The sequence below is a fragment of the Sander vitreus genome, chromosome 13, assembly GCF_031162955.1.
Source record: "Sander vitreus isolate 19-12246 chromosome 13, sanVit1, whole genome shotgun sequence".
In the NCBI taxonomy this organism is placed as follows: domain Eukaryota; kingdom Metazoa; phylum Chordata; class Actinopteri; order Perciformes; family Percidae; genus Sander; species Sander vitreus.
Window position 1 is genome coordinate 15357830 of NC_135867.1, and position 72089 is coordinate 15429918.

General features: G+C 40.1%; 2 protein-coding genes across 4 annotated transcripts; both read right to left on the minus strand.

Moving 5' to 3' along the window:
• Nucleotides 1–22901: 22901 nt before the first annotated feature.
• Nucleotides 22902–43577, minus strand: slc7a1a (solute carrier family 7 member 1a). Of its 2 annotated transcripts, XM_078265412.1 has the most exons (14): nucleotides 40064–40413; nucleotides 39758–39936; nucleotides 34328–34604; nucleotides 34053–34235; nucleotides 33736–33894; nucleotides 33327–33504; nucleotides 32865–32998; nucleotides 31271–31493; nucleotides 29608–29744; nucleotides 28661–28763; nucleotides 27696–27901; nucleotides 27421–27572; nucleotides 27205–27313; nucleotides 22902–26885 (listed from the first exon to the last, which is right to left on the minus strand). In XM_078265412.1, the coding sequence occupies exons 3-14, from the start codon at nucleotides 34512–34514 to the stop codon at nucleotides 26704–26706; spliced, it is 1953 nt and encodes a 650-aa protein (XP_078121538.1). In that variant the 5' UTR covers nucleotides 34515–34604; nucleotides 39758–39936; nucleotides 40064–40413; the 3' UTR covers nucleotides 22902–26703. The 2 variants fall into 2 exon arrangements, with proteins under 2 accessions (XP_078121538.1, XP_078121537.1); XM_078265411.1 differs by lacking the exons at nucleotides 39758–39936; nucleotides 40064–40413 and adding an exon at nucleotides 43448–43577.
• A 414-nt stretch (nucleotides 43578–43991) lies between these two features.
• Nucleotides 43992–56074, minus strand: paxbp1 (PAX3 and PAX7 binding protein 1). Of its 2 annotated transcripts, XR_013502831.1 has the most exons (19): nucleotides 55627–56074; nucleotides 55243–55362; nucleotides 54355–54567; nucleotides 53101–53322; nucleotides 52899–52999; nucleotides 52485–52708; nucleotides 51932–52121; nucleotides 50654–50777; nucleotides 49174–49276; nucleotides 48713–48828; nucleotides 48364–48563; nucleotides 48128–48275; nucleotides 47895–48016; nucleotides 47739–47815; nucleotides 47566–47632; nucleotides 47112–47258; nucleotides 45575–45729; nucleotides 44537–44814; nucleotides 43992–44110 (listed from the first exon to the last, which is right to left on the minus strand). XR_013502831.1 is itself a non-coding variant. In XM_078265660.1 (18 exons), the coding sequence occupies exons 1-18, from the start codon at nucleotides 55949–55951 to the stop codon at nucleotides 44694–44696; spliced, it is 2775 nt and encodes a 924-aa protein (XP_078121786.1). In that variant the 5' UTR covers nucleotides 55952–56074; the 3' UTR covers nucleotides 43992–44693. The 2 variants fall into 2 exon arrangements, 1 of the variants encoding a protein (XP_078121786.1); XM_078265660.1 differs by having other exon boundaries at nucleotides 43992–44814.
• Between the last annotated feature and the right edge of the window lie 16015 nt (nucleotides 56075–72089).

Consider the following 72089-nt stretch of genomic DNA (forward strand, 5'->3'; position numbering starts at 1 on the left):
ATTAGAGAACTACTCACTGATTCATCCTTTCTTCTATACTGGCTTTATTCAAACATAAAGAAGCCATTGATAAAAATAATTATAAAATCAATGTCTATGTCTGTATAAAAAAGATATGACAAGTTTTTTTTTAATGAAAATCTCCACATTTATGCCAATTTTGTTTTAAATAAACACATTCTGCTGAGGAAACCCTAGGGAGTCCTCTTTTCTCTGTTTCTCAGTAGCTGAAAAGCTGCCTCCACAACATTACCGCACTGGTTGTAACAATTTCCAACCAATATCAGAGAGAAAAAAGTACAAAAGGGGGAACGAGGGAAAGAAGTGATGACATAACAGGGGGGCCTGAAATGCGTGAGAATGGAGATGCTTACGTCAACTGTAACTGGGAGAGGAAGAGCAAGCATTCCCTATGTAGGTCACACTAAAAAAAACATGCAGCTATCACAAACTCAGCCAACTAACCAACCAGCAATCCAAGCATAATTGAAATCTGTGTGTACTAAAATAAAGTACTCCATGACTGGGAAAATCCAGTTCTCCATGACTGGGAAAATTAAAAGTATCCATACTATACTGTTATTTCTGCTAATGCTGACTGACTCTGCAGAACATACCTTGTTAACAGCCTGCTAAATTACTGATGAGTCCAGGGAATTACATCATGGGCTCTGTTATTTTTTACATACATTTGCTGTAAGACAAAAAGGTGGCTACAAGCTGAGCTGTCAAATGGGGGAATTGTCAAGCCTTGTTCAGTATATGAATTAATGAATTATTACTGTTGTGGTAAATTGTGAAAATTCATATTATATTTTCTACTTTTATAATGTCCCAACTAACAGCCAGCCTGCCTTCTTGTCTGTAATATCACATCAACGTTGCACCATATCATCACCTTTTACTCATGAATCCTAAGAATCTTCCTGGAGCGTGTTCTACACCTCTAGTCTAAATGTCAAATGACAATGACTTTAATTAACTAATAGTGTTGCCCCTATTTGGGTCAATCATGTGTGAAACCCGCACAAACTAATTAATTAATAATAATTAAATAATTAATAATCATCATTTGTCTAATCATAATACCCAACTATTAACAATTGTACAATGTGTATTGCCAGAAACATCCTTTATAGTGTGTATTACTGTGCTTTGCAAAACTGCAGCTCTACAGTTGTTATTGACCTGGAGCTTGTGTATGAAAATGTGAAAAAGTGAAGAATAACAGGGTGGAGCACAGGAAGAGAAAGCAAACTGTAACATAATGAATGTGGGAGGGGGCTGTTTATGCAATTTGTATTCATGAGGAGAATACATAAAAGGAAGGCAATAAAGAAGAAGAAAAAAAAGTATGGTGATGATAACAGTGTACTCATGAAATCACATTCTCACAAATGGTAGCAGTGGTGTCAACAGATTTGCAACGAGTGGACTCACGCTGAGCTGTCCTGCAGGGGTCACTCTGTGCGCTTTCGACAGAGTGGGCCGAGGAGACGGAGGACACGCTGGAGCTCCTGACGAAGCCAAAGGCTGCCAGGCGGCCCGTGGGGAGACGGCTGGAGCTGAAGCCTGGGGGGCGCAGGCCCGACTGGCTCGCTTTGGGAAGCAGAGACCTGGAAGCCATGGCCTGGGACTGGGCTGCTGCTGTCGCTGGAGCAGGAGGAGGAGCATTATGGGTGAAAACTTGGTCATCTGTTAGAAAAGCACAATGAAGAATCATGTTCAATGTTTTTTTTTTGTTATCCATTATTCAACAACATTTTGAAAACAGAAAGTTGTTTAGGAGGTAGCATCAATACTGTCACATTAAACTGAACTGATATCACAGCAGCAGCCAGACAGTATGCAGACAATGATTAACAAAGCAACTCACCATTCGCTGCATTTCAACTCATCTGGTAATTAACTGCATTCATGCTTAGTTTGTTTGAGCTGCAGCATGTGGTGCTGAACAGACAGCACTATAAGAAAAAGAAGTAAAATTGTGTGCGTGCGTGCGTGAGTGTGTGCGTTTGAGTAACTACTGTAAACTCATTAACCACAACTCACATCCCCACAAAATGCAGGACATTCAGCATGGCCGCAATGTTTATTTCCCCTGTGAATCGTTCATCATTCGTGTTGACTAAGCTCTCACTGGGCACCAGGATGTTTTCTGTGTTATGACTCTGACTGCTACAGCAAGCAAATATAATAACAATATACACAACAAGCTGCTAACAGCTGCCTTTGGCTCTGGCCGTGATGGCAGACTAGGCTGGCGGCCAGCAGTTTCTCTAATGCCAACACTGTAATGACGTTCGATATGACACCCACTATTTAGGACACAGATGATATATCTTTTCAATACATACATTTGAGTTTGGAGTTCACATGATCAGTAATGTCTCATTATTATAGGTAATACAGTCATTCTAACTGCTGTTACCCAAAATCGGTCTATCATTAAGGTTTCTGGACTTTAAACCAGAAAATAAAATAAAAGGTGGATAAAAAGAGAGGAAAATGAAGAAGAGAGATAACACATTTACAGAGGAGGATAAATAAAAGACAGGGAATCAAAGAGAGAAAGGGAGGATAAAAAAGTAACCATAGCCCCATAGTGGCAGCTATTGTCAGTGAGCAATGGGGAGAAATCCTATTTCTCTGTAATCTATGGCTTCCAACAGCAAGACAGATGAAATGTGCAGGCATGAACAACCAAGGCTGCACACATTTACACACAGTGGGCAGTGGGCAAATCCTTGGATAGAAGCCCCATCTGGGCTAACCAAGCCTGGGGTACAAGGTTTAGATCCTGGGCAGAAGAGGAGCATTATCCCCTGCTGGCTGCAAAGATAAGGTAGGCCGGCCTTCTTTCCTCAACTATTTGGCACAGCTGTGTGCTCCAGTACATGCTAGAGGGTAACCACTGCATCAATAAAAGAAAGAAATAACTCTGAGAGGGGGAATACAAGCTCTGTTGGTAGAGAAAGACAAAATGGGACAGTAAGAGTGAGAACAGTTTCCAGTTTAACTCCCCTCCAGCATCATCAGTGCCGCTGTTCGCACTTATCACCTCTTTCTTCCTTCCTCAATTTCTGCCTGTGTGCCATGTGATCAGTTTATTAGATTGGAGCTCGCTCCTCTAGAGTGAGAAGGTCAGGTTCATTAAAGATAAATGTCCTCATTTCCCTCCACCCCCCCACCACTCCATTCATCCCCTCTCAGAGACGAGGGAGAAAAGTGAGCCTGACAAACATCATCAGCCTAGATATCATGGAGCTATAAGCCCCTGCTAAATGAGGATACACATTATTCATAACAATCTAAAAAGAAATAGGAACGAGATGGAATTATTAATATGACTTTGAATTTCCTTCTCTCTTTCTGTATTTCATTGTCTTCTATTGTTTTAGCCCAGCAAAAAAAATTAAAAATGTTGGTCTCTTTCTGAAGCCTTTTCCTACCTTTATCACTTTCCACAAATTTCACCTGCAAAATACACTCTACCTAGTAAAGTGGCTCTCAAAAAGTACAAAAATAGGGCTACAATTTATGAAAGGGTGTATTTGAAAATGCATCATGAATCATAAAACACATCATGAATCATAAAATTCAGGGTGTTTTCCCGGCTTACAGTTTTCTCCCTTCAGCCATTCGAAAGATTTGAAAAAACCCCACTTTTCTCTCATCTTAGGTCTGAAACACTACCTGCAGTCTCTCAACAACCCCTGAGAAATGAAAACATCTGCATCCATTGGTGTTCACTAAAAGAAAAAGCATCCAAACTTGAGATGAATTATGTAAACTGGGCTCTGAAAAGTCAGTGGGACAGGTGGGATGAGCACTATAATGACCAACCGATTTTAATTACAGCCCAAGGTATGTTCGGTCAACCTGCATGGGTTTCCTCCACAAAGTGTTAAATTGCATGTTATTAAATATGATACTTGAGTGCATTGCAATCTCTGCAGAGCTACTTTAAAAGACAGGAGGACGAGAGCTTCAATACGCAGAAGTTACAATACATCACAAACGTCCTGTCCTGTAAGTTGAGGATCCTCATTATCATAACAATAGAACATTTAAAACCTACTCTGTAATTATGTGAGTAGTTAGAGTACTCTGACTGCTATATACAGTATAATTACTATAACATGTGTACGCAAGATGGAGAGATTTCCCTTCACAAAAGCCTAAAAAGTTGTAATTCACAGTGATGAAAATGACAAAGAAAAAATAAAGTGCTTAATGGCACATTGTTAAGGGTTACAGAAAAGACAAAAATGAAAACAACAGAAATCCCTTTATAACATGACCTATAAACACAAGGGTAGACACATGCTACATAAACAGTATATATTTTAGCTGATGTTTATCCATGCAGTGTGTGCAGGCCAGGGTACAGCAGGGATGAGAGGTGATTCCAGCAGAAAGATACTGACGTTATTTAAACGTTAATTGCTGTGCACTTCAAAGCCTGTAATTCCCAGAGGGCCAAGCAGCACTGAGACACCAAACATATGTATTAATAGGGATTATGATAAGAAAACCTGGCACATCATAACACTATACTGATCAATTCTGTATGTGCAGTTTTGGGTTATGGGTGTCTCTCTATGTATGTCTCTGTGTATTTTTCACTCTGTGTCTGGGTTATTGTACTCAGGGAGAGAGCAGATCAAATATGCATTTTAGGTGATAAATGGCAGAGCCTTCCAGCAGCGTGCAGGGCGATGAGCAAATTTCATATTTGAATATTCAGCAGTCAGAGGTGGTATCTGAATCATTTAAATTAGAAATTTGCTGTGTGTTAAGAGAAGGTGTGAGCGAGCTTTTATTTATTGATTTATTTTGTTTTGCAGATGGCAGCCTTTTGGAGCAGAAAAAGTCCCCTCAGAGTATTTCTTTCTTAGAGCCCTCCAATCAGATCAGCCAAAAGGAATCTCAGAGAATGCATTTTAATGAGCTGCCTTCATCTCAGGCCAATATGAGGTGGGGAACAGTCCCACCGCTGCTCGTTGCTACAAAGGAGAAGAAAGATAGAGTAGCTCTCTAGTGTGTCAAATTTTTGGTTGCTGAAATATAATTTGACACAATCAAAAGAGGCCATCTCTGTCTGGTATTCTTTCTTTGAGGAAATGTTAACATGCTCTGAAACATAATGTGGGGAAATCTCTTACCTGTGTTATCTTGGGTTTTCTGACTGGTCGCTGGGCTGACAGGTTGGACTGGCTGGCTGAAGATCAGTGTTGACCTCTGAACTTGACCATGTCCTCTGCCCTTGGCTGAGCCCGTAGTCGTCCTGGTGACAGCTCCCAGGCCCAGACGCAGACCTCTGCCGGAGCGCAGGAGGCTGCCGCTCCCTCCGGCCTGAGCGGCCGTCCGTGACAGCAGCGCATCCTCAGCAGTACTCCCTTTAAAACTGGCAGATCGCCCCACCTAGAGATCAAAATAATGAAATTAACTTAAAAATACTATTATCAAATAGTATGTACCCTGGGCCCCTGAAACGGAAAAGAAATATTAAGTGTGTCAAGCAAAGGGTCAAAGTTAATGTGAATAATGATAATACAGGGAGAAAATAAAAAAATACCTTCAGCTTTCACAGATATAGAGTGTGTCATATAAAGGGCACCTATTGGGATTTTCTGCTGGCTTCCGCATACATGCCAATATGTTAACCAGCAAAGTCTGGCTGCCATGACATGTTAAAATATTGTATATTTTTCCTGTGATAGTGTGGACAGATTGAGCAGCAAAACATATGTTGCACCCTGCAATTAGCCAAAACCATAATTATATTTGACAAAAATCATTGTATCCATATAAACGTACTGTAAGTCTGTCATCAAAAATTCTGTATGAATAAAGCAAAACATAATGATATAATAAGGCTGATATAATGTGCATTAGATAATAATTGATAACAAGAATGATTCCATCTCGGAGTGTGTCCACAGCTATGTTGTAGGCTGTGAGTAGAAGTAATAATCATGCAGGGAAACTGAGCACCAGAAACATGAGCTGTTTAACATCACCAGCATAATTTGTGTTTTCGCTCAACGGCCTGTGTACTGGACAAAATGCTAACTTGCATGCAGTGACTTATAAAGCACTGCGAATCCTCTTGTCCCTGTGGGCTTTGTACTTCAAAATGCATTAACTATTTATTTCCACATGTTGGTGTTTGAAGCTGTATGAATGTGAATGCCAAATGAAGCTATTAAATCAGAATCAATAAGGGATGATTTTGAAGTGATAATGAGCAGCTCTTAAGAGACTGGGTATAAAATGCAGAAGATCTGTGATCAATTATACATAGTTTACTTTGGGATAGAATTATGGACTTCAGCTAGTAAAACTGGTATGCAGAATCAATACAATTAACAGAAGATAAAGTAATTATCTCCTGCTAATTGATATGGGAAACATCATAATCAAATCCTATCCTTTTTTTGCCGTTTGTGTGAATGTGCTGTGATAGTGGATTGTGCTAAATCTCAACATGATAGAAAGTCTTTTGTTTAATGAGAATAAGCACAATTCCAAACCATAATATAAGTCAGAATGCAGGCTTCATTCTTACAAAAACATATTTATAATAAAGGCCTTGAAATGAGATACTTATAGAAAAGGCTATACATAATACTAACCTCTGATGGTGCCCCGTAGAAGTTGCTACCCAGTTTTGAGGGTGCCGTGTGGCTGTGTGTGTGTGCAGGGGGGACAGTGTTTGTGTGTCCAGGGGTCCTGATACTTCTGCTCAGCATTCCTGATGGGAAAATGTTTGTCTGCATCTCTTGGCGGTACTTGTCATAAAGCAGATTGGAGGCACTGAGCACTGGGGCTCCTCTGGTTTCTGTGTCGGGCTTGCAGGAGTCTTTAGGGGTGTCTTTGAAGGAAGTGGGTGTCTGGCCGTGTGTGTATGCTGACAGCCTGGATGGTAGAGAGGATACCTGATAAGGTCCGTCAGCAGCCTGAGGCTTAAACTGAGGATTCTTTCGAACGCATGTAATAATTTTGGGCCGAACTCCTTTAGGTTTAAGTTTAGGTGATGGGGAGCTCTCTTTGGGGCTGGGGTTGTGGTTAGAGCTCTGCTGGTTGTTAAGAGGTGCTTTAGGGATTCCACTTGTGCTTATATTTGTTTTGACTGGTGCTCTCATGCAACTGTTGCCATAGCCCTGAGCTGATGTCGTTACAGCAGAGTTGCATCCTGACGGGATGTGTCTAACCACTCCAGGGACATTCCTGGAAACGAGGTACATGGAAGGTTGCTTGCGTGGTGAACCCTGGGGTGTCCTGAGAGGGGAGTGGGGAGGGGTAGATGACCTGGAATCAACCCCCGTCCTGTTGGGACTAGAGCAATTCCTTCTGTATGTGAGCTGAGTCTGGGGTTTCTTCTCTAAAGTGGAAGGATTTGAAGGACTTGAATTACACCATGCAGTTGGAGCAGAATGTTTTTCCACAGGTAGAGCCTCCCTCTGGGCTGCCTGGTTGGGCTGCCTAGGCTGTAAGACTCCAGGTGCTTTGTACAGGTTGGAGAAATCTGATGGTTCACGTAAAGACGATTTCGTAAACTTTCTGTTTGACCTATTACTCTGTGAATCTGGAGAGGGGTTTGGGGAAGAAGGTTGCCCTGTCTCAGCTTGATGAGCATTGGACTCTGCTAAGCTCCTCGCTCTTCCCACCTCTGTCTGACAGAGGGGTCTGACGAGCTGTTGCCGTCGTGGTGGCAGCACCCTCTCCTCAAATCCTGCCTTCCTCCTTTGGCCCAGCCCCCCATCAGAGGAAAATCCGTTACGATGATAACTTCCTTCCTCCTGTCTCTGATCTTGGCTGTAGTATTGGGGACTGCCATGTTTCTGCTGAGGATGCAGTGGTGGGGAGTTCTGGTTGGCATCTACAGGGGCTGCCCTTCTTCTGGTCTGAGCTGAGGTAGTGTTGGTTGTATTGGGATAAGGGTTGGTCTTGGAGTTGGACAGAGGGACGAAAGACTGCACTTCTCCGCTGCTATCCAGAGCACTTGAAAGGCTCCCGCTGAGGGAAACAGCTGACAGACTGGAGACAAACACATTTGTCTCAGACTTGGATTCCTTTAGACCTCCCCTTCGTCTCTCCCTGTCTCTGCCTGACCTGGTGTCCCTTTTCTCTATTGAGCCTGTCACACATGTGTCTAGTTCTTCTGTGCTATGACAGGCAATCCTTTTCTGCACCTCTTTGCCCCTCTCTATCCTGCTCTCCACTTTGTTGTTGTCATTGTCATTTCTCCTCACACCCGTCGAAGCAGAGCTGGCAGTTGAGCTTGAGGATATGGACATGGGCCCCTCATCCTTTCCATCCCTCATACTTCCTCCATCGTCATCCTCCTCCTCAACCTCCACCTCCTGATCCCTGTTTCCTAAGAATGTATGTATCTCCGGACACTCCAAAAGCTCAAATTCTCTGAGCTCAGGCTCCAAACATTGCTGCCCAGAGCCCCAGATCACTAACTTGTTGGGGGATTCACTCTGAGAAACCAATGGGGGGATGGAGGTTGTGCTGTAACCTGTGTCCTCTATCAATCCTCTCCCTTCTTGATCACCAATTAAAGATAATTGATTGGCATTATCATCTCCAGATTGGGGGAACTGAATTTGGCTTTTATTTCCAATCTTTTCTCCTCTATCAACATTGACCCTCAGTCCCTGAAAACCAGTTGGGATGCTCATGTCGGACCGATTCTTTTGGCGCACTCAAAGACACCTGCAGGCTGTTGAGGCCATCTATGGAGTTACAAGTGTTTATTCTCTCTCTGTCGCTCCTCTTCAGGGTCTGAGTGGTGATGGCCCTTCAGGTGATTATTCCAAGGACCATCTCATGGAACCTATTTTACTTCCACTCGCCACTTAGCTGGCATTTACTGTGAGTTAACAAAGCTGTCTTTGATGGCTCTTTGTGGAAATAGAGAATGGTTCAATCTGAAATATAAGACAAGAAAGGAAACTGTAAGAAAGGGCAATATGAATCCTTGAAATGCAGTCAGTTCTGCAGAACCCATTCAGTCTTTTTTTCCCATACAGAGCCACTTAAGGTGTTTTGTATTTAGTCTGGTCTGGGTAACAGCAATTTCTGAAATCAGCTGTGCACAGCCCACAATCTTGTGCTCTTTACTGGCGGCCCATGGGACAAAAAGACACTGGAAGCACAACAGGAAGTGGGTAAGTCTTGGAACTACCTTCGATTTTAAAGGCATTTGCATCTTATACGTTTAGCAATAGTAGTAGTAATCTTATATAGTGATAATGTCTGTGTTGTAACCAGCAAGAGTAGTACAGCACTCATAATAGGAATGCAATTATCAAACTATGACATGATATAAAGATATAAGTGAAGAGAGAAGTGGCAGATAGCTGAGAGGCTACAGACTGTTTGTATGTAATAACCCTTGGGGTATCGGATGAAGACTGGCGAGGAGGATGAGAGAGAAGGGTGCGAAGTGTTTTGTAATGAGCTTTATTCCTCAAGAGACAATGAAAAATAGAAGGCGGAATGAGGATAGGGTAAAAACATCTGCACTAACAGTATGATTAAAGAGTAATAGAATATACACACAAACGCTGTCTCTAATATCAAGTGTATGCATGTTACCAACATGAAAAGCGTGAAAATGATGTGTGGGTGTTGAGTAAAAACACCAGCTCAGGAGGGATAAATCCATACTGTAAGTCTGATCACTGTAGGAGGGTTAACACATTCTCTCAGCATGTCCTCTTTAACATGCCATATGGCTGAGCTAATGCCACTATTCGCTCATACAGAGCAACAGGACATCCTGCTTCATTTAAAGGCTACGTTCTGCAGGATGTACAGAAAACTGAGATTGTTGTGTTGCTCTGAGTAGACACCATTTTAAAGTAACTGACTGTCTGTAGTTCCATTGAAACATGTACAGTCAATAGATGAGCAGACGGCGGGGAGGGCAAAGAGCTCTTGTCATAGCATGACGATCGCAGGTTAGTTTAATCACAGCAGTATTAAAAAAAAAACACAAACTAATAAACAACCACACTGTTACTTGTGTGTGTGTGTGTGTGTGTGTGTGTGTGTGTGTGTGTGTGTGTGTGTCTTGTTTTCTCCCTCTGTCTGTCTCTCTCTTTGTTCCTCATTCTGCCCTCCTCCCTCTGCCTGTTGCACACCTGAGTGTAATCAGTGCTCAGGTAGAGTGGGGGAGGTGATAAGAAGGCAGAGAGTGAAGGGACAGGGGACATATGGAGAGCACACCAGTGAGGAGTTTTCTCCCTATCTTTTTTTTTCTCCACAACAAGCAAGTTTGTGTTTTCCCAAACTCCATGCACATTTAGGTGCTGGAGTTTTGTTATTTTAGTTTATTGTGTTAGTTTGGGCTGGAGGTTACCGGTAGTTCAGTTATTCGTGTTTTTTGTTTGTTCTAGGATTAGTTTTCCTTTTTTTAGGTAGTTTAGGGGGAGATGTGGGGAGCGACGTTCCACTGCAAGGTTGGTCCAGCGTCTTCCCATCTTTTGTTCTTTTTGGCTGGGGTCTCCAGTCCCTTTTGTTTTTTCTTGTTTGTTACTTTTGGGAATATTCTTTATTTAATAAAGCTTGTTGGTTAATTCTTAACTTTGTGTCTGGCATCCTATTTATATGTTGCATCCTCCAATCCCTTTTGAGCCTTGGTTTATTCCTTTAAATGTAGGCCGTAACGCACACGTCAACGAAACTTTAGTGACAACACTTCTCATTCTCTCCATAATTATACAAAAGCTCTGTGAGGAATTCTCCTTCTGCCTTTAACCAGACACATTAAAACTGCAGAATATTAATGGAGTATCTTTTGTTTATTTGTTTGTAAAACATAGCCTATTTCCTACATCATACACAGAACTAATATAGACCAAAGTTATTTGCAATCATCTTGTCTGTGTAGGCAGTGAATGTTGTATATTTAGACCAAGGTGTTCACTATGTAGTCAAATATGTTTTCAAACCATTACGCTGAATATTGGAGTGGTTTCCAATGTTCAAATAGAACTCCCACCCTCTATATATGTGCAGTTGGGGAGTGTGTACTCATTAGCAGGTGCCTTCTCCATGTGTCCAGTGGCAGTGAACTGATAGGAAGGAAGCTCTCAATGCCTGCGGCGCATCTGATGCTGCTCCAATTGGGTGCAGAGCTACAGTTTGTCCAAATGCACTGGCAGGGGAAACATTCAAGGATATGATTTGTGTTCCTGAAGGTAATCTTAGAAGTAATTTGGACATATTTTCCTGAAGAGTCTGTTAAAAGAAGGTTGTTTTGCATCGCAATTCGAAAAACCATTTTAACCAAATATCAAAACTTTGAACACTAACATACATGTTCCCTTGCCACTGTATTATATTTTATAAAATGATCAATGTTGATATCAGATATTGGTCAAAATAAGCATTTCTTTCCTCTACTGGTAATATTTTGATTGAGATCAGTGATTGCAGAGAGGCAGAGGAAAAATTAATTGTGGTTGACAAATAAACAAACAGCATGTATTATAATCCGCACACTGTCTTCCGTAGTAACTGTGAACACTGCTAATATTTACCCTTAGCTGGGGCACACAATCAAATAATTAGCTAATTATAAAACACAATTCAAAGAGGCGGGAAGGAGAGGAATTGGAGAGGGAGAGAGACAGAGTTAAGAGAATTCTCTGAGAGGACATGGTGGCAGATCAATTATGGCACTGATATAGTACCAGAGGTTGTGCTGATGACAGCAGTCTTGGGAGGCTAAGCACTAAGCTTGGTCACAGTGAATAAACCACAATAGGCTGCACATCACCTCGCAGCAGAGGCAGACAAAACCAATCTGGCAAAACCCTAAACATAATCAGAGAGAGGACAAAAGAGCCTGCCTGACTATGTGAATAAAATGACCTGTTGTGATGATAAAAAACATAAAAAATCTGGTGCATCTTGTGATGCTTCAGAAGACATTCGTTTGAAAAAAAGAAATTGAAGTTCTCTCTGCTGTCGCACTGCCTTATGTTGGTGACATAGATGTGAAAAGTAAAAAGAATCACATGGGAGTGAGGGGATGAAGAAGGACTACTGTTGGTGAGGGACTGATGTTTCCTTTAACTGGAATATGAATTATGCAATTACAAGTGTAACAAATATGAACATCTTTGATCACCAAGCCCCTTCTCTTTTAGCAGAGGAGACACTGCATTAAAGAGAGTAAGTACACAGGGACCATTTCTGGCTACATGAGTTGTTTATACACAGTTGCCAACAGTGCTCCAAGCAAATATAGCAGCTAATTTATTCCTTTACCAGTTATCCACAATGAATAAATAAGATATATTTACCTTCTGATAATATAGTAAATTCTTTTCCAGAATCTAAATGTTTAAAAGAGCTATTGGTTTTGACTTTTTGATGGATTTCGCAGCATTCCAGATAGAACAAGACAAGAAGACAGAAGATATTATTCCTACACATGCTCAGTTGATCTGGGCTGGAATAAGTAATGAAGGTATAGGCTTTGTTTCATTTTTGTTTCACCGAGTTGATGTAACGTCTCGGTCTGAACTACTCTGGGAAAACAGCAGAAGGAAAAAACTGCCCTTCTTCTGTTGTCATGGCAATGCCATATCCCTGGGAATTGGAGAATACACGTCCTGACCCCTGCGTCTTCCATCAGGAAAAAAGGTTCAGTGTTAGAAGGTCAGCTTCATGCTTTTACACTCTCAGTTCATGCATACAGTCTGCTGTGCAATGCTTTCACATGGGACCTCACACCACCACTGTAAACCTTTTAGTGGTCTCTACTTATTCTTTCAAGTTTTGTTAAAAAACACATTCATTACTAAACCACATTAGTTGTTTGTAATAATCATCTTAAATATGCAGTGCACAGATCATATTAAGCAGAGATAACTAAGGATCTTAAGTATGTAAGGGAGGGGTGGGGTCATAGGACTGCAAAGGCTCATGGGAAGAAAAAAACATGTTCTGAATGGTTTCTGTCCTAGTTAAAGTGTGTTTTAATAATGTTCTGTTAATGTTTTGGGTATGCAATTAAATTATCAGGGTTTTAGTTCTGTATGGTCGATTTAGTGTTCATGTTTATCTACATTTATTGTTGCACCATGACGAAGACCTGGGTGGAGACTGATGGTAGCTGGGCAGTGACTGTATTTGAAGTGTTAAACAATTACATTAGAAGTTGTTGACTCTATGTACTTAGGTAAAACTTTCCATACATTGTAATGCATTAGATATTTACAATGGTGTGTGCTGACTGTATTCTTCTTTTGTTTATTTTGAAAGAATTGAGCTGAATATATAATTCTAAGAGTTATGTTGTCATAAAGAAAAAACAGTATTTATAGGAACAATTTAATTCTTTAGTATTTAAGTAACCTAATGTTTAATATTTCTTATGTTTCTTTGCATGTTTAACTTTAAGGTGCAATATGTAATACTTACACCTAGTGCTGCAGTCCAAATTCAGAGTACTGGTTAGCAGTTCTGGTGTGTTAGCATGGCGGCGTTAGCCAGGACCAGTCGGGATCAGTTCACTGGCTGTGTCTCAATAGTTTTTGCGAGTAACCAACTTGAGTACCCTATATAATTTAATGTGAGTACACAAATGTTGAAATGACTGAACATGCCCGTCCCTCGTATCCATGATAAATTAGCCTGAAGCTTAATGCTTACCTGTTCAGGAGGAAATTAGCCAACTCTGTGTCCTTTGGGGCTCTAAGCTGTCTCCATCTTTCAAATACATCTCCAATATTTACCCGGGGTTTGTTACATCTCCGGTCATGCAACTGTTTAGAAACAATGAGTTTTTTTAGGTCGGGTATAATCTATCTCCGTTGATCCTGTTCATTCGTTTGCTGCTTTCATAGCTGTACTAACCTTACAGCTGTAGTGCGCTGGGTTTACGTTTTTACAGGTATATCTGGAAACCCGGCCTGGCTGTCAAACTGGGCAGTTGATACCAACACACAGGCCAAAACACAAACAGACTTTCCGTCACAGAACTATGACAGAAATTTCAAAGGAGAAAATACTGAATTTAGCATTGTTGTCAGAAAAGATAGTATTTCAACTTAGCATGTTTCCTTAATATCTGATGACATATTTTGGTCATTTTTGGATTTAAAGGTCCAATATGTAGTAATTTCTCCTATCAAGCGTTGAGATCATATATCGCAATCAACTCTCTCGCACCACGCAGTTTAAAGTACGTATTACAGCTACAGTAGCCTTCACGCTTCAAAAAGCCGGTCTCTTGCTCTTTTTAATATCCTTTTTCTTTTTCTGGGCGAAGAAGAAGACTCCTGTTCCTGAAATTTAGATTTTGAATACGTGTGGTCCTCCATGTTTCCTTCTTCAAACTTGCAAATGTAAAATTTCAAGCCAAAAGGAATAATTGGAATTGATGGTGGAGGTAAATATTCATTGAACATTCAATATTCATGAAAAAGGACAAGTTTGTAAACGGGCAACACAGATTTTGATAATGAACAACTAAACATGTTACACAATGGACCTTTAATACAGTAAATATATTACATATTGCACCTTTAACATGCTTATTTTAGACAACGTGACTCCAGAAAAAAGTTTAATAATTATTTTTAGTAATGACTACTAATGTAAACTTGATTTTTCTACTGCATAAACTTACCGCTCTGTATTAATACAACTGAACCTGTTAAGTTTCATCTTGTGTGAAAACGGTTTAAGGCAACGGGTTTCCACGCAAATGTCTAGTAAAGTCAACTAATTAAGGATAACAGTGAATGTGCAGCCATGGATAAAGATATGTGCAGCCACGGGAACATGTAGTGCACACAAAATACACACAGTAGAATAGCTGAGTGAAAGCCAGGTTTGTTTTCCCCCCCACTTGCTCATATAAGAGCAATCCTATTCCTGCAAGAGGGTAGATAGACGGACCGCTGAAGTGATGAGAGGATGATGCAAGATAAGACGGTATCTCAGCAGTGATCAAAATCAGTGAAGGACAGGAATTTGTGGTTTTCACAGAGTTCCTAACCTATCAAGTGCTGCAACATCTCTGAAGGTGGGAAAGGACGAGCTAAGAATGCAACATTATGAAGGGACTAGAAATGGAGAAACACAATATAGAGTGGAGTAGAAATGGAAAAGAGAAAGGCCTTCCCCATCCTCTCTTTTTATTCTCTGAATGTGAGCAGGTCTGTGTGGGTGAAAAGTGAGACAGACAGGAGGTGGGAGTGATGAGACATGCAGATGGATACAAAGAGGAAGAGAGTTGATGCAGCAGAGCTACTGCTTTATAATTAGGCTGATGGAAGGGAAAACATAATTTGAACCTCTATAGTACAAGCTATAAAGCTCCATTCTGAAGTGACTTACTGATATAAGCCCAGGAGAGTGCAGAGTGAAGTAATCTAGAATCTAAGTGGTACCTATATAAGTGGCCTATCCTATCCTTGTTTCTCTCTTAGGGACTGTATGAAAATTATTGGTAGGGGAGAAGGGGTCAGAGAACCGGCAGGATTTGTATTTCTTAATTTTGCTGAAGGGAAGGTAACCAGAGAGCAGGGGACCGTCTCAACTTTTTCTCATTCCAGATTCTTTCTTCTGAGATGTATTATATAAAATACAATAAAATACTTACACTACAAAGATATTAGATATTTAAGGCAGTGCTTTTTTAGACAGCTGCTTGAATCATGTATCACTTATTTGATCTGAGGGACAATCAGACATCTGATCTCAGACTTCTCAGATACAGCATTGTCTGATCTAATAAATATATGTTTTAATAAAGTGGAATGAGGCAGTGGGGCGACAACAAATAAAAGAAATAAATAAAAGAAAATCTTTATAATGATGGGGAGGGTCTTGCTTTCAAATTCAACTCCCCACCCCAATAGTTTTTGTACAGTCGCTGAAACCATTTCATGATTGAGAATCAGAATAGAGTGAATGAGGAGATTTCAATTGTCAAGAATCTTATTTTTATTCAGTGGATCAAAGTTAAGTGCTGCACAGAGATGTATTGCAGAGAAAAATGTTGTAGCACTTGCAGCAGAATCTCATACATCTTTATCTCAATGAGCCTGTAAAGTCAAGCCAGGTAGGAAGTGTAACACACAACCCCTTTTTCTTGTGTCAGTCAGTGAGTTGGTTTGCATTTTCCAAAGCATGTGTAGACATGTGACAACATAAAGACTGTATGTGCATATGAGTGCATTGTTTCTCTCACAAACACAAACACTCACCTGCACAGACACACACTTCAACACACGCATATGCACACTCGCAGCGTCTTTGTTGTCGGTCCAGTAGCACATGTGGCTATTACAGAAGCCATTTGTCTTTGGCACTTTGCTTTATTCCTCTCCTCCCCCACTGGAGAGCAGACAGGTTTTATAGCTCCCCGGTCCTAGGGGAACCCCAACGACACACACATTTCTCCTGTGCCATCTCTCTTTCATCCATATTTACACATACACACATACTTCTGCAGAGATGTGAATTCCAGAACACTGAAATAGAAGCAAAAGAGAAGGCGGGAACACAAATGGACAGAGCGGCGACGTGTGAATAACCATAATTTATGACTCCTGAGTGTTAGCACATGACATAATTAGATTTAGTGTAGGATTTACATTAAAATGCAGTGTAGCAGTTATCTCCAATCCTTTTAATACAGCACATGCGCCTTTGCAAGCATGTAATTAATGTCTAATGACATCCTCATTGCATGTCCTTGTACACTTTCCTGTATTGTCTTAGAAATGTTGTTTTGTGTGAAAGTACATTCGAAAATAAACCGACAAATGCTGTACACACCGAAATCACCCTCTTGTCCATTTTGAAAAAAAGAAATGCAGTACAGTATTCCCTTCTCCTTGTACTTTGTATTCTATTCACATACAATCACCCAGCAGGATAAAGCTTAGTGAGAAAGTCTATTCAGAAAAAAAGCTAAGCTTTAGTCATCCATTCCTTCTCCTCCTAACCCTGTCAGCGACACAACACAGACAGAAATAGCACTGAAATAAGCTAAACACTCACAGAAGACACAATAGACACCCTGTAGACAGAATTTCACAAGTGGTGATTCACTAAACTGTGCCTGAGTGTTTGTATGTGTGAACCAAGCAATAACTCACTATGCATAGCAAAAATGATCACCACCACAGAAAACATTGAAGAAGAACTGGGAAATATCCAGTATCCTTCGGTTGCTCTGCACTTTTTGTATAGATGTGCATCAAGAAAACAACAACAGAGCAGCTCCTTATCCACAATGTCTCTATCTTTTCCTCCTCTCCCTCCCTCCTCCATCTCCTCTTCCACCTTAATAATACAGAGTTAATGAGGGCAGGGCGAGGTGATCAATCCCATTTTCACCCTTATATATACGGCACATCAACAGACTACATCTGCCCAAATAATCCCTCCACTCTCCCCTCTGTCTCTCTCTCCCACTCCACTCCCACATACACACAGTCGGACGCCTTTTTGTACCCCAAGGGGAGTCATTCTATATCGCAAGGGGGAACTGTAACAGGATTTCTGCAGGATCTCAGGTCAGAGTGGGTGGTCATACCTAACTGAATAAGGAGAATGAGAAAATCAGATCATCTGCAATAAAAGCTGATTTATTTCTGAATTGCATGTCGGCATGTAATTGTCGGAAAATCACAATATGCCAATAATAGGATTTATTAGCTAAAGCGAAATGAAAAATAGAGGCATGTGTTCACACATCCATCCATCAATGCATGTTCACACATAAGGTTTGTCTCTTTGTTATTCACACAGCTGAAAAGATGACAAGCTGTACTAAAAAAGTAAAATAGAACATCACAAAGAACATTCAAAGCCTAAACTAAGACAATTTTTGTATTAAACGTGAGCTCAAAAAATGCCCTTGCACATGTGCATGCAAAGTTACACATAGAGTACCACCTATACATACAACTACACACACTCAGGCAGTGACAAAGAGACAGCTTCTCACTGGGAGAAAATGTGGCTTGCCAAAACACACTTCCTGATGAAAAATCTCCTTAATTCTTATTTCTTCAGTGTTGCTTTTGGCAAGTACTGGGAATAAGTCTCCAGTAAATCAGACACTGTCCTGCTTTTGCCGACTTGTTTTGATGTGGTACGCAGCCTGTGAGGATGAATTGTAGTTGAGATGGATAAAGGGAAGACAAATGTGCAGGAAATGAAAAGAGAAATGACAAGGGGAATAAGATGAGTTGGGAACAAAAAGCAACGAGGAGCTGGAAAAGAGATTAATGTGATTAGAAATACACTGACTGCTACAGTCAGTAGGAGAGAATAAGGAGAAGGAGGAAGACATTAGACTTGGGTTTACTGGTTCATTGAGCCCTACAGTTAAAACATAGACAGGGGTGGCATGGAGGAGAGTAGAAAAACAGTGTCTGTCCACGCTGGTTGCTGGTTGCACCGCATTGTTATTAGCAAAGCCCCTCCACCCACTACCCTCACTCCTGTCGCAGCGAAAAATTAACTCTTGCATGGCTGGTGGGTAAAACTGTATGAGGGGACAAAGAGGAGAGAAAAAGAGTTCACTTCAAATGCAGAGCAGTTGCCGACAAGGAATTCAACGATAGTGGAATTCTATGTGGGACTGTAAGGAAGTTGGCACATGCTCACACAAACACACACAGACATACACAGTCAAACATAAAGCTGGGAAGGTGAGGCAGCCCAGACAAAGAAAAACACAGTGCAACTTAGACGGGCTGAGTCACTTCTATTTATTTTAGGAAAGATAGAAAGAAATGATGTTGCAGAGAGTGATGAGGGAGTAGAGAGGAATGGGGGTGTGGGGGATTTAGTTTGTATTGCAATGAGTGAGTGTGTGTATGCATGTGTAATGTGCAAGTGGCAAACCCCAGGGGTGTGGGGGAGGGAAAACTGGCAAAGGATCAGTGAGAGGTGAGCGAAGAATAGAGCGAGCTGAGTTTTTTTTTTGGGGTGTTAATGATGTGCAAAAACTGTGGAAGTCTGTGTGTATGAAAAAGACTCTGTTTTCATACATTGGACAAAGGAAGATGAGAGAGTACAGGACGGGGCAAAGAACTCCTGAGGAAATAAGCTCAGTTTTTGGATTCACATACAGTGTGTTGCCTTTCTGACATATATGTTTACTTTTGGGAACATAGATGAGGTTCAAAAAGAATGTAGATGTACAGTCTGGAGAAGTATCATAAAAAATGAATGATTCTGTGGCTTTTTACAGTCAACTACTGTATAGCACTTTACAGCTCTGTCCTAAAAACACTGCTACACACACTACTTTCAGCTTCATTTATAGAGTAGCATTTATTTGCTTAATAAGGGCTGTAGCTTGCTGACAAATATAATTTAAATTACACAAAAATACATTTAAAAACAGTGAAGAAAAAAAAGTACTTCTGTTAAACTGACTGCACAAATTCAGCAAATGGATGCACATGCACACACACAAGTGAAAAAGGTCTTTCATGTTGACTCCCCACAGAACGGGGAAGTGTGTGTGTGTGTGTGTGTGTGTGTGTGTGTGTGTGTGTGTGTGTGTGTGTGTGTGTGTGTGTGTCATAAGCGGAGGCGTGCCTCTCCATTCACCCTCTGATGTCCTGTCTGTGACTGCAGGGGAGGAGCTACAACAACCTCATTGCCACCTTGCAGACAAAGAGCGTGAATTTGAGAATGTGTGTTTGCATGTATGTTGACACTTCATTCACACTGAATTAACCCACATGCACACACGCACAAACACAAACACACATTTAACTACTTCTACAAAATATGTTCCCATACACATTACTATTCTTCAACATAGAAACCACTGTGGTATCAAAAAGCACAATACGTTTGATCAAATTAAAGAGAAAAAGAAGCAATACATGTTAAAAAAAAAAAGACTCCTTGGGAATACACATAACATAAAAATTAAGAGGCATACTGACATACTTCTCTCTCTCCTTCACTTATCATCTCTATTACCTCCCTCCTCCTTCTTCTCCTCTTTTCTGTCCTATAAAATGACCTTGCAGGTTGCACCGGTGTACTACACTCACAGGCTTTGTGACACACTGTCTTACCTGCACAAACACACACACACATACATAGGCACCTGAGGCCAAGCACTTCAACAAAACACACACATGCATGCAGACACACACACAAACACACACTGCTGCGAGATGGTTTTCCTGGCAGAGAACTGCTAAATTGATTGCTGTTCAGACGTTGCAGAGGTCAGATGTAATGAATCAATCACACATGCACCAGCCACTGGAACAGCAGCTACAGCCAAGGCCACAGGCTCTGCTGCCCTGCTTTGATTCAGAGTCAACCTCCACATTAACATGACTGGGAGGGATTGGCAAGATTTAGCAAGATGGACTGGGAGATCCATAGACGCGGGAAGTCTCTGATATTGGGATCGATAATAGCAGCAGACAACTTCACTTAACAAAAAAAAAAACACACTTTTCACGAATATTTTATGCACAGGGTAGAATCTATCGACCACATGTCTGGGCAGTTCAGCCAAATGCTAAACGGTGTACTGTGAACCCTCACACAGTTGCAAAGCTGAACAATTTAAGTCAAGTAAACAAAAGTGATACACCCGAACAAAGACAAGGAAACATCTGCCTGCACAGTCTCAAGGACAACCTGATCATCAGACACCGATCAACCAAAACAAAAGACAGCTGAGTGTGAAAGACATGCCCTCAATCTTCTCACCTTTGTTTGATTCATTTGTGTCTTTCCTCTCCTCCCTCCCCTTTAAGTAGCCTAAAGGTGACACTAAGGACATGGGAATCGTTGCAAAAGTAACTAAAGCACAAAAAAATACTGGACACTTGACTCCTTGGGCTTTGCACGGGAGTTAGAAGATTCTAAAGAATAGGGGTGAGGTCTGATGGTAAATAAAGGCGGAGAAGATCAAACTGAAATAAAACGGTATTAAGTATACCATTTTATATATATAAAATAAGTATTTTACAAAATTAAACCACTATCTGTACTGAATTGTGCAAAAGATTTCCTTGATGGTTTGATCAGTCTCTGAACAAGGCTTCTCTTTATTATATTTATCATTCAAAGAACACTTCTATTAAATGGCTAAAGCCTGAGTCAGCCTAACAACACTGTCCTATAACACAACTATAAAACAAATGGCATGTTCTTCCATTTTTGTTTCTTTTTCTTGATGCCAGAAATGATTATAGTAGCCTATACAATCCGATGAGACAATGCCCAAAACTAATAAATACAAATTTCTTACAAAAAAAATACAAATTTCTTGAAAGTCTCTTTGTTGTCACCTCGCAGTGCAGTGGATCATAGCTGGAGTCAGGTCTAAAGCCTGGATAATCTATGTCTGATCATTAGCCTCACCCACAGACTTGACCTGCTCCATCCATCACAGCAACCTGCTCTTCCCTGTCTGCCCTCACTCTCTCTCCAACCACAGCACGCTATGCTCTCCTACTGCTCCACATAGCTGTCTGCGGGTAAACTTCCATATTACAGTCTTTTTTGTTGTTGATGCAGAAACACAAATTCCCCCACAAGCTGCACTGCATCAGCCTGCGAAAACTAAACGTTCAGATCCGTATTTAGCTTAGAATGCTGCGCGAACCGAGTCAGCACCGAGACCCGAATCCTATACAGGCAAAATACGTGCGACACTTCTTCAAGAAACCGATGCTCGACTCCGAAGCATCGTTGCAAAAAACAAAACAAAAATACTGGGAGGGTTGTTTTCAGTTATGCGACTTACCTTCAGGTGTCTCTAGAGTTGATTAATTTAAGGCTGTCGGTCAAATGCAGCTGAGTTGCAAAACGAAACACAAGCATGTCTTTCCACTCTCAGAGAGAGAGAGAGAGAGAGAGAGAGAGAGAGAGAGAGAGAGAGAGAGAGATGCTGCGGACAGGAGGAGGAGGTGGAGCGGTGCTGATGCTGCAGCCGACACCTGGCAGAGCATCCTTCTATCAGGCGCCCGGGCTTCTCTCTCTCTCTCAACACATTTGCGCTCTCTGCTGGTTCATGTGAGACGTATGATGAAAAGCCGATGAAATCAGTGGGTTTCAAAATAAAAAGCCCCCCCCCCCCCTCCCGAAGGAGTCTGGATGTTGATAAAGCTCGTGTTATTGACAAGAATGATGCATAAAATATACACTGACTTTAACAAAAAGGACAAGGATAAAAGGACAAGCAAAAACAATGTCTTAACTTATAGCAGCGAATGCCTGTTATTTAGCCTACACGTTGACACTGGTATTTAAGTTTCTATGTGGGATTTTGTGATTGGGCATTAGTTTTTGTTTCTAACAAATCCTGCTTTCAGCACCTCATTTTCAGTATCCCTGGGTCAGTTAGGTCCCAATACTACCAGCAGATGGCGCCAAAGTAAAGACATTTTAAATCCCACACACTGACTTTCAATGTAAAATATAACAAAAAGGGCAATATGTGTCTTTTTTTCTTTGTTAGTCAGTGACATGTCAGACAGTTGTTTAACATTGTAAAATCTGGAAGCCAGTTTATTCTGGCCTTAGGCAGGTGCATACCTAAAAGCTCCATTAAAAGCTATGAATAACAAAACGAGAAACCATTTATGTAACTCAAATATACTGACTGTTTTTGTGCTTTTTCAACATTTACTGTACACATTTTAAACACACTGAAAGCCAACAACGACCAACGAAAAGGCAAGCAAAAAAGGAAAGAAAAAGTCTGAGAGATGAACACATCAAAACAACATAAAACATGAAGCCATCAACACTGGTGATGGATTTTAAAACATCAAAAGGCTTATTATGTGACTGACGTTTAAGCTATAGGTCAGTAGGGGTTTAAAGCAGCATCAAAGAAGAGAAACAAGAAGTTCCTTCTTTAATATATTTTATTTATAATATATGTGTGTGGACATACAATCCTACTCATTTCAGAAAAAAAGTAAACACTTAGGTTTGGCATGGCAGAAAATAAAAAACAAGTACCGATTACACCAGAAGATATATTTTCAAATACACATGAATCCCTTCGTATATTCACAACTAACAAGGAGACTAAACGTTAAAACAGGAATCAGTTGTATTGTTGTTATACTGTGCATAGTTAGATTTCTTTGAAACATACAATTTTTTTGGATTTTGCATGTGCTTTGACCATATGTGAAACTGCAAGTTTGTAGTTGAGGAATTATCTAAACAGTAGATATTGATGAATTCAGTATGATTACTTTGTTTAACAATTCTACAAGGTACATTAATGTGTTGAGTAAACAAATTACCAAAACCCCTGTCAGAAATGCATTGTTGACTAAATATACTTACTGAAGAAGTAATGTGATGTCACAGATGTATTATTACACTTCTACTACAGCTCATGACCACAATTTGTGAACACCATTTTTTTTTGCCACAGTCATCCCAATATCCCAAAGTTATCAAGTTATAACTGCACTTTTTAATAAGGCAATAATGGCTAAAGTCATGACAATAAAAGGTGAAGGCAGTGATATTGCCAACCCTGAGGATAAAGTTTCAGTTGCACTGATCAAGTAAACACAATATAAGGAAAACAATGTCAGACACAAACAGGTCAACATAATATAAGCCTTTTCTTCAATTTACAAATAATTTACTACAAGAAATATAAACAAAATCTTATATACACAATCTTGATTGTACATGTTTTATAGACAGCCACTGTGTTGTGAAGGACTCCCGAAACTACAATGAATGCACTTACAGTAAAGGTTAAAATTAATGGGAAAATGATATAAGTGTTCATGAATAGGTCATACGTTTAAATGATGAATTAAACTTTCGTTAAAGGGGAACTACACCAATTTTACACACCAAAGTCTGTTTGCAGTTCTTGGGGGGTACTACTGCATGAAAACTTGTGTGAAAACGCCTTTTGTTGTGTCTGATTAATTGCCTCAATCCATGTTACTTGAGGTAACGTCATTTGGGTCTGAACACCACAAGTTTGAAAATGTAAAAAACTGTGGGTGTGGATTTAGAAAGAAGTGAGATTATCAGACCTATGTAGCTCCTTCCTCATCTCGGACCTCCAACTGAACTGTTGGAGGTCGAGTTGCGTTGTGGGCAATGTAGGCGCCAGGTTTGACAAGGAAGAAGAATGCTATGAGTGCGTTGCTTAAAGTGCTCATATTATGCAAATTTTCAGGTTAATAATTGTATTTAGAGGTTATATCAGAATAGGTTTACATGGTTTAATTTTCAAAAAACACCATATTTTTGTTGTACTGCACATTGCTGCAGCTCCTCTTTTCACCCTGTGTGTTGAGCTCTCTGTTTTAGCTACAGAGTGAGGCATCACACTTCTATCCCATCTTTGTTGGGAGTGGCACATGCACAGTAGCTAGGTAAGGACTACTAGCCAGTCAGAAGCAGAGTATGAGGGCGTGCCATGCTAGCAGCTAGGCGAGCATTATAATGTGTATTACAAAGTGACGCACGTTCGTCACAGAAGTAAAGGCTAGACTACAATACAGCAGTTTGTGAACATCGTGGAGCAGTTTCTGAACAGTGTTTTCTGTTGGAGATGGTAAGTTCCTTTGGGGTGGACTTTGGGCTTTTTCACTTTGGAAACCTATAACATGCACTAAAAGATATATAACACAATAAAGGAAAGGGAAAAAGCCAAAAAGCATAATATGAGCACTTTAGTCAGTGGAGTACTCTTTTATGTTTATGAAAAAAGAAAATATCTAAAAGCATTAGATATTTTAATGACAACATCAAAAATGTATGTAAATAAATGTACATGTGTGACAAAATCCTACCTGATCAAATTCTTCATATGCTTTTACTTAACTGTAAATATTAAGTGTAATCATTCATAATCTGAAGAGCACACTGGAAATGACCGTGTTTTCGGAAGCGGGTAATACAATAAGAAAAATGAATAAACAAGAGAAAAAGCGTCAAATAAATTGAGAAAAAACATGCTCTTCCAAAATGAAGATTTTAAGAAGGAAAAAAAGTCAGCCTGTGTTATTTTTTTGAAATGAGAAGCTAAATGTTACAAGCTACATATGCAAAAACACACAGCAGCCAGCACTGTGAAAATCAACTATCATCTAATGCTACATGGGATTAACTGACATTCAGCAACTCGCAATGTCTTCACCTGATGCTCAACATGCACAAACCAGATTGTTCACAAACCAGATTCCATATATTTGCCAAGGGTATTAAATATACCAAATAAGATAAGATAATACAACTGTCGTTAGTATTGTGAAGAGGATGTAAAATCAGGTATCTGAGCAGGGGCTACATGTAGATACCAACCACGTTTCTTGCCACCATTGCTTCCCATCATCAACCATGGCCAAAATAACCAATATTGCTGCTTTGTACCTGTTGTGGAAGACCCAGATTTGCCAGAAAACCAAATACTGTCGTGTCTTGATTAATAACATAATTCGGAGCCGCACACAGCTCAGTGGTTTTCACCGCTCATAGGCGGCTATAATATTTTTTTCCTCCATTTCAGATTTAACAAAGTCAGGACTTCAGGAGTATCTGGACGCTGATTGGCTCTCCTGACACAGCATCACGCAAATTCTTTGCGCAAGTTGAAAGATTTAAACTGGAGTGAATGGCGCAAATTTTGTGTCACATCATTCGCTTCGCCGACCGCCAATTAGCGTCTATTCTTGTCTTTGCAGGTGTCTTTCACATTTGGTGTCAATAAAGCATTAGACCAATCACTTCCTCTGTATCTCTGTATCCCAGCGTAAGGAACTGTCCAACAGGATATGTTGTTTGGTGTCTTGTTACAGATGTTTCTGCATCACAATTTTAGGCCAGATCCAAGGCTTTTGATTGCTGGTATCAATGCAATCCTTCGGACCTAAAATTGGACTCATGGTAACCGTAAACTATGGCTTCCTGCTGGCCCACTTATAGTGTGCAGCCATTGGCCCAACCACCCTTTTCTGCTAGTGAACAGGGGTAATTATATCATTGACAAGTGTGTTGCAGTGTATTGTGCAAACTCTCACAGTGTCTCCCTGTCTCTCAGGGGAGGACTGTTAGAGCAGCATTTCAACATCAGTTACATAAGAGTTGTCAGGTTTAAAAGAATATAGCTATTGGAACCAATCTGTATTTAATCTAATTTTCAGAAGTATGTAGATATATATATACATAAGGTATTGTAATACAATAATACAAAAGATGTATCATTGTAAAATGTTTTCGTAACCCAGACGAAAGCTGTTACACGTGCACACAGTCCGACTGGCAGCAATGTAACCCAGACCTCAACTCAACCTCCTGAAACGCTGAAATGTCTCAAACACGAGCCCCGCCCCCCAGACAGCCAAGCGATAACAAACAGTTGAAACTCAAGGCCAAGCAAAAAGGGTAACATAGTGTATTACAAAATAATAAATGAATAGAACATGTCAATTATGGCTCAAGAAGTTCTATTTTTGCATGAGTATTGTCACCAGTTTTCTACCCAGCAGTCATTAGGGAGAAGTCACAGTTTTGTGAATTTTAGGTCAAAGTTATGTATGATTACTTTCCCCCAAAGGGAGTACTGCCAGTGAAGGACTGGGAGTCGTCAAGTCAAAAATATTCTTACACAGACAGACTGGCGTCAGGGGAGGTCGAAATGTACACAACGTGTTTTAATGCGTCCTACAAATCTTCATCGTCCTCTTCCCTGGCATTGATGCCATTGCGCAGGAAGGCCTCTTTTTCTATTGACATGGCTCCTGAATCATGGTCGCACTTGAAGCCGTTCATCTCTGTGTCTGGCGAGCGATGACGAGCGCCCTCAACACTGTGATGAATCCCATAGCCGAAGTAGATCACAAAACCTTAAAAAGCAGTGGAAGACATGTTTCAAAACAGTTACTGCTTGCAACTGTGTTTTGCATAATGATGACATATTAAGGATGACTGAATGGTCACCTTGTTGGACTGCCTATTTTAAGTTACTAAAGCAAACAAAGTTCCAGTTGTGCGTAATTAGTCTGAGAGACTCTACAGTGAAGGGTATGAGTAGGAAAACCAACAATTTTTTTAGCCAGACACCATCAAGTGAAAGGTGTTAAGTCAAAAGACTGTTTCCTTTTAAGGGATCAATAACAATTCTAGAACTAGTAAGTCAGTTTAAACCCTGCAGAGACTACCTACCTATAGCCATCCAGACAGCAAACCGTATCCAAGTGCCTCTGTCCAGCTGCATCATCAGGAAAACATTTACAAACATGCTGATCACTGGAATAAAGGGTAGCAGTGGAACCTTAGGAGTCAAATATAGAAAGAAGACATGGCGACTTGTGTTAAGCAAACATAAAGTGTGTTGAAATAGATACAAAATCTACACAGACTAAGTTTTTGGAATCAAACCTTGAAGGAAAGTTTTGTCTTGCTCTCAGGCTGTCTCCAGATGATAAAGGTGAGGAGAAGACACACCATGAAGATGACACTGAGGGCTACGATGTTCCACACAGCAGCGCCTCCCTGCACAGCCATTATACTGAACACCAGGATCAACGTTCCTGCAAAAGTACATATGTTTGTATATCATTTCATCTATAACTCTGCGTAAGTGCCATTTAATTTAACACGCAGGACTCAGTTAATATATTTTAAATGAATCCACTGAATGTATGATCACCTACCCATGAGAGAGGCACAGGTGTTGACAGTGAAGCCTGAAAGTGTGGATGGCTCAGGGTTATTTGGGAACAGGAGGTTCTTAAAGCTGAACCTCTCTTCCACACCAGGCAGGATACCCATACTGGGGACACTGATGCCGTCGCCCAGGTCCACATCATCGTGGGTATTTCCCATCTGATACACATGATTGGGCTGCTCGGGCTGGTACCTGACACAATCAAAAAACACACACCAAGCAGTTTTAGCATTGCGACTTTACTCTGTATTCACATCACTGAAAATAGTTAATAGTCTCAGCGGTAACACAGTGATAAAGAGCACACAGCCTATTGCAACACTAGTGCACAATGTCTATGAGTAATGTCAATCATATTGTAGTGTCAACTGCAGTCATAATTTGTCTGGTGGTATATTAACGGAGTTGGAAACTGCTTTTAACAAGGCTGACTTTCACTGTTTGCTAAAAAGAGATATAAACATATGCGGCAGCAGGAAGATGGTGATGGAACTGTTAAAGCAATAGTGCGTAGTTTCTGTCGCCCCCATGAGGAATTCTAAGTAATGACAACAACACTGACGGCGCGTCCACATGATACAGCCTTCCGTGATCGCGCACAAGCCTCCTCCACGCAGTTGCTAGTAGCCAAAGACGACACAGAGGATTAAAAAAACATGATGGACTCTTCAGAAAAGGTAATTATCTTCACTCGAGCTTCTGCGTGGGAAAGTCAACGGACGACACAATCTTCTGACCATAGCCATACTGAGAAATACAGAGAGAGTTGTGTGGAGCTGATAGTCTTAATTAGCTTTGTAGCAACTCATTTGGCAATGGCTTGAATGTAACGGACGTTCAATAATATCAAAAAGTTAAAAAAGTGTTTCAGCTTTAAGCTGGACCAACTCTAAAATTACTCTGCTTCCCCAAACCAGTGTCCCTGGTCTATACTTATGTCCCCCCACTGACCTGAGAACCAAAACACAGGCAGCCACTAATGTGTAGGCCAACAGCGTCCCTATTGACATCAGGTCAACCAGGTCCTTCAGGTCGAACAGAAATGCCATGATAGCTGGAAAGAGAAAAAAAAAGGGTTGAAAGATTATAATACTTATTTTGATCCTGGGAAGCTTTGTTACTGTACAAAATAATTAGAAAGGACTGTAATGACTTTTAGAAACAGTCCTTTGTTATTCCATAAACATGGAGTTTAAATGTCTTGGTCTTGTGTGATAACTTTTACTTTTTAGCTACGCTAGCTAGCTAACATGCTAACATCATATAGGCTACACATCAGCATGTTAGCATTGTCAGCATGTTATATGTTAACATTAGCATCAAGCTTAAAGCACTGCTGTGTGCTACTACAGCACAAACATTTTCAATTAGAAATTAAATGACAGTAACAAATGGTTTAAATGTTTGGTAACACTTTACTTGAAGGTATCTACATAAGAGTGACATGACAATGTCATGAACACATGACACTGTCATGACACATGAACCCTAACCCTAACCCTAACCATAACTTGTCATGACAAAAACCGAATGACACTTACTAAAAGAAGCGACATGTCATAAACGTTTATGAATAGTTTATGTTTATGACACGTTCATGACAGTGTCATGTCACTCTTATGTAGATATCTTCAAGTAAAGTGTAACTAAATGTTTAAATGGTTTTAAAACTTTCTCTGTTGCTATGTGTATGGCAAAGAGGTCAAAGTCGATTGTGCAGGTTGTACTCTTTTTTTTCCTCTCTTGATTTTTTTTAAATAAACTTTCACATCATCTCATACCTTTCTTCTCCTCTGTATGCCACAGCCCTCTTAATCCCCCTCTCTTCTTCCCTCTCCTCAAATACAGGCCTCTGTTTTCCTTATCTGTCCCTATTTCACATTCCCTATCCATCTTACCAGACATAACCCCGGCAGCGACAGTAGACGTTATGGGGGATTTCCTCTCGCTGATGTGGGCCAGGAAGGAGAAGAGCAGGCCATCCCGAGCCATGGCAAAGATGATTCGGGGTAGGGGGAACATGGAACCCAACAGACTTGGGAGGTGTGGGAAGAAAATCGTCAGATTGGGACGACAGTTGAAGGTGTAGGGTAGAGGAACAAGGGGAATGGAAGGATTAAAGGAGGTCAATAAGGGAAAAAGGGGAAGAATTTGCAAAAGATGACGAACATGGTTAGCAAGATGGGAGTTTCGGATTAGGGTGGGAGAACGGGCAACAGGATACATGACTGCTGCACTGTAGAGCAGCAGGGGCATGATGTTGGGCCAAGGATATTCTGATGCCAGCATGCAATTTTTCTCCTCCTTAAATAGCAAATATGGTGCTCCACATGCTCTCAGTTCACTGTAGAAATCTTTAGTTACTTTAGCAAGCAGTTTAGTTTTGTTGTTTAAATTCCTTCTTACACCAACAAAAAAACAAAGTCCAGCCACTGACCCATGTTAGAAAAATGACAAAGAATAACCTGGTGAAAATAGATGCTGTTTTAAAACATGCATGTTAGTGTCTCACCTGCCCCAATGCCAGAGGTAAGGGTTGCAGTTAGCGGGGTTTTGGTGCGGGGGCTGATCCTCGCAATGAACTTGAAAAGCAGCCCATTGTTAGCCCTAGCCCAGATCACATGGGGGATAGGGAACAAAGCACCCAGCACGCGGGGGAGACCAGGATATATATAGTATCCACCAGTGTTTCAGTCAAGACCACCTAAAGCGAGACCAAGTCATCACCAAGACCAGAGTGTATAGATACTAAGTCAAGACCAAGACTTTGAGGGGTTGAGAGTGGGTCAAGACCAAGACCAGACCAGTGCCAGAGCTTCTCCTGTCTCTCGCATTCACTTTCTTGGGCGTGCGTGTTAAGGGGGTGAGGAGAGGGGGTTAACAGTAACAAATTTAAAATTCGAAATGAGTCAAGTTATTGGTGGCATTTGAAGCAGGAAGTTTTACATCCAATCACAGTAATGATGTTAAGACATACAATTAGACAACGCAGAGGCAATTTAGTGATATCTCTGCAATTGTGGTCTTGACCGGTCTTGAAATAAAATCTAGAGTCCTCTTTATCTGAGACTAGCCCTTTCACAAAGACAAACCCCTCACATATACAAGGAAAATCATACAGTACATTTACATATAATAGTGGCATGCAGGAACATGTTTAATATAAAACCACACATCTGTTCACATCCATTAACCATTAGAATCAACGTTAAATATACTACGCACACCTTTTAAAATCAAAAATAGAATAGAATCAATAATTGTTTATCAATACAACAGTCATACAAAATAAAAGTTTGTATGTACAATAACTCCACCATAACCGTTAAAAACTGATTATTATTAAAAAGAAACTTGTGGTGGTCTTTGGTGACATGAGTTACATAACCACACACTGATAGTACAATATATTCTTAGCAGTGCTCTTATTTTTAGTCAAGGGATCAAATCCCTTCTGAAATTAAATATACACACACACATGCACACGCACATGAATCAAGAGCACACAAGCATGCATTTAAAACTAATGGCAGACCAATGCAGGTGTGTGTAACTGCTTACCTAGTAGAGAGGGCACAAAGAGAGCCTACAGCTACAGCATATTTGGCTCCTCCCCAGCCCACATAATTAAAAGCTACAGGCAGGGGGCTGTTGTTGTCCAGCAGGTAGTATGGCATCATGAGGGTGAGGGCAGCAGAAACACCAAAGTACGCTACAAAGCAGATAAGCAGCGAGGATACGATGCCGATAGGGATGGCTCTCTGGGGGTTCTTCACCTCTTCACCTAGGGCGTAGACAAGGAGCAGACAGTTAAACGGGGCAAAAAGTACAAGTTTGCCTATTTATTACTTCACCAGGTGCTGACATTTGCATTCGGTTTTTAAAAGGAAAGAAATCCTGCCTTTTGTAGTTTCAAGACACACATCTCCCTTCCCAGTATTAACATTATCAACTGCTCAATAGCATGGGGCAGTGCCCCATATATGTGCTACCAAATGGAAGAAAAGACAAAGCACATTTTATTTTGTCAGATACAAAGGACAAAGAAACTATTTCCTGCATTTCACTTAGGAGACTATCACTTTTACTTTCTTAAATAGTATATAATCTCTTTTATGGTTGTATTGGAAAAATTACAGTAAATGTGGAAAACTGGGTAAACAGATGTAGTAAAGAATCATTTTTCACAGTACTTTGCAATAAACTGACCAAGGATTTTCCCTGTGCACCAACAAGAAACACCCAACCATTTAGCTGCAGGTGATTATGCAACAGAGCTCCTCAGGCAAACACTCACGACTTGTTCTGCAGTGAAATCAAATCGCGATGATGGAGTGTGTATAACACTGTCTGGATCCTCTCCTACACCACTATTCATGACAGGTGACAGCGATTGATCGGATCAGATTATTGGAAGGTCGGGGGTCTACATATGTGTGTCCGTGTGGAGGGGAAGGGGATAATGGCTTCATACCAACTTAACGGTTGGTAGCCAGAATACACACACACACACACACACACACACACACACACACACACACACACACACGATATAATGGTTTAGTGCTCTCTGAAAGTGTATGTGAGAGACATGCCCCCACAAGGCATACTCAAGCAACCACTCAGGGTCAACCTCTAACTAGCCAATTAGAATTCAGGAATAAGAGGGGTGGGAAAAGCTGGGGGGCCAGGGAGCAGGCAAACTGGAAGAAACTTTTCTTCCTTTTTTCTTCTTTTTTTTTTTTACAGTCCAGAGGCCTTGAACTGATTAAACAGAACTACATGCATAAAGACACACTCACAGGTATAGATTTGCACAGTGTAAATCAACATGGGGAACATATTCTCCTCAAACCTCGTACCATGATGTTTGCCCCTAAAGTGTGTCACAGTGTTTTACATTCCACCAAGAGCTAAATTGGGCCAAACACACTAAACTGCATCTTTTTCACTCTGCTCTGTCCCTCTTATGTAACACTTCTTGATGTTTAGACAAGCTTAGGGTGGAAATGGTCCCAACTCTAGATTGAGTTACCACACCCCCACCCCCCTCAAATACTGACACATACCCAGGAAGCAGTAGAAGGGATACGATAAGTGGAAAAAGAGCAGAACAGGGCCAACTGAGTATTTTCTGCTTTCTTCCAGCACTGACCTGTGGTGGCGATGCAGTCAAATCCGACAAAAGCATAGAAGCAGGTAGCAGCACCCGATAGGACACCTGTGAAACCAAACGGCATGAAGCCGCCCTCTCCTAAACTTTCTTTGGTTGGCAGGATGTCTGTCAGACTGAACAAGGAAGGAAAGAATGATTAAAATCAGCAAAGAATAACCTGTATGTGATAACAGACATTTAAAGGGTCAGTTCACACAAATTACAAACTAAGTCGTAAGGTCTGTGGATTACCCAGAGTAACTGAGAACCATGAAGTATCAAACATAACATAGGATGTTTCACAGAAACATATTTCAAGTTTAAAAGATAATAAATTGCAATATATCACAGAATATCGCAATATGTTGAAAAACGCAATAATATCGTATCGTGACATACATATAAGTATCATAAAAATATCGTATCGTGGGGCCTCTGGTGATTCCCACACCTAGTTCTTACTTGAGGCTGGAGTTACTGGTATTATTGGCATGTAGGATCTCTTCAGGGTCAAGCTGCCAGTTCTTCAAAGTACCTTTGACCAGACCAGACACCACCATGAACAACAAGACTAGGACGTTGATACATGTAAAAACCTTATTCACCATTGCTGACTCTTTGACCCCAAATGCCAGCAGACCTAAGAAATAGAGAAGACATGGAAAGGAAAAAGGGAATTACAACTTGTTTCGGGGAAGAAGACTGAACTGGAGAGGCAATAAATTGAACTTACAGTTACAGAAGTTTTCTACTAAAATTTGACAACCAAGTTTCTGTAGTGAATATCTGCCACTGCAGCAATGTCAACTGTTACAAGTGTATAACAGTTGGATCACAAGAAAGAGGGACTAGAAGAAAGACGTTTTCCTACCTGTGAGGGTGATTATGATGACAACAGCAAACATGTCAGGGTACTTTGCCAATACACCCGGTGCATTCATCGACATGTACTCTCTGCAGAACTGCTCTATGCGCTTCCCTACCAACTCGTCGAAGGTAGCGCTCCATGCTCGGGCCACACTGGAGGTACCTGAGATGGAGAAAGACCGGTTGAGGTAGGTTTTGTGGTGTCTGTGCTTTTGGTTGTCTTGTTGTACCCTCTCATTCTGTTTCTTTATCTGCATGTGAACACAAACAACAACAAAAGGAAACAACATAGTAGTAAATACAGAGTTCCATGATATTTACCAATGATATAGGAGAGGATGAGGTTCCATCCAGTGATGAAGGCCCAGAGTTCCCCTACAGTCACATAGGAGTAAAGATAAGCTGAGCCTGTCTTTGGAACACGGGCTCCAAACTCAGCATAGCACAGACCGGCCAACACTGAGGCCAAGGCTGCTATCAGGAAAGACAGCACAATAGCAGGACCTATGGGGCGGGACAATATATCATATGATCAGAGGATTTAAGATTTGTCTCATAAGACGTCTTCTTTACATTTGCAGCTAATGTTAATTTACCTGAATTCTCTCGTGCAACAGCGCCAGCTAGCACGTAGACACCAGCGCCCAGGGTGCTGCCCACACCCAGGGCCACCAGGTCAAAAGTGTTGAGGCATCGGGACAGGCGGGAGTCCTCTGTGTTACAGTCCACCACCTTCACCCTCAGCAACTGCTTCCCGAAACTCAACAGCTTATCCAGCGCCATGGATCACAGTCTGGCCTCAGTGAGGAGAGGGGGAGAAGGTTGACCGGGGTTCAGAGGTCACAGAGGGGAAGGGGAGATGTCACACACACCCTAGTGGGAGAGAAAAGATGAGGGACAGTGATTTAAAGGTCCCCAGAGTTATAGTTTTATTTTCAGTCTTTCAATAAACACTGGTCACACAGTGGACCTGGGGTGTTATATAACACAGGCCAAATCCACAGTGTTTGACTACTAGCCAAAAAAACAGAGGCCTATAGGGATAATCCATCTTATTGCTGGATACGTTGCTGACATGTGTTACATAACACAACTCACAGGAAAGGAGGCAAAGCCCTCGAACCGACTGTTCAACACAAAAAGAATCGTAGAAAACACTTTCTTGAAACATGCCGCGGAGGCTCATCATCACATAGCTTTACTCCTACATATAGCAGCAGAAACTAAACCTACGGAGACTGTTATTATTTACCTATACTCTGGTAGTACAGTACAAACAAGGACAATGCGCTACAGTAGTTTCAAACTATCTCTACCCTCTGGAGGCAGCTGAAAGACTTATTTCCTAAGTGGTTGCTGAGAAGATACTCTGTGTCTGTCCAACATGCTATGCACATTCCTCAGTGCTGAGCTCACAAACTGAGAGGTAATACGAGGTATTTGGATGGAGAAAAAATACAAAGGGCAGATGGAGAAATGAAAAGGGGGGAAAAGAAAGAGGGGAAGGGGTATAAACAATGTCCTGCAGCTACCGTATGTTAAGTTGTGGCGGTCTGATAGAAGTCCAGAGTGACATGCAGCGGCACAACACTGTGACCCCTTTCCAGATAATGACACCTCTCCACATGAGGACATAAACCCCAAACGGTCATGTCATGTGGACAGTGCAACAGTCATGTCACACCTCATGGAAACTTCCACATAAGGGTAAGCTAAGGTGATGACCTTGTGGGCTTTTTTTTCCTTCCAGAAAACATTCAGTATGCTCAGATACAACTTTCCTTCCTGAAATTAGACCACGCATAAAAACAATATATAAATAAAATGTCTAAGGGATATAAATTACTTGTATGCAAAAAAAAGCTTAAATTTGCAGTGGGATAAGTTTACTGTTAGTAAACCAAAACACAACTATTGCTTTCCTAGAGTATGATATGCCTGACATGCAAACAGCCACATTACTGAGTCTAATCTATAGAGATCTAAAAAAAAAAAAAACATTTCCAAAAAACTTTCCTATATTAAGAAGCTGTCTAAACGCTCTAAACGCTGACCCAAAATACTGCCAGTGATACTGACAAGATTGTTTCTTGTTGCACCAAATTGTCCACCATAATCAAGCTGAAATTATTACACGAGTCAGAAGACATTAAATTCAGCCACTCCCACCTGCAGCTGCTATTTAGTGTTGCAGACGTCACTATTGTCTGCGCGGTGTCATTGATAATAAATTATGTTGCATGTCAGCAGTAATGCTCGCTGAATGTTCTTTAGAAATGGTGTGGAAAGGTTTACAAAGGTGCAGGCTCTCCTATTGTACCATCGTGGTACTGCCTACCATTAGGAGCTAGGGATGTAACGGTATGAAAATTTAACCTCACGCTTATAGCGATCAAAATTATTACGGTTTTCGGTATTATCGCGATATTTTTAAAAGTGTGTTCAATATGTTCAGAAAGCACTGATAGGCCTACACAAGCTGAATAGTTTCCAAAAGTGTTTATTATATTACAAAAATATAGGCAAAACCTTTTCAAAAGTGCAACTTTTAACATCAAAGGAACAAGGGTTCAGCATGTAAACAACATATTTGTCAAGAACATTTCCAGTAGTGCAGGTTTAAATTATACAAATCCAAACATTCAAGCTAAGACATAAAGAACAATATGTAAACAAATGAAAGAAACACCACTAATTAGACTCAGATGAAGCTGGGAAGGATTAAACACACGGTTTCCACACCATGGTAATCCATCATGATAATACTATTTTAAATGAAAATGGTAATTATTATTGTCAACATTTTTATCGTGGTTTACCGTTACGGTAACACTTTATAATAACCATCATTAATAGATGGTAAATTGATAGTTAATTAATCTTTAGTTAATTGTCATTTAACTGTTAGCAAACAGTCATTTGACTGTTAACAAACCATTACATTATAATTAATAATGTTTACTAATTATTAGTAGTAGGGCTGTCAAAATAACGCGTTAATTTCGATTAATTAACCTGAGAAAAAATAACGTGTTAAAAAAATTGACGTAGATTAATCCATTCCATATTGACGTTTGCATACAGACGAAAATCTGGTGCCACTGATATGTCTGCGTTTCTCTCTGCTGCTCTGAAACAGACGTTACAGGGAACACAAACCCCGCTGCACGTGATGCTAGTTAACACAATACTCAACAGCAGCTAACGTTAGCCTACCGTTAGCTAGTAGCTGGATTAAACACGGTTAAACTGCTGACAGCTAACGCTAAACGGTGTAAAATTTGACTGTGTTTTACTGTAGAGGATTCAAAACCGGGATGTAACAATCTGCAGCTGCCGTCGGAGAAACAACACAGACGGTGCGTTCAATGAAACTGGTAAACTACAGCCTCGTGGTGCATTTGAAGTTATTGTAAATGTCCTTTTCCTATCTGGTTGTTGTTTTTGTTGTTCAACAGCAATTTACTAGTGAAATAAGTTATTGTTATTGTTATACATTATTATTAAATCATTTCATTTTGACCATATGGCCTTTTTTTCTTTTCTTTTTTTACTTTCTTAAAAAGTATTGGTTCAGACACCGTTAATTATGTATGCGATTAATTAATCACAGAGTATGTAATTAATTAGATTAAATGTTTTAATCGATTGACAGCCCTAATTAGTAGTGCTGTAAATTAACAGTTTATTGTTACACACATTATATCCCTCATATACTATATTAGGTATCATACCAGATATTCCCAACACTTTGTTAAGGGTTACTAGTTGGTTGGTAAACCGTCTATAAACAGTGTCTGGATAGTTATTATAAAGTTGCAACATATAATATCTATATACATACACACATATATGTGTATATACTGTGTGTGTGTGTGTGTATATATATATATATATATATATATATATGTATACATATATGTGTGTATGTATATAGATATTTATTTTGTATAGGTTGCAACTTTATAATAACCATCCAGACACTGTTTATAGACGGTTTACCAACCAACTAGTAACCAATGTTTTAAAATTGGTTTCTTAAAGGTTTACAAACATTTGTAATCATTACCTGATACCTAATATAGTATATGAGGGATATAATGTGTGTAACAATAAACTGTTAATTTACAGCACTACTAATAATTAGTAAACATTATTAATTATAATTTAATGGTTTGTTAACAGTCAAATGACTGTTTGCTAACAGTTAAATGACAATTAACTAAAGATTAATTAACAGTCAATTTACCATCTATTAATGATGGTTATTATAAAGTGTTACCTGCAAAGTTTGCAAGCAACAGTTTGCATATCACAGCTCAACTACAAACATGGCATATCACCTAAAAACGGTAAGCTAACTTGTCTGCGTTAGGTTGCCCCGTCTGTTTTGATTAGGCTATATGAGCATATCAGAATTGGCATATTCTAATGTTTTAGTCTAATAATCGTTTTATAACTGCAGGCGCACCCGTCCGCAACTACGGTAGCATCCCCCAGGGTTAGCCGCGAAGCTGAGCTCCTATGTTCAGCCTCGCTCTGTGCAAGGACATGCACAGAGCTGCTGAAATGATAGTGTCTGTCAGTTATTATAACATATGACAAAAACAATTGTCTTATTGTACATTATTGTATAGTATTATGTTGCATATTCCTCAACAGTTCTTGTGCTGATATCACTAGTTGACATAGTACTATTTTCGGAAATCATAGGCTATGATATTGCGCAGGTGCACGTGATGCAACGCTGTCAGAGCTGGCAGACAGACAGACTCGAGTGTGTCATTTCAGTGCAAAATAATTAGGTTAAAAAACGATTCAATATACTGCAAATAGTCTACTAGTTTTTTATGTTTATTTATAATTCATTTAGACGGACAAGGCTACCAAGTACTGCGCAGCTAATTAAACTAACGCTTTTTTTTTGTGTAGAAAAAGATGCGTACACACCGACTAGAGGTATGTAGGCTGTATTTCTACTTAAGCACAGTGCACAGTAGTGCAGAGCGACAAAAGCGATTTGCAGAGCGCTACACACAAATCGCCACAAGCATTTGCAGAGCTCTGCCATGGCAGAAGTGTAGCAAAAGTCGCGTGTAAAAAGACAATTGAGAGGCCTGCTGAGTTGTTACTGATTACTGACTTTATTTCCAGCTCTTGGAGCATTTTTATATATAATTATATCTATCTACACATTTACAAATCTCAGTGCACTTAAATACAGATTTGGATTTTTTTTCTTATCGCAAGGCTACGTGTTATCGCGAGGCTACGATTGGTTTTAACTTCACACGTGGGGGAAAATAAAAACTGGTTGGGATTAGGAAAAGAAGAACTGGTAAGGAAACAACACAAGCGGAAAACGAAGAAAACATCACACACGGAAAACGCGATCCCCGCTCTCCTGTGTGAAAGTCCAGTGTTTGACCCGTCCACCACCCCGACCAACTTCCCTACGCGGATTTTCGCCCTTTCATACTACTCGCTATGGCGTCAATTCACACGCAAACGCAAGGTAATGTCAGTCAATGGAGGACAAACGGTGTTGATAAACACGCTGAAAACCGAGTGCGCGTCTTGATAACACACCAATAACGGCATACCAATTGGCGTGTCATACATACGCCACTTTATAAGATCAGTCTGACATTATTGTAAAACCCGGGAAGGTCATTAACAAAAGCTTAGAATGAAAACACTATTCAAATATCCAGGGGTAATCATATTCTTACAGGAACAAACACACACACGCACATAAACGCAGAAGAAAGTAACCTATATGAACCATATGACCCCTCACTGACCTGGGTACACGCATGGATGTATTATAAGAAGGTATACAGTTCAGTACAATCAGACAAAATAATGACACCTAACAGAAGGAAGTCTGACTATTCAATACAACATCATATTTGAAACAGGAGGCACAACGAAATACACGTACAATGTCAATGCTGCAGATCAATGTCAAAATGCCAATAACCTATGCCCACATGTTGGAATGAGAAAATATATGGAGTACTTACTTGAAAACCACCTACAGATGTGCTTCACCTGTTGATCTGAGTGGAAAGTTTTAAAGAACGCTGACAGATGAGTGATTAAAAGCCGTATTTGTTAACTATTCTTCAAGCTGCTGTGAACACTGCAGAGCGTTTGACGGCAGCCGTTCTGAAATAGAATCTGGAGGAATCACATGGCTTGGCTATTCCAGGCAGTGTGCGCGCGCACACACACACACACACACAAGCACAGTAAAAATCTAGCAGAAGCTGGATGACCGTGAACACCTTAATGTAATAATGTATTTTTACAATAATGACTCTGGATACCTGTAAGCTCTTAAATAATTAGAGTTGTAGCTGCATGGATGAAAACAGTCACAGTAACAGTGTATCTACAAAAGCAGTAGCTTTTTTTATGAAATGTACCCCAGCAAGCTCCAACAAGTGGCTGCATCCAGACAAGCCTTTTCGTGGTCTCACTCATGCATCTATGTACATAAATTCATACATGCGTGCTTTGCTGTAATGAAATAATAATACTACTGGAATAAATATTAAGTTTCAAAAGTGTAGGGATTAAAGTTACAATAAAAAAATTCAGGCTTTAGAAAGCATGGTCCCTTCTTATCTCAGTGTACACTCACACACGCACACACACATATATCTGACCCAATGTCACTTTAAAAGTGTTTTGGCAGAGAGTAGAGCAGATGAGATGTGGGTAGAGAGCAGAGCCCATCAGTGGGAGGGAGTGGATGAACAGGAAAGGGGGTGTGATCCTTTGAACCAATGAACATCGACCATAAATATGACACTGCTTGACATTTAGGATGGCTAGAAGTCCTTTTCAATACCACCTACAAAATAACTAGGTTACATATTTATTAAATTGTACAGCATTATGTTGCAGGAATGCAAACGTATTATGTATGTATGTTGGTGGATTGTTTTCCTGTTTTGGGGTCATTGAGTTCAGCTATATACCACATTCACTATAGGCGTCCAGCTGAGTGGAATCACTTTCTGAAGGTGGGTTCAGTAAGGAGAAAGAATTACATGCAACAGCAGAGTGTTGAGTGTAAACAAAGTGATGTGTTGCTGCTTGACCGACCATGTGCTCACTGGGTCACCTTGTACTTGTGCTAGTGGATTTCAACAATGCCTGTCAGATAGTTTGACAGTAAAAGGCAAAGACATAGGCAGCCAAGTTTTGACTATAAAAAAAGAATGATTTATAGTCACACTAAGAACACTAACACTAAGGGACAGATGACAAAGTGCCCTCCACCTGTCTGAACAAACAACAACCTTACTCTCATCCTCTTCCCTGACACGGACCAGAGAATTAATCACATACTTTAGGAAACAAAAAATAGACTTTTTACCTCCATTCAGTTGAACAATTATGCTAAAATACAAAGGCTCTTTACTTTATGAGTGAACAACATGAGGACTCGAAAGCATATGAAAGAAAGCAAAATGTACTAATATCTCTGTTTAACACTGGAGTCTCTTTGCTGATTATTTGCTGATAATTTGGGATCTAGGATATTCAGAAGAAAATGTGCAAATCAGAATATCTAAATTATCCTGTTTTAAACCTCTAATATGTTTACATATTATTCAAAAGTTGAAAAAAAACCCCATTTCTTCGGTACCTGATTTCCCTGAGAATATTTACATTTTTGTTGCAATAAAACAGTCCTACTATTTTAACATAGCATATTTGTGTTAATTTGTATTTAGATACTTTGTATATTCTATTGCGTTTGTTCATAAGAACACAGTGTAAGTCATTGTACGTTCAACAATTAAAAAGCTGGTACGGGGCATCACTGCCCACTGCAAACAAATTCACTTTCAGAATCTACTGTATATCTGAACTATTCCAGCAACTTATCACTTCTGTAATCATGAGTACACATTGTGTGTGTGTGTGTGTGTGTGTGTGTGTGTGTGTGTGTGTGTGTGTGTGTGTGTGTGTATTACTGTTACCCAATATTGTGATAAGCACCTGATCAATGTTTTGTACACACTGTAATCCATGCAGCTACATTTGCTTACATTTTGGACACAGCTCTGGCAAGTCAACATCAAAAACCAATCCATTGTAATGTGTTTCATCCCAACTGTGAGTATAAACAAGATCCACACACTATTCAGAGAAACTACAAGTTATGCTGGTATTACTAATTATACAGGCAACCAAACATGTAGCGTGGAGATGCAGCAGAGAGGAAATATGAAGCCCTAGCAGCTCAGGGAACCTGGAAAGCACACACACACACACACACACACACACACACACACACACACACACACACACACACACACACACACACACACACACACACACACACACACACTTCAGTGCATTTGTATAGGCAACACACACACAACACATACAGCCCTGCAGTCAGCAACTTGCACGCTAGTTACCCACATCCAGACCAGCTAAAGTTAGACCGACTGAAACTGCTCTTGCCATGACGATCTAAAAGGTCAACTCTTGTTACCGAGTCATTCAGAAAATATAGTTAATATTAAAATATAAAAATACAGTTGTTAATTCAGTAATTATGTCACTCATTTTGTCACATTTTCTTCTGATTCCGCTTTTACCGAACACTGTTAAAAAAATGTTTAAGCCACAGCGTAGCCTAATTACTTTTCCTTTACTTTGAGTACATTTTCCACCACTTCTAATTTGCGGCTTGCTCTGCATGTCAGTGCGTCTACTTGCATATCAGTATGTGCCACTTGCTGCTTTCACTCTAGACCAGTGGTTCCCAAACTTCATCATCAAGGACCCCTAAACGGATACAAATTAAACCAAGTACCATTTAATAAGATTTCGCCCCAGGGTCCCCCTTCTGATAGGATTTCTGGTTATAGATGCTTTATTACAAAAAGTATATAAAAACACATGACCAAAATATTCATACATTCTGTCATTGTGTTACTTTAGGAATTATAGTGAAAATGAATGATTCCCCTTTTTGCTGGGGACCCCCTCAATGACCCCTGGTGGTCCCCTGACCCCACTTTGGTAACCAGCGCTCTGGACTATATTCACCACCGTCCCCCTATAAGGTTGCAAACATCTCATGGCTGATTTCAGACCAGTTTTGAATCCAGGAGAGTTGCATTCCAAATCCAAATCTCACAGCCACCACCTTCCTCACATGTATCACCAGCCCTCTTTGGTCGGCTACACTCTACTGACACAGTCCAAGCCAGTCTTAACCTTAACACACCCCAGGGGCCACCGCTCTCATATTACATGGTTACAGACAATGCATTTTAAGTATCCCTTAAATGCAGAATCACCCAAACTGCTGGTTCTGCATCGTTAATAACTAAGCTGCAAGTTGCATGAAAAGGAAATTATGCAACAAAGTTTAGTTTCTTCGGATTGTGAAGGCCCATTCACAGGCATGCTACAGGAAACAGAACCACTTGGGCTTCTATGAAGCAGTAAAAATGGGGTCTGAGCAAAACGAACATGAGGTTTACAGCATGGGTGCTTTCGTGTATTCACGCACCCATTTCATTTTACGCAAGGAAAATTAGTTTCTCTACTGCTCCGTAGCTGGTGTGCATCACCTTAAAATCTACCCTGAGGCACAGATACTAAAGTTAGTAATTACACACTGCTATATCCATTTGCATGTGGCTATGTAGATAACTGCAACGCTGTAAGAGTATTACCTTGTAGACCCTCCGGGAGCGCATGAAGCAGTGATCCAAGATTTCGAGGTCTACACCGCAAAACTGCGTCGACACACGGTCGTCGGCAAAGTTGTAAAGTGTCTCTCAGGTGGTAAGGAGGAGTTTAAAGGGTTTCGGGTTGCTCTGTTTTAGCGCGTTCAGATGGAGGAGAGGCAAACAAGCGGCCCCGCCCGCTCATTACCATTACAGTTGGGCAATAGCCATTTGTCTCAAACTGCATTAGTGACCAACAGCGCTGTGCAGGAAGGTCTGGCAATGAGAGGCTAGATGCCGACTGGCAACTGGCTGAAATTAACAACACATTCATGATTATGACACTCATTAAGAGTTTTGATCTTGAGACAGGCAATCGGCAATATTGAAGAACTTTGACACTGAACGCAACGTCACAGCTGCTCCGTTAAAAAATATTCCTTATTGGACATCATTTTGAATTGCCCCTTTTATGGTCAGAATATGTACAAAAATGGAAGAACGCCACCTAATGATCCACAGTTTTCACTTAATTGCAACAAGACAGTGATTCATTCAAATGCATATTTTATTCACAGGCAAATACAATGCTAAACCAAAAGTCTTACAAATACAAAGCTCTCAGCTGTAGTAGGGTCATCAGGGCAGTCCACATGTGACACAGGAGAACTGTAGGGTGAAGTGGGAGAACAAAGACAATATCAATTGCCCTACAGAGTTCTGGGAGACAAGTTGGTTGTCAGTCTTGCCAGTGTGCAATTTCTACCTTTTAGCCAAATAGAAAGTTATTTTGGCACATATAGAAAAGTAGAGCATGTGAGAGAAATAAAGGTGGTTATGCAGTCTTTACAGGTAGCCAGATTGAAAATGGTGTTAATTTAGAGATCCGATAATTTCCAAACATATGCCAGTAACCCATGTCAACAACTGTACCCTTAATAAATTATGCATTTAAAATATTGTCAGCATGTAGTATAACAGAGAGGTCTTTTAGAGCTGACAATACAAGGCCTCATTTCAGCATCAGTCTTGTGTTGAGCATATGAGCCCACCTTTCTATACATTATTCACAATATTTACACCAATATTTTTTACCTTCTCTTTTCAGGCAAGGTAGCAACAGTTGAGTTTTATTTCAAATCCATTAATGCACACTTTTTTTTTTAGGACTCCAACTTAGTGACCCCCATGGCTTCAAATGTGCTGAACATGACAAAAGATGAATGAAAAGTTGCTGTTGCCATGTCCTTCTCTACGACTTGGCTTCCAAAAGGGGCTTGATGTCTTTAATGCCATGCTCGGCTGCCACAGTGATGATGTGGTCCAGGGCATTCATCTGGCCCAACATCTTCACAACCTCTTTGACTTGGTCCCTGTTGGCAGATATGTGTTATGTAAGAAGCAGTATAGAGACAGAGCACATTTAAGTCCCGCCCACACCGGAGGGGAAAACAACTCATCGCTCTCCATTGACTTTGTATTGCGTGAAGGTTCCTCCTTGTCAATTCCGTCTGCTTGCAAACAACAGAAAAAATGCCTAAAAGCTGCTGTGTGGTGGGATGCACTACCAACGAAGCAAAGCTAACTATATTTCTTAAGCTAAAGCATTTTGACAGTATGCAACTTGTGTTATAGTGGAATGTGGATAAATCAGAAAGCTATGGAGTATTATGTTCAGAAGTGCCTTAGCTTGCTAACACATAGCCAACATTAACTTACTAACAGCTAACTTGTCCTCTAGTAGACATACAGTGCTAAAATAATCATAACTATCCTATCCTAGCTAGCTAGAGGCATTTTGTTAGTGTTTCAGTCCATGGTTGCATACTGTGGCGATGAATGTATTCCCTTCCGGTGGGCGTGGCTTTCAGAGTATGTCTTTACTGTTTATTGTCTTTATGGACAAAACCCATAGCATTACAAGATAGTGATCAAGGGAGTCATCTAAGAACACTAATTGGTAAATTGTTATGTCATTTACAAAACAAAAACAGCACTGGCAGTGCAATCTTTTATTGTATCCTTCTAAACGCACCTTCCATAAAATTACAGCAGATAAAGCTATAACAGAAATCAAATTCCCCAATTTAGACAATTAAAACTGTATATGCAGAGTCTAGCAGAGTCTCTTACTTGGCAGTGCGCCGCTCCACATCAGACCCGCCCAAACTGTTGCGGTGCAATGAGTTGGCCATGTGGGTGAGGAAGCGACAGAACGGCTCCAACTGAGGCAACGTCTGCTGGCCTTTCAGTCCAGAGAACCAGTGCACAGGCAAACATTCCACCACCTGAAAAAGGTAAAAGAAAGAGTTGAACACTAGCTCTGTCACCCTGTTTAGTGAGTCACAAACAACGCTTGACCACCTGCTCCTCCACAGCAAGTGTGTTTGTCAAGTTAAGGCTGCAAGCTGTAAAAAGGCACAGGAAAGTGGAGTGCAGCCAATCACATTGATCTGGGCTGAGAGGCTTGTATTTTAAAATATAAGCACCTTTCATCAAATTGTCGGATCCAGGAGAAGAGCCAGTTTCCATTGCTCAGGCGGCTAAAACAATCATCTTTATTTTTAGACTGGATAGGCACATCATGTACTATTAAATACTGTAAGAGGTCTCTGGAATAATCTTGAAACCATGGAATCACGAATCAAATATTTAACGTGCCAACAGTGTGGGCTGCTTTATATAATCAAATGGACCTCATGCAATTTGTGCATACCTTTTCAAATTGTAATTAAACATGAGACCCCCTGAATATCCACTCGGGACAAAGTTGAGGAGTTCTTGTACTATGTACCTGCTCGTAATGATGTTGGTCTCTGTCAACAGAGTAATATAACTTTAAATGACTATAAATGTATGGTATTCTCATGGTTGTACATTGTAAATCATTTCAAAACAAGTCACAAGCATTCTGACTAGAATCGTTCGAGATGAACTGCACCTCGCCTGTAAAGTGGACGAAAGCAGGCGGCAGCAGCCGGGGGCGGTGACAAAAATCCGCTGTCAAGTCGGACAGTTTCCAGCCGATTCCAGCAGCCTTCAGGCTGAACAGGAAGTCACAGAAACACTGTGGTCCGATTCTGATTTAATAAAATGTTATCAGACCCATATATCAACTTGTACACAGTCTCCAGTTGTTTTAATTATGACAGAGTAGCTGTTAAAATGCTCTACATGCAATCTGTTGCTGATTTTAATGAACAACACACTGTAGATGATCCGTAATCTGAACAGATTTAGTCTCGCCACACAAAAGGTGGTTTGTTCAGAATAAGCCTTTCAATCAGACAAACAACAGTTAAAATCCCTCCAAGTCAAAATCAATAAAAAGTTTATATAAAACGTCATCATGTTGAGTCGATTCTGAACCAATCAGCTGTTAGATCAGCTGAGAGGCCGGCGTTTCCCAGCATGCCCTGGGTCCGCCTGGGTGTTGCAGTTGGTGAAAAGCAACTGCGCTGCCTGCATCTCGGAACTGCGGCCGCCTTGATCTCGTGAGGTTATCGTTGCCCACGTGTGCATCAAGTCGGACACAAATCTAACGGGCATGCATTGGGCGGCGATCGCCGGTGATCGATTCTGCGCAGACCTGGTTCATCTTGAACAACCCTACTGTATGAGCTCTGCTGTGTCTTTTTACACACTACAAAAAAACTGGTGCGTCTCATACCTTCTGGCACTTTGGAACATTGTCCTCCCCAGTATCCGTGGTCTGCAGTGCAGAGAGGATGTATCTATTCAGAGTGCTGTCTAATGCCAGATCCCTCAGACAGGAACTGGATAAAATACCTTCCCACTGCAGGATGTTGCCCAGCAGCTAGAACAGAAACACAACAGCATATAACATCAATATCCCAGTAGTTCCATTAGCTGCCACAGAAGTAAATGTTACAATCAGTGGTTAGTCTACAAACTACATCAAGGACACACACAAACAGTTATAGACGGAAAGCATTTATACTTGTCGAGTACTGTATACAGAACTTTCACACATCCTTTCTGTATGTGGTGTGACTTCCAACAATCATGCAGGGCCTTCATTTGAAGGTAACTGTCAGTATAATTAGTATTTGAACAGAGCCATTAATCTAAAAATACTGTCTTAACTCCACTTTTGTACATACCTTCACACAAGACCAGAACTGCCTCTGGTAGAATAAGTAAGGACCGCTATTCTTGTTCTCCAACACACTTAACAAAAGCAAAAGTATGCGTTTAATCAGTTATCAAGTTTTATCATATTGATTGAAAAAATGCAAACTGGAATTCCTCTAAAGTTAACAATTGTGTAACATACTTTTTGGGGTAGAGTGGAAGGAAGACATCTTCATCCAGAGTCCGCCTGGTCCTAAAGACAATAGTTTTCAAAAGTTCCTAATAGAGATTTTATTTAAAAATATTTTGCAGATGTAGTACAATATATTTATGTAGGTAGTAAGAGAGTGGACAGTACCTGTGTGTATCGGTTGTCCCCATGCAGCACAGTAGGGTAACCTTTCATTATTCTGTGAATGAAGCCCACCAGCATGGCTGTCTGACTGTTTGACAGCGGGTCCCACACTTGCTCTGCCAACACTGACGCATACAAACCAATACATAAATACACATGAGATATTTGGTACTGGCCTGTATTATTATGCCAAGCAAATCTCAGTATGCTGGGTGCAGCTGGGCAGGTTACTCTACCTGTCAGTTTGGAGAGGATGACCTTCTCCACAATAGCAGGCAGCAAGCCGATGTCCCCATCTCCCCTCTGCAACGTGCTGTGCTCCTCAAAGCCGTAAAACAACAGCGACTCAAACCAGAGCATGTACTCAAAATTTGCACACTGAGCCTGGCCAGGGAAAAAAGTGGATTTCAGAATTCACCCATCTCATTTAAAAAAGAAAAGAAAAATGTTACAGTAAAAACACATGCCTTACCTCAAGAGGGTTCCATGTAATCAGCTGCAGACGGACTAAAGGGTTAAAGAGTTTGGGCAGACAGAGGCCTATGTAAGCATCTCTGTAGCAGTTGGCATAGTCTCTCCTCCACACTTCAAAATGGGATTTAATGCAGTCAAGAGAATGAAAATCCTCCACCACATCTTCAAATACTTTCTTGCATTCCCTGATGATACGATCTGGATGGGATGAAAAGCTTTAGTTAGGCATGAGATACAGAATGACTGATGTGTGTTATGTCTGCGATAAATCACATTAAATCAACAAATTTGCCAATTCTCCTCATTATGGTTGATACTGTAATTTTTGCAGCAAATTAGTGATGTACCTCTCTCCATGTTGAAGCTGGTGATGTCAGTAGAGGTCTCCTCATCATCTGATGATAAGCCTTCTTTATGCTCAGCCCTCTTTCCATTCTGCTCTCTAGCTTGTCGCCGCCGAGTTCTGCACCCACCCACAAGCACAAAGGCAGACAATTAAAACCATAGACAGAATTTTTGAATATAAAAAAAAACAACCAAGTAACCAACTTGGCACTAAAATGACTCCCTCAAATTCAGATCGCTTGCATGGCAAATCTATGCTTTACAATCCAAGATACAATCATGGCTGTATTTTTGCGAATACAAGTGCAGAAAGCTCAGATGCGAGTTTTGGCAATTTGTGTTCTGAGGCAAGCACAAAAACACAGCCTAAATGGACAATAGAGCCTACCATTATCCTGGAAACATTTAGCATTAATTCAGCCTACAAATCCTGGAAACTTTTGAGTACAAGTGAGCTTCATACCGTCGTGCTTCTCTTTCTGCTATCCTCCTCTGACGACTGTTCTCTTGGTATGCTGTGCGGTCTCGACCAAACGAGTCCAGATTAGGAGCCATGACAGCTTTATCTGAAAGAGACAGGAGCCATGTTAGAACCGGAATTGAAAACGCTAAGACAACCCATAACCTTATTCTTATTCAGGGCCCTCAACATCTCACACAACCCAAAAAGTACTCAAATTTAGAATAATCCAAAATGCTTAAAATTTTTTAGATGAGATAGGCAAGTGATGGGCAAAGGGAGTGTTTTAAATGTATGAATAAAATTACAATACTGACCAAATAATATAAATTAGTGCTGTCAAACGATTAAAATATTTAATGTCATAGTTAACTCGCAATTAATCACACATTTTTATCTATTCTAAATGTCCCTTGATTTCTTTTCAATTATTTTTTTCTCATTTTAATGCTCTTATCAACATGGAAAAGTGGATCGGCTTGCTTTGTGCTTTTGTCGCCTGGCTTTGACGAGGGGGCGGAGAATCGGCATCAGCTGTGTGCTTGGCCATCAAGTGGTATTCAGTTCACAACGACAAAACACACAGATCACTTTGGTCTTGTCAATGGAACCTGTTTGGCAACTTTTTAAAAGTAAACTTTCCATTCAGAATCTTACTGGCATCCATTTCGGCGTCTTGCGCTCGCCATCCACTCAAAACGTAACGTTAGCCTACTACTCTTTGGCCGTCTCGCAAGCCCAAACAAGTGTGTGCGGTGTGCCTGTTTTGTTTCCGGTCTAGCTAGATCCGGTGTGGCGTTGTAGTTTTTCTAACGTTACTAGTTGTTGCAACAGCATGTAAAAAAAACTACAAAGTTTGCTATGCCAAAAAGAACGTTAATCTTGCGATAAAAAAACTGACGCCGTTAAAATGGGTTCGCATTAACGCCGTTAAGAACGCGTTTAACTGACAGCACTAATATAAATATATATACACAATATACAAAAAGGTACCACCGGCAATAAAACATCTTATTTGTTACAAATGATTTTGGTTTCAATCATTTTTCTAGTGACTTACCTGGCTGCAACTTCCTACATGTTACAGTGAAAGTGACATGACAAGTCACTAACAGATAGGTTTTTTAACTTTACTTAATGCTTGAGCTGAGTTACAACCACTCAGCTGACTGAGACTCGGCCAATAAAGAGTAGCCGAAACAGCTCTCATGTATGTACATGCTCACTCACTCAAAATCACATCTTAATTAACCATAACCACACTCATGAGGGAAACATAAATGGGGTTGTGGGAAACAAGAATGTGAACCACACCCACACCCCGACCCACACACACACACATATACCGACACACACTATACCCCCGACCCACACACACACACACACACACACACACAGACACACACACACACACACACACACACACACACACACCTAACGAGGCCGTTCAATTAAATCATAAAAACCTTCAAGATGGACTGACTTGAAAGGCTTGCAAACTCCGACGATTCATCTTTAATATCATCCTGTCTTCTCTGGACAAGTCGTGAGGCCCGTTGCCTTAGTAACTGGTGCATGGCAGCCTCCAGCTCCAGGACAGCAGGCACCTGAAAGATATGATGTCTTCTGTGACCTCTGACCCAAATAAAAGTGGGGCTCCGAGTCACAGGGATGCCTTGCTGGAGGGACAGGAGGAGCATGATGGGCAATATAAAACTGGAACCAAAATATCACTAGTGTCGGGTAAAAACGTAAATATCTCTAAAATATCCCATTTCCTTGAAGGAAAGCTTGAACACTACGGACATTTATTTAGCCAATGGTCTAAGCTGAAATATTGACAAACCAAGTTAAATGCACAGTTAAATGCATTAAAACCACAAAATTGTAGTAAAATTGTAGAGTTGAAGGTTTTTACCCAACATTATCAATATACAGTTCCAGTCCCGATGTTTACACTGTATTCACTCCATACTAAGTCATACTGATAATGGTAGGTAAGTGTCCTGTTCCCATTACCTAATAGGGTTAAAACAGACATTAGTGTGGCATTAGCTGGCAGGCCATGTTCCATGTAGTTGCTGCTCTGCTGCTGCAGGAACAAGACTGAATTATTCGGTTCAGACATGCATTTAGATTACATTTCACTGGAATTGTACCTCACACGATTTCATGTGACAAATAAAATTGATAGAGGTAACTATAGGTGAAGACAAATATAGTTTGTTTCAGAGACATCATTTAATTATGTTTTAACAAATTGGACTGATGAGCTTTGTTAAGATCGGACCCTTGTGTATATAGTTGGCTATGCCACTACATTGGGTTCTCTTACAGTTCCAACTCATCTTACACTAACTTTGTTTACTTTTGTATGTAATGATCAGTATAAATTAATTATTTTATGAAGTAGTTGAACACAACCAGATTAATTATGAAGTTACTACTCTATACTAAAACCATTTGCAAAAGTATGTTGCTGAGATAATAGAAGTTATAGTTCTGACTAAAATGAGGGCAGTTGTGAAGCAACTGGGATATACATGGATTGTGCTCCAAGTCACATTGGCTTTTCAGCACTGTTAATTAGCGTCAATAATAGTCCCTGAAAACGTAACTAAAAACTAGGCTTTTCATGACTCTCAATTAATGTTTCCCAATGTAGATTTCTTATTAGATTAATCTCCTCATACATACATAGTGGTTAGAGATCACACAGACACAAAACAGCAAATCAGACAGCAGATAAATTCTCCCTTACCTTTTCACTGAAACACTCAAGCAAGTCTCCAACATACCCTCGCATCTCTTGCAAGAATTTATATTGTTCTGCATTGTCATTGGATGAGCCCTCCAGCTGCTGTATGGCGCTCTCAGAGGCAGCTAGGTCTTCTTTGATCTGTTTGTAGCGCCTGGCGTTTGAGTCGTGGCCTGCACACATTTGGCTGAGCCTACAGACATGACATACAGGAAAAGACAGTAATGATGACTTAGATGGGGCTGAAGACAAACAAAGCTCGTCTAATCTTAATTATTGACATACAAACTAAGCAGAAATCGCGTTAAGAGTGCACCCATCAAATAAACAGAAGCATCATGAAAACTGATACCGGACACAAACAGCTAAAATAATGCACTCGTTTGTAGTTGTAATTAGGGGGGGATAATGTAACCCCCTCCAGACCCCCACACTCCCTCTCTGGCCCTCAGACCTATGGATAGCTTTCCTGGGTCTTCAGGATCACAGCACACAAGGCTGGCAGCAGCTGAGCTGAAGACTTATATTAGATGTTGCGGCATTTCACTGAACCTACCTATCCTGCAGGCGTTTCTTTACCAGATCAATGGATACCGGGGTAAGATCACTAATAGGGGTCCCGTAGTGAACAGAGCCATTGTCTGCTCGGCCAGTTGGCTTGGCAGTCTGCGGGGCCACAGTGCTGTAGGTAAAAGGCATGCTGTAGGAAGAGCCATAGGGTTGGCTCTCGTAGCTGTTCTGGTAGTAGACCGTGTTGTCCTCTGGCTGGCTGCTTTGGACCTAGTCATTAGAAACAAGAAAAACACATAATGCTTTTAAATACGACAACTGCTGTTATCTACTACCAATAAATTAGGGATGCAACTAATGGTTATTTGCATTATCAATATTTTTTGGGATTGACATATAACAAGTGGAAAGCATTATTTAGCAGTATTTTACAGCTGTTCAGAGATTTAGCACAGCTTACCTGGGGTATGCTGATTCCTTTCCTAATCTGCTCCTGCTCCCAACGGCTCACCTCCTCATCCTGACCTGTATCCAGTGCCTCATCATCACTACCCTCAATACCTGCACATGTGAAAGGGAAGTTCATGTCTTAGAGACAACTGATTGAAAACAGTATTAGTATATATTGAATAAACGGTCAGTGCACCATCTTCTTATAGTACCTATCTCCTCAGCAATCTTTTGTCTCTGGCTTTTGTTCTTGACACCGCTAAAGCGGATCCTCTTCTCTTCCTCATCTTCATCGTCGCTGGCATCTTGGTCTTCTCGTACCATTCGTTTCTTGGGAGTCTCTGTCTCAACCAGAGGGGTTTCACCCCCCAGCTCTCTAGCTAGTTGCCGGCGCTTTCTGGCAGCATGGATAAATGCTGCATCAGGAATCTCCCCTAGAGTTAAAAGAGAAACAGGGCGTGATCTAAGTACTTATGTTATTGTATGAGTGTTCATTATTCCCTCACTGCAGCTGTCTTTTTGGTTTTGCTTGTTAATGACATTTTGTTGTACGGTTTAACAATTCGTTTATTTGTTCTGAGGGATGTCTTTGTGTCACCGAGCTGTTAACTGGTGATTTTGTAGCACAGATTTAGTGCTTCTGTATGTCCCAGTTAGGCTTAACAGCAAATTCCCTTTGGATTTTTGGGGGCCACTTGTGTGACATCCTGTCCAGTTGGTTGGTAGGCAGCTTTAAGTAGCAGTTCAGGTGGAAGGCACAAAAAGTTCATGCCTTGTTTGGATGAGTTTTGTTGAAGCTTTGGTCTTCGTTGTATTGTGCATCTTTGAAAGATGTGGTTGGCTAGGGAGCCTTTTTGTTTGGAGGGACCATCTGGGTGCTACGCTTGGTTAAGTGCATGAACTCTTTGCATGGCCCAAACCACAGGTTGATGTGATGGATTGTCAGGAGCACCTGGCTCTTAAATGTTGTGCTGTACCACTGTGTAGTCTTCTATCTGTATTGTCACTCCAAAATGCTTCTAAGGCACCGGAATTGCTGTAGGCTACGCAGTTTTAATTAGTTGACTGAATTACTTTTAAGAAATGTCTCATGATATATTGTAACTAGAAGTGCATTATGCAACTTTTGTTTTTCGCAATACTCAATACTTCTAGAATCGCAATAAATGAAATTCACAATACAAATCGAATCGGCACCCATGTATTGTGAAAAAATTTAATCCTAGTAAATAAATGCCTATTTTACGCTTACACCCTGTCTGGTCTCCCTGGTGACAATACAAATACCAAAAAGTTTCAGTCAGGTTTGGAGGCATAGTGCATAATGCAATGAGGTAAAAGCACTTTCAAAGGGGTTTCAATGACAGAACAGAGGTCCAATAATTGTGGGAAGGGTACATTTACAAACAATGAACAAGCATTTAAATTTGTGTGTGTGTGTGTGTGTGTGTGTGTGTGTTTGCTACCTGGTCTCAGGCTGCTGAGGGAGGAAAATGTGTTGAATGTTGCTGCAGTGTTGTTGCTCCTGGAGACTTGACCTTGTGTCTGGCCACCTTGACTCTTCGCATCTTCCTCATGCTCATCAGCACTATCCACCTCCATTTCCTCTTCCCCCTGTTCACTACCCGCTCTGCTAGTAACTTCCTCTTTGATTGAAACCACAGGCTGAGGTGGAACATCTAGAAAATCCAGATGCAGAGAAAGTTGAGGCAAGAGGATAACAGACTTTACAAACTTCCATTTACATTATCGCCATTTAGCTGATACTTTGGTGTGGCTGATATGAATACCTTAATTGTCATTGTACATGTACAACCAGATTCAGTGTACTGTACCATGCTACAGAGGAGCAAAAAATATATATCTGCAGATAATATCAACATGTCTTCAAGTTAAAAAAATTAACCTTAGAAATTAGATTTAATTTGGGAGACAAAAATGCTGGCTAAAAATTCTGATATACCATCTTCCCTATAGATGGTAATGCAATACGCTGATAGTTTTTGCTAGATGCAAACATGTTCAATTCATAACTTCTACCGAAAGTGGCATTAACTTTAAAGACTATGTTAAATTGTGATCACCTTAGTCAGAGATCTAACCTCATCTTGTGGTGCAACTACATGTGACATTTTACCCTCAAGGTTCTGAGTATTTGCTAAGATAGGGTCTATTGTCACTGTTTAAGTGCATTTTAGCAAAACTATAATGATATACCTCGATTCAGCGTTATGCCTTCTTATATTTGGTGATAAACGTTGCGGCTGCAAAGTCAAATAGGTTAAAGTATTCTCATTTAGCTAATGTGACAGCAGAGACGGCAGATGTATCGCATTGACAGTGGGATATCCCACCTGATTTGATTTCCTGTTTGACTCCAGTCTTCTCCAAATCCTCCTTGTATTCTTTCTTCAGCTGTTTGACAATCTTCTTACTGTGATTGGATTTCTTCACTCTGAACACTTCGGATCCTTCTGTTTACAAACAGGTCATGCGATAAAGTGAGCGGTGAGTAAAGTTAACCATGCACATCATCCGGGGATCATACAAATCATTCCCGGACAAGAAAAGTATTTAACTATCTGTAATGGTTGCAATTACAAATACAATTAGCTATGTATCCTAAGCAGAAACAAAAAGTCTAACGTTAACGTTAGCTACTTAAACCTGTCAGGACAACACGCTTTCTTAAGCTAACCGGCAAGCTAACTTAGCATTGTTTTACTAAAATAGCTTACCTTCGTCATCGACGAAACTCAGCAAACTGGCTTTCGTGGGTCCAGGAACCGTAGCTGCTACGATGGCGGTTTCTTTACCTTTCTTTTCTTTTTTGACAGCTCTTACACTGTTCGCATTAGGCTGAAAGCCGTTGCTATGATAGTTATCCGTGCTGCTAGGTGCTCCAGTAACGCTGTAATTGGAAGTCTCCATAAACGGGATTTCCTCCACGGCAGGCCCAAACGATATCGGCGCCACTGGCGGCGGCTGCCGACTCTCCTCCTGTTCGTCCTCGTCGGACTCATTCCTGCGTCGAAAGTTAGCTCGTTTCGCCTTTTTAAACATTATGTATTTTTTGCTAAATGCAGCAATGCATGATCTAACGTAGGACACCTTAAAATTGTGCTTGGAGCAGAAGGAAATTATTTCCACACTGCCAGTCGGCCATTTTCTGTCACATAGTCCGTTTCTTCTTCCTCTTTAAAATTTGAAGCTGAGCACATGCATCACCGGCATAACTCTGCCCTCAGCTGGTCAAAAGTGGTACAGAGGCGCATCAGTGACCTGCACAACAACTAACCCCATATTCATGTGCAGTGATAAATAAAATGTAGGTTAACACTGAATGAGTATTATTGTGTTTATTGTTGTGTATCGTTGGTCTTTTGTAGAACCAAACCTATGGAGGGTTGGTGGTAACACTTGTGCTTAATATATTTGGTACCCCTAAAATCGCATGTGCCCAGCCTGGCCCCTCCATTTGAAATAACCGCTACAGGACCCTCAACACTAGACAGTGCAATTCACCATCATATCTTTATAAAGCTTTCAATATATCTTAATCTTAATGGTGTCAACTAGTGCTTTATTTGAGATTACAATACAAAAAAATATTACTATCCTGCCTTTTTTTTTTGCCACATGTAAGCCTGAGCACAAAAAAAAATCCAGTTTTCTGCATTTGTGTCTGAGCTATTGCAATTATTGTGACAATTCATAACATATTTGAGATTTGACAGTAAAACACACTATATTCTTACGTACCTTCAGAACGCAACTATTGTACTCAAGAGTGACACTGTAACATATAATAATAGCCTACCTTTATTTATAAAGCACTTTTATGGGGTTGACTTTGACAGCCATGGTCAAATCAGCCCAATGTGACAGTTTTCAGTAGGCCTAATGTAATCTCACTGTAACACATTCAAAGTTAATTTGTGTTTGTCAGGCTATGCAGCATGTCCCCTTGTTTAACATAAAATTGCCATGACAGAGATCTTCAGGAAGTGCCAATTTTGCACTGAAAGTGGCATTATCAACTGAATGACTCTTGGCATCTGTCAAAAATATCCATAAAACACTTGTGCCCTAAGTCTTGTCCTTTATATTAACATATGGTGTTAAGTAACACTGGACCTTTTACTTTTTACTAGTTGGCCCTGTTTGTACAGCTAAGTGCTTGCCTATTTGGCCATGGACGTATTGACTTGACTTAAATGAATAAAACCCATTTTGCATCCACATTATATGTTGTTGAGTTGGCTATCTATGCTTGTCCTTAGGAAGGTCTGTGGTCATCAGTTTATGTTTAAGAAGATATACAGACAGACAGACAGACAGACAGACAGACAGACTGATAAGTGAAATTATACCAGTTGAAACTGTTGAAAGACTTCCAACCGTATGACCTTCCCACACTTTTCTTACAAATGTATTTTCCTCAAAATAATCTCTCATTTTAGCTCACTTTCATTTACCCCTCATTATCTCTGGGCTATTCCCTTCACTTACCTAGTATGAAAGCTTTTTGAAAAATAGTCTGGAGAAGATGAAAGATCCAAATGCACACCTCTGAAATTGCACCTGATATCTATGTATAGTGGCATGTTGAACACATTATGGTCAGACATTATGGACAACGGAAGAGTTGAGAGGAGCATATGTCTCTCCTAATAGGAACAGATAATATGCATTCTTGACTACGACAGCACTCAGTTCCTTTAATAAATGCTAGACATGAGCTGCAGTTAGTGAGGGTCATTACAGAGCCATTACTTGACACAGTGTCGTGTGCGCTGTGGTAGTGATAATAACTGCTGAAATTAAAGTGTCACCAAAGATGAAGCTGGAGTGATATGTTGTGATTAATTAACATCAAGATGACCCTTTGCCATTAAAACAATAATTGGAGATAAATATCTTCCCATTGATGGTAGCATTTCACTTTTAAAGTCCCAGAGTCCCCTTTTTGTCTCCATGACACATTCACATATTCATCATTAGAGCAGAAAATGTATTCTTATCCTATTATAATGTAGTAAGAAGTGCAAGAAGCCTGTGCTCGAACCAATCAATTGCTACTGAAAAAGCCATGGTGGTTAACATTTACTTGATTACTTCAGAAACCTATTTGTAAATGCAGTAAAGGCCGGCGTATGCTTGAAACAAACGAGTAGTGACCGAGTACAGTCAAGGAATGTACTATATGTGCTCAACTAATCAGGATAGCTTTACATCCTTATAAGTATAATAACTCACTGAATTCCATATTAGATGATTGATACAAGTTTTGTATATGTACAATGTTAAATAAAGAACAAAATGCAACCCGTCACAACGCCCTTGGTATTAATATAGCATTTTTTCATTATGGGAACTCAACAACTCGTAACCTGGAGCTTCCCATAACCTATAATAATAATAATAATTTAAGAACTTGTATGGCTTTGGTTCTTGGATATCTGTCTTTGAAAAAGCAATACCCCATTACTTTTTATTCTAACTGTGAGTAGTTTCCGTTTATTAATACTGACATTCAGATACATTAATCCATTAATACTTGTGCTCTGGTGAGCTGATAGTGTTAAAGTAGCTGAACAGCTGATCAGTTGAAACTAAGTTGGAAAGATAAAAGTGGCCTTTAATCACAATCATCACATAATCAAAGTTAAAATGAGACACACACACTTGGACTGATTGTTCTTTAGTGTTTCAACCAAACAGGGGCACAAAATTCATAAAAGATCCACTTGGGGGCACTATAGCCCTTTGCAAGCCAAACGCTGTGTATTATTTGTGGCCAAGGTGCTCTCATAGTTCATCCATGTATAAATGCTAATGGAATACAATGACATTTCCTGATCCAGTGAATGTATTTGAAACAAGCCAGCATGAATATAGATGGCATCAACACTGCTACTCAAAGGTTCCTAAGGCTCATCAAATCACTCCTCTAATCGCTAAGAGGAGGCTGTCGCTATGTGGCCAGTACGGGTGATTATTTGTATAAGAAAAGCAATTTAGTTTTGTGAGATGTACACCATTATTTGTTTGGTTGTTGTGTGTGTGCAGGGGACTGTGGTAAAAGTATGTCTTTCTTCTTTGAGGAGTGTAGCAGCAGTGGTTCCACTTTAAATTATATCTGCAGGATACAGTAACTATAAAAGGAAGTTATAGAAGCCAAGGTTTCATTTGCAATGATGGAACAAACATCAGGGTTGAATAATCCAGCTTATTAAATACACAGTGTGCGTGTCAAGAGATAATGAAGATGGAATGAGAATGAAAAAAAAAGAGGTGCTGTAATGGAAGGACAAGAGGATCTACACCGTCCACCTCTCACTGATGATTTCCATTAATGCAAGGCTATATATATATATATATATATATATATATATATATATATATATATATATATATATATATATATATATATATATATATATATATATATTAGTTTAGACGAAATTAAGCAGTCAAGATTCATCCGTTTTTAAAACAAACATTTCATCACTTAAAGCATGTATGTATATGAATCATAAAAAGCATGTGCTTTCATGAATGCAATCATGTTTTTATAATAGGGGGAGTCCATTTTCTCTAAAGACAGAAATCTTATTTTGGAATTAGCGCTTCATACTCTCAGGTAATAGCATCCTTTGAAGACCGAAGATTAATGTTGTGATACAAGCACGCATGCACAAATCTACAAAATATGACTACTGTGAATAACTAATTATACTTATCTCTAACAGCGGATCAGGATTTACTGAGGTCATTTCTGTTTAGACACTGTATGCTTTTTTGCGAGCAGAGTACATTAATAATAATAGGAATAAAAAGAAGAATAACAAGTGTGCGCCATGCTGTACTGACCATTCTTACTATCAATCACTAAGACAAAATCAAGTAACTAGCTGCCTCTGTTAAGGGACTCAAGCTATTTGAACACAAATGGACCCAAAAGCTCTGACAAACAACAGCACACATTTGAAACACGTGTGGACTGTCTGACAGTTATTTACTGTATAGAGAAATTGTACCATCCATTTTCTTATACTGGTTATTGTGTTTCTGTGTAGGCCTATATGCAAGATGATCCATTTTGTATGGATTGTGATTGATTATGTGTGTGTCAGTGAGAGTAGTAGTTCTCCTCTGGCTGCTTGTGTCACATAGCAGAGCTTTCTGTATGTGGCGACGATCTGACTTGATTACGGTGTGGGAATGTTTTTGTCTCAGGTGTTAACCCGCACTTGTGAATATTGCAGTGACCTCCAACTGCCTCCTTAATGCATTAGAATAAAAGTTGACATTACCCATTTCATGCTTCTTTTCAAATCCCCTTTGGCTGCCGCCCCCCATTTCCAGTTTATACTCTTCCCATCTTTTAAGTGAAGCAGCTGGTTTTTGGGCTGAGTTGTAGGAGTGCAGATAGAATAGTTGCAAAGGCTTTTTTTAAAAGAAAGTATGGAGAAGAAAGTTGTCTCAAACTGCGATGTCAGCAACATCACCTTTCCTCTCCTCCAACCCTCCTCCTCCTCCACTCTCGTCTATCACTCAAGGTAACATCAAAGCCTAATCACTGGGAGCCATAGTTACACAACCTGTCCAAGCAAGGAAACTCTATCAGGACTTTTGCTCACATGAGCATTTCCGCACACACTCACGCACACGCACACACACTCCCGCGCACACACGCACCCACGCACATGCACGCACGCACGCACGCACGCACGCACGCACGCACACACACACACACACACACACACACACACACACACACATAAACACAGCCTACAAGTATCTCAAAAACTGTCCCTCTCCTGACAATTTCTCCACTTCCTGCGAGCAGGTATTGGACTTGTATTGAGGATTTAAGAAATTTAGCACACCCTGATCCGTAACCCCACAGAAACATATACATGCTTTCAGAGACTACTTCCCCAGAGCACATTAGAGCAAAGCGGATGGAGGCTAAGGATGAGGAGGGGGGTGGAGGAGATGATGTGCCTGATTAAAGAGAACACAGAGAGAAAAAGTATGATATTTAAACCCACTTTGAAGCCTCAAACTGGTAAATAAATGATGTGCTCAAGATAACTCAAGAAATGGCTGTGGCTCACACCTGCGGCTTAATGCTTAAATATTCATTTCCTGTCATAGTCACAAACACTTGAGTATGTGTAAGGCCTATAGCTTATCGGAGTGAGTGTGTGTTAAAGATGCATATTGAAGTGTAAAGATGGGTGCGCTGAGATATGTTGCTCACAAACTGCTGTCTTCGAGTGCAAGTGGAAGAGAAGAGAAAGAATTCAGGATTTATTTTCTCATAATGATCTACTCAAACATCCTCAAAACCCCCTCATCAGCGGACAGCACAGCGGAGAAGAAGCGAAAGCCCTTCGTGCTTTTCATCCGCGCTCTTACTATTCTTTCATCCCTGCAATGCTCATAATGGTACTGAGATTAGTGCTGGATGTGTTAACTAAACTTCTCATTTAACAGAAAGGGAGGGTGACAAGACTCCTGTTTGAGAGAATTACGACAGGATAAAATGAAAAGAGAGAATTTTCAATGCGGATGTTTAGAAGATGAAAAGGGAGCTAATTCAAAGAGGAATTTCAACAACATTTTAGTATAAACTAAAGTAATAAGTAGGCCTATGTCATTGTACCCAATTACACACATTCAGAAACATACACACTTTCCGCTGCAGATGTTCCCAATCGATGCTAGCCAAACAGGGCACTAAATAAATGCAATTATTTTGATGATTGCAGATAATACATTTAAATTCAATTTAGTTCATTGTTCTGGGATTGATAGTCTATTGCCTTGTTTTCCACTGCCGGGTGCTCATGTTTTTGGAACCACCACTTTTCTCTATTCATTCACCCCTCAGTGTAGGCAGGATTCTCAACTGATCGGCATAACAATGCGTGAAACTGCCGTTAGATCATCTTCGACGAGACACACGCTGGATCCTTTTATCAGCAGTTTTGCAGGCTGACATTTTTTTAAATCTGGGTCAAGTGAATATCACTATTAACTATAGCTTGGCTATTTCAAAATCGTGGGTTTCTGTGTTGCGCTAGTGACAATTCTCTCTGAACAATCAGCGGTCTGCAGTGTTGTTCCTTCTACGGCTCAGCTCACTTGGAACCTCCACAAAGAAATAGGTGCTAGTTATTATTCACAACTTTTGCCAATGGAAAACCAAAAAAGAGTGAGTCAAGGAAGAGTCGAGCCGAGCAGTATCCAGTAGAAAAACAGCATATGATACCTGAAATAGCCTAGTGGAAATCATCATAACTATTTGACTTCGCTTACACAAAGTATGCAAGTACACACACTTTTTCCACACTCCACTCTTCATCACTGTCAGCTGATTAATCATTGCATCTGACTGCTCATTAGACCATCTCTTTTAAAACTGCTTGACCTTGTATCAACTTTTATCACCTCTCATCTCTTCATTTTGCATTTCTTTCTCTGATTGCTTCTCTTCTCAATCTCTTCATTTCCCATTCAGCATGTGTTTCAGACAGTCTTTCAGGGGCTTTTCTCTTCTGTCAGCCTGAGTACAGGTATTTCAGCACCTTGATTTCAGAGTAATTACATAGGGATAAATGATGACTCTCCCTGGAAGCATTTCTCCCCTCGTTCTGTCAAACCATGGAACCGGACCTGGGGCACAGCAATCACTCACTACTACTCTGCAGGAGGGAGTTTGAATCTGAATGAAGTTTACAAAGACAAATATATATATATATATATTCTTCTTTTTCTTCTTGATTTTTAGAGTAATTACATACGGATAACTCTCCTTGAATGCATTCCCCCATCTTTCTGTCAAGCTGACAGTAACAGGACCTGGGGCACAGCAATCACTTGCTAGTGCTCTGCAGGAGGGAGTTACAATCTTTCAAAAGTTTACACATTACATTTTTTTTCTTAGCGTTTGACTTTTTTAATCTGTATTTACACAGGGGCTTTAGCTGAGCATGTGTGCTATTTTTCAGCACCACTATGTCACATTCATGCAGTTATATAGATTCCCACCTGGGAGTTGCCAAGGGCAACTGCATTCAGCTGTTTGCCACTGAACAGTCACCTGAACAACTGGGGATTGCTCATAGGTACTTCAATAATAGCTGTAGAAGGACTTCTCATTTACACCTGACCCAGATTGTTTCACCTGCTCCTCTGTTTCAATCCTGAGTCTTGTACTCAAATACTTTTCATAATTCCCAAGGTAGAAGGACGTCATAACTGAGACATTCTTAATCAAATCTGGTTTGTGTGCCTGTGTGCAACCAAAGAATATCAATTGAAGGGCTTTCACACCAGCCCTTTGACTTGAGATTACCTTTTTGTGATTCCTGTCACCTTTACAGAGTGCCTGTCGTTCTTGAAGTCTAAGGGCTATGTGAAGTATATCAGTGAAGAGCATCAAAAGCCAGCCTGATCTTATGTTTGATATCCAGCAGGTTAACTTGAGATTCTGAACAGGTGTGGGGCATCTGTGAGTGATGCATTTGGCCCATGGTAGGAAAAAGAGTCCTGTGAGGGAATGTACAATGAATCCAGAAAGCAAATAACAGGCACTTTGTAACATCTCTTCTCAGGGACACATCCAAGCTCACTAGGGGTAGAAGCCCACTGGTGTCCCAGCAGAAGGCCTCACACCAGGGCCTTAATTTAATCACTGCCCAGCAAGGGGAGAGGCCAAGCAGGCAACAAAGCTGCCCTCCAGCCTTCCATCCTCCTGCCATCAATGCTCCCTGTAGGTTGACCCAGGAGAGGCCATCCCTCACCCTCCACCCTCCAACCGGGTCGTTTGAAGATGAGAGGAACGGGTGTGAGGGGAGGGACAGCCAAGAGGAGGAGAGGTAGATGAAACCCTGGTTGTTCTCTTTGAACTGCTAATCACTGTGTTTAAAGCTGACCTCGCTTCCTGTCTCTCTTTCTGTTTTTGGCTCATTAAAATGTGTACCCTGATAAAAGCTCCAGATGGGAGTTCACAATGAATCACAATTCCTACCTCAGTAATCCAGTCAAACTGAGAGTTGTTGTCATTGAGAAACATATTGATTGTCAGATCACAGATTTATTATTGCAAAGTCAGATTAATGAAAACACACACAAAAGGTGTGTAGTGTGGATGGAAGACCAAAATCGAGTGAAAAATACGTGTTCAGATTGAACTGGTTTATTGTGGACATGGTCTTAGATGCATTCTAATGCAAGGTGTAAACTTCAGTCCATGTCTACTGGATTTTGATCCAATTTGCACTGAAGATACTAGGTCTGCACAAGTCCACAGAGACTGCAGGGAGGAGGTTGGAAAGAGGGCATGATGAGGCAGAGTAGAGAAGGAGAGTATGGTAGCTGGGGATCAATCAATCAATCGCTCCTGTTGGTTTATATTGACTCTGCAGTCCCACTGGGCTACCACGGTCAATGTGCTTTCAGGCATTTTGCGTGGGTCGATGAAGGAGCGTGCCTGACTTAACACTCACCTTTATAGGGATACATGCGTGTTTGTTTTTTGTAATATATTAGATGATTTTATGCTGAAAACCTGTCTACATCACACAGTACAAATAGCTGTGTAACCTATTAGCCCACACTGATTTCAATGGCCTTTATATTTTGAGCAATGATAGCAAACCCTTCTTCAAATGAGTCAACAATGCTCCAGCCGGTGGGCGGTGCTTGGTTTTGGCTCGACTTGGTCACAAACTTTCTCATTTTACAGCTAAACAGTACACTAAAATGTTTCCTGAAAGCGTTTAAGGCAAGAAATAGGCAATGCAGTGACATAATCTTGATTCATATTTGATCAGTGCTGCCTAGTTTTACAGTTTGGCCGCAGTTCACAGAAAAGAAAAACAGTCAAATGCAAATCTTGGACATAAAAACAAATAGAGACACACAAATAGGCAAATAGATGTCAGGTCCTGTTGATCTTTCCCTCCTTTCTGACAGTCCAGGTTTTGGGATATGTGAATTTAATGTATGTTCATTTAGTTGTTACAGGAATATTGCATTTAAACTCAATTAAAACTTAATTTAACTTAATTTCAAACTGATCAAGTGTTACATCTGGGTTAGTTTGTCACACCACAGGCACTGGTACTTAATAATTACTGAACCCTTTCCAGGAAACTCAATTTACAGATGTCACCATTAGGTACTGTAACTCACAGTGACTGATCTTTTAAAAGCATTTAAACTGAATAGAAGTCAGCAATGCTGTGAGACAACTACTGTCCTTGTCTGTCTGATCGGCAGAACAGGTGTTTATGCAACTTAACAGACAAGGTCCTTTCATTGGGACTACATCAGCTGGCTCTGCTGTTAGGCAGTCACTTGCATTATTGTGTTGTGTTGCTTTGAGTGATGTAACATGCCATTTAATGTGTCAATTACTGACGTTAAAAAAAATGCAGCTGCCCAAGCTATGAACAGATACTCTGAAGAGAAACCACAGACTGAAGGGCGCTTGAGTATAAGAAAGTACTTCAAAGAGATGTAGGTGCCTTTAGCTGGAGAGTTCTTTTTTTATTTTTTTATTAGTGCAATAACATTACAATAGGACAATCGGTGCAACAAAACATTACAAGAAGACATAGGACAATTGGACGGTGATAAAACCTGTTAGGACATTAAGACAAATACAGTACAATGATTTATGTCTTAGGTTGAGTTTGGCTAGTGTTAGATAAAGAGTTCTTCTGATGAATACTGGGTGGGGTTCAAGGTGAGCATCTTGGTCGACCATCTTTCTGCTTTGGAAAAGATTTTCTTCTGTTTGCTGATTACAGACAAAACTCTTCTGAGCAGCTCATTCTTCCCTTGTTTTAATTCTTCCATCTCCTTACATAAATGATAAGAAGACTGTTGGAACACTGGCTAATTGTGTCACAGTGGTGTGTAATGAAAGGTACATATGTAACCAGTTAATTTCCATGCTTGAGTGTGTATGTTTGCAATAAATGTGCATGTGAAAATCCACAGTATTTGTTAGAAATAGATTACAAGACTACTTTTTTTTGTTTTTTTTAACCCAGCTTGTCATCAATCATCTAAATGGCGTGATACCATGAGCGTTCTGACAGGCTGCGAGTGATGGATGATTGACAACCGATGATTACCTGAGCTGAGGGGTGTTTTTATTCCCAAGTGTAAACCTCTCTGGGGCTTTGAGCTTGTTGGTTCAGATTGCAAGATGACATGAGATGGACTGAGAGGGAAATAAATGTACACTAAATAAATCAAAATCAGCTGTCAAAAAATGATCAACTGTGTCTATCATTGTTGACTAGATACAATTTGCAACAACAACAACAACATTTGTGGCTTTTTTAGATCACATTCTTAATGAGCATGCAGGTCTATATGTAGAAGTAAGAAAACCTTTCTGATACATTGCATGACTGCATAATCCATCCTTCTGAAGAGCCAAATCAATCTTAAAATATTAGCAGGGTTGTGTGAAAAGGGTGAAAAGCAACTCAAAAGGTGTTACTTTCTATTTAAATTATTAAAGTTCTGCACACATGAGTTGGTCACTGACAGATGTATAGTCCCTCCCTGTTTAGTAAACCAGCCAATTTACCGTGGGATTTATCAATCTGAATAAATCCCTCTCGCACATATAAACACAAAACTGCTTTGCTAACTCCAACGTGTTGTAAGTAAGACATCTGCTGAAAAAGTTATTGTATTCATTAGCATGATTGCCGTACTGTTTATTTCACAAACATCCAACACACCAAATTACAAACACATAGCGGACCAGACGCAAGCTTTTATTTTGAAAATCCGAAGCTCGGGGACAGCACCAGCCGGGAGGGCATGAGATGGGAGCATAGACTCTATATTATTAATCTATTATGTTATTAATAATAATAATAATAATAATATGAATTTAATATACAGTTTATGGAGTTCTCCAGGCTGCAGCCATACCCGACTCTCATAAAAAGGCAGAGTGCTCTCTCCCCGTGGGGTCGAAAATCCAGCTGTTCCACTAGCTGCTCCCCCTAGAGGCCTGGGGAACTTCCGTTGTGTAATCTGGATGCTGCGTTTTTTTGTTGCATTTGTTTTCTGGGTTTGTGTGCTTTTCTTTTTGCATCGTTTCATATTTGTAGCGCGTTTATGTATTTGGTTGTGTTGTGTGTATTTGCAGCGCATTTATGTATTTGGTTGTGTTGTGTGTATTTGCAGTGCGTTTGCTGAATGCTGCTCATGTGTTGTCAAATTAATGAAGTTGTTTTTCTTTTTGCATCGCTTCTTTTTTCGGAGTTTGCGTGCTTTTCTTTTTGCATCGTTTTTTATTTGCAGTGCGTTTATGTATTTGGTTGTGTTGTGTGTATTTGCAGTGCGTTTGCTGATTGCTGCACGTGTTGTCAAATTAATGAAGTTGTTTTCTTAATTTTCTTGTGTTTTGTCTAGTTGCGTGTGTTTGCTTAAGTTGCAGGGCGTTTGCCCCTGTCGGCCACCGTAAAAAACACTGAAAATGTAGGAACATATATTTTTGTTTTACACTATTTTTGTTTTAGACATCAATAGATTTTTTTGCAGATTTTCATGAAATCCACAATTTAGCTTTGGTGTTTACTGTTGCATTATAGGTAGATTTATGAAAAATGTTTACTAAAAATTTTAAGGGCATACATTTTTAAAAGACAACTCTTATTTTCAAATATGACCTCAATTTCCCCTGAAAAAAATACCTTTATATCTTTGAGTTACTGCAAACATTGCCAGTCCTTTTAGAGCTCAGATTATCATTTCTGAAGTGACAAAATGTCTTCAGTCCACAGAATGCCAGCACTGGGCCATTTTGGAAGTGAAGGAGTAACTTCATGCTTTGTAATGTGTGGTTTTTCCACAACCCAATTTGCTGATCATCTCTGACACCGTGACCCTTCTTTTATTGTGATTCTGAGCAGTGTAAGAATGGACAACGTTTCTTTGAGCTGGCAGGCCCACTCAACAGACTCAACGTAATAAAAACGAGTTTGAGAGAAAGGCTAAAAAAAAAGAGAGAGCTGGATTGAGTTGAGTTGAGCAGCAGCGGGTGGACTGGCTAAAAAGTGAAAAGGCTTTTTTATCTGACAGGTTATTGATTGGCTCAAACTTCCCTAAAGGAGACTTTTACTGTAAAAGGAGAAACGGATGCTCAAGCAACCCCTCCTCTCCCCCTTTATTTGAAATCTTGATGGTATTTGAAATAGTTAGAAAAGTGTAGATCAATGGAATGAACAATAATAAAGAACTGGCACTGTAAGACAACACAGTTTCCCCTAAAACATCTTCATATTATTTGCAATATCAAAGGGCTGTCTGTAAAGTTTAATACTAACCAATAAGGCACTGTACAAACATTATTGGGGTGATTAGGGCTGAACCTTATCTTTCACTTTGTAAAAAAAACAAGGCCCCCAAAAAATGCAGCATCCTCCCCGCAACATGTCAAGATAATATAATGTTAGTGTTAAATTGGCACGTTGTTTATTTGTGAACGCAAATGTAAACCTTAATGTCTTGATAAAGCAAGCATGTTGCAAAGGAAGGCTGACATAAAACATGAATTTAGGACGAGAAGAAAACCCTGCTCTTGTCTCCCAAAAATTCGGACTATCCCTACCTTCAGCCAAAAATAAAATTTACAATACCCCTCCCCACTAATAATTTCCGTACAGTCCCTAACTGTGAATTAAAACAGTTGCATTTCTATTTAAAATATGAAAAATTGTAGTTTCATTTCTGACTCACTGAGATTCAACTGTTGATCTATGGTATTTGTTATGGTATCTATGCTATTTATGGCCTAGCTTCTTCAAGTTCTGTGTAGATCTCTTCTGATTTTGAAAATCATGTAAGCTACAGTCATTAAAGGCTCATTTAATTTCAAAGCCATGTCATGATACCAAAAGTCTTAATAATGCAGCTAAATGTGGCCCCTAAAAAGACCTTTAAGATTTTGACAGAGTCATGAAACTTTATTTTGTAAGAGGCATAGCGAGGGTTTGAACTGTCTATGGTTTGTCTTGGTAGAGAAGACTTCTTATAGGCCTAGTTAAAGACCTGTATTATGTCATATACAGTAAAGTAGCATATAGTTTAGTTGGAAAGGTTCAATTACAACACTTTGATAAAGCTTAAAAGCATGCTGGGTCCTGCTTCTCTTAAAGGTACAATATGTAACTTTTCTGCATTAAATGTCTAAAAACGACCATACCTATGTTATATATTTTTTTGAGTTGTGTTGTTACACTATCCCAAATGTTTCCATCAAATGGCAAACCCAGAGAAATCTGTTATTTTATTTTCAGACACGTCACGTTTCATTTAGTCGCCCGTCAGTGGTCACCATCTAGTTACTCATAACTTCCGTCAAAACATGGGCACCCAGATGCTACGTTCAAGAGTAATTGTAAATCATACAATGTCACAGAAACAAATACTGGTAACACTGCTTTTTCTGCCAAAATGCATAATTTTGTGATTAATTACATGCCACTTTGTAACACAGTAATACAGCAGGAACCTTATTTATTGATACATATCAATATTAATCCAGCTTAATGTTACTACAATGTGCTGGTTGACAAGTAGCTAATATTAATGCTAGCTAATGCTTGGTGGATAACATCATAGGGTTACAACATCATTCAACATCAAGTTATTAGTAATATGATTGTTTTGACCATGGATAAAAGCAGCACTGCGCTAACTCATGAATAAGTTCACTAGTAATGTTAACGTTAGCTGTATAGATAGACGATTAATCTAATGCTAATTTAGCCAGCTAGCACACCCTGCTCTGCCTGCCTCACTCCACCGGCACAAAGAGACTTCATTCGGGATGATAGCTGACAACACAGCTGGGGCATAGCAATAGCTAGTTACCGTTAGTCCCAGCCGGTGCTTACGACGCTAACGGCAGTTTAATGAAGCGTCAAACAGAGAATATCAGACCCAGGCATCCTAGTCACAACATCGGCCATCCATAATGTTAGCTAGCTAGCTACGTCTCCGTAAACGCTAACGGTGTTTGTACCGAAAATCTCCTCCCTGCCGAATTTCTCCCCCCTTCGCGTTTAGCTGTCTTTACAGTTAGCTAGCTACAGTGTTGGTCATCTTACTTTAAAAAAGTAATTAGTTACACCCAATGAGCAAAAAGTCGTCTAGAACACGTATAATAGACGTCATTGTTTGACATCCAGAAGACGTCCTCACAGGAGCCAGAATGAAAGTTTATTTTACGTCTTTTCTGGACATTGTATATACGTCAATTAAAGATGTGTTAAAGACATAATTGTTAGACATCTAGAAGTTTTTTATACGTCTTTTCTGGACGGTGTATAGATGTCAATAAAAGATGTGTTAAAGACGTGATTTATGGACATCCAGAAGATGTCCTCTGAGGAGCCAGAATGAAAGTTTTTTTATACGTCTTTTCTGGACGCTGTATAGACGTCAATAAAAGATGTGTTAAAGATGTGATTTATGGACATCCAGAAGACACCCTCTGAGGAGCCAGAATGAAAGTTTTTTTATACGTCTTTTCTGGACAGTGTATAGACGTCAATTAAAAATGTTTTAAAAACGTAATTGTTGGACCAGTGTGCATTTTTTTCTGGACGTTGTATAGACGTCCCAAAGACAGCCAGAATGAAAGTTGTTTTGAATGGCTTTTTTGGACGTAATATAAATGTCAATTAAATACGTGTTAAAGACGCACAGACATTAAAATCCCAACTGTCCACATTTGCAAGGATTCATCTTTTAAAAACAGTGAGTTAAAAACAAGAGCATTGAGAAAAAGCCAGTAATTGTAAATGAGGCCAGAGTCCCATGTCTTTACTTACTACTAGCTTTGTGGAATACCATGTTTTAGTCATCAAACCTGCACGTAGGTTATTGTTCCAATGTTGGAACACCACATGGTATTTAATAAAACTGATTTTAGTAGGCAGTGTGCAGAAATACTTCTTTAAAACTGTACATAGAAAATGATATCCCTCAGATGCACCTGTCCAAGACATTTTAGTAGCCGTATTTACAATTGGAAATACCTGAAATCTTATCTATTAAAAATGACAGTGTTTGAAATTAAGAGATAACTTTAATCTTTAATGAGGTTCTCAGCAAAATATTAACAGCTAATAACTTAAACATTCCATTATTCTAACATTCTTATAGTCAAGGTTGAAGAGACAGTTTACCCCAAAATCAAAGTAAATATTTTTCCTGTAGTGCTATTTATCATAGATTGTTTTGGTGTGAGTAGCCGAGTTTTGGCGATATCGGCCATAGAGATGCCTTTTTTGATTAATTTCAGATTTGTTGTGAGCAGTTTCATGTACAGCATACTAATTTTTGTAGTTCCAACATGAAACTGCTTGCAAAGAGGTCTGCATGTAATCCTGAGTAATTGAGTCATGATTTCTGGAAAAAACATTATGAAAAAAACATTGCTGTTATGTTTTTCAACAAAACAATGTTTTTTGTGTGCTTTAAACGCCGCAAGCCGAGTGCCATATAGTGGCATTATATTTAAAAAAGTCAGGCAACTCTATTGCCAATATCTCTTATGCTGGGCAACTCACACCAAAACAATGGATACTTAAAGTAAGAGACAGAAAACATTTGTATTTTTGATTTGGGGGTGAAACATAAAGTAGAGTTATAAATTTGAAGATAATTATGCAATAAATGCAATGTGTAGTTTTGTGTTTGTGTGAATTTTCGAAATAACAAGAAATGAAGGTGTGAAACTGAAAACATTTTCATATTCTAGTTTTTGAAGATGAAATAACTTGTATTGTTGTGTATTTCTAAATGTTTTACATTAACATAACAGACAAGCAAGAAAGATGTTCCAATCTTGGTGCTCTTCCTCAGACAGCATCAAGATGTTTTGTAGCATCACTTCCTAGAAGTAGGAAGTGAAGTAATTGTTATATAATGCCCAGATACACGTAAATGGAAATATTGTATTTATTTATTTTCCATTTCGCTTCAGAACTTTAAGTACACACTGTCATGTCCACTCACACACCCTGATCCAAAAAAAAATCTCAGGTGGTGTCCCAGTGGGATTAGTGAGAAAAAAGCAAAACGTAAGAGGCGGGAGTATAGATATATAACCCAGTTATCACTGAATGAGAGATATGGC

Bases quoted from the DNA above. Each gene is read 5' to 3' on its own strand.
- paxbp1 (XM_078265660.1), bottom strand. From the start codon at position 55,951: ATGTTTAAAAAGGCGAAACGAGCTAACTTTCGACGCAGGAATGAGTCC. The intron at 52,709-52,898 runs GTAAGCTGTGCT...TCTAATGACTAG, and splicing joins AAGGAATCAGCATACCCCAG to GTCCAAAGCAGCCAGCCAGA. The intron at 48,017-48,127 runs GTAGAGTAACCT...TGTATGCGTCAG, and splicing joins CATCCTCTCCAAACTGACAG to TGTTGGCAGAGCAAGTGTGG.
- slc7a1a (XM_078265411.1), bottom strand. From the start codon at position 34,514: ATGGCGCTGGATAAGCTGTTGAGTTTCGGGAAGCAGTTGCTGAGGGTG. The intron at 31,494-32,864 runs GTCAGTGCTGGA...TCTACGCCCTAG, and splicing joins TGACTGCATCGCCACCACAG to GTGAAGAGGTGAAGAACCCC. The intron at 27,573-27,695 runs GTAGGTGATCAT...GTACTTTTGCAG, and splicing joins CACCTGTGCCTCTCTCATGG to GAACGTTGATCCTGGTGTTC.